This window comes from Podarcis bocagei (assembly GCF_964188305.1).
Source record: "Podarcis bocagei genome assembly, chromosome: 3".
NCBI lineage: Eukaryota > Metazoa > Chordata > Lepidosauria > Squamata > Lacertidae > Podarcis > Podarcis bocagei.
The window spans coordinates 5,951,112-6,023,200 of NC_138127.1; positions in this window are offsets into that span (position 1 = coordinate 5,951,112).

Below are 72,089 nucleotides of genomic sequence, written 5' to 3' on the forward strand. Positions count from 1 at the left end.
ACCTGATTTGTCCCTTTGAGCTCAATGGGTCTTCTGCGCAGACATGATTATTTCTTTCCCTTAATAACACTGCAGTTGGAAAAATTCCCAACTATGGGTGAGTATTAGGGACGTGGGTGGCACTGTGGGTTAGACCACAGAGCCTAGGGCTTGCCAATCAGAAGGTTGGCGGTTCGAATCCCCACGACGGGGTGAGCTCCCGTTGCTCGGTCCCTGCTCCTGCCAACCTAGCAGTTCGAAAGCACGTCAAAGTGCAAGTAGATAAATAGGTACTGCTCCGGTGGGAAGGTAAACGGCGTTTCCGTGTGCTGCTCTGGTTCGCCAGAAGCGGCTTAGTCATGCTGGCCACATGACCCAGAAGCTATACTCCGGCTCCCTCGGCCAATAAAGCAAGATGAGCACCGCAACCCCAGAGTCATCCGCAACTGGACCTAACGGTCATGGGTGAATATTGGCCAATCATTAATTATAAATCATAATTAATGGCCAGTGGTTAATTACTGTGGTGGGCCTGCAGTTATACATGGAACCAGTTTCATAGTGACACAGCACGAGAATATCAATAGTTCTGATTTCCTCCCAGATTTCTAACCATTGGAAGTACAGCAGTGGAGATCATCCAGTTAGTAACTGAAGGGTTAGTTCTGTTATCGCTAAGTCAGCTAACCAAGAGGTACAAGTACTATGGAGACAGTATTGTAGAGGTATGAGCTAGAGGAAAGATCTGTTTCCTTCCTTTTCAACATATGAAGAGTCTGGTAAAAAAAAAAGTTAATAAATTAGCACATTTGAGAGTTAAATTAAAATGGGAGCTCAGTCAGCAAACTGCAACTGCCACGGCAGGTAGTTGCTAGGAGGTGGGGAAACTTTCCTGACACCGTTTTCCAGGCAGGTTGCATGCATATCGTGAAAGCGGTGTTTTAATTGGCGCCATGAATAATGTGGCAGCTCAATAGTGCTTCTCAAAATGGGCCTAGAAATAGGAAATGCAGCTCACTTTCGACAGCTCTCCCTCTGAAGATAAACACGTCTAATTATTCCGCATGCTGGTGTGACTCTGTGGCCCTTAAATAGGTCTAAACAGCTACATGGAATTGATTTCTAGATTTTACGCAAGCCAATGAGCACTACAGTTGCCTTTAATTTGACAGGTAATAAATGACAGCGCCGAAAGGCACGCAAATGGAAGTGAAGGCAGGCAGGCAGGCAAACTCATCTTTGCCTTTTGGGTGGGCTTCATTGCTTCAAGTGCCTATTTTCTACTGTGTTCCTGTCCCATAGGGCTCTGCCTTATTTCAGGTCAGACTATGCGCCTTGAGCTGACATTGATGATGTTTCGATGCCTATTAAAAATGTATTCCTGCTCCCAGGCCTCTGATGGCATTTAATCCCAGTAGGATGATAGGATTTTAACTCTGCCCTGGGTTATTAGCTGGATCTTTTACCTTTATTCCGATAATTATGGCGTTTGATTGGCAGGGTCTCAAGCAGCTAGCTGCCTGATCTATTCCACTGGAGGATGCAAGGATTGAACCTGGAACCGTGTGCACAAAAAGCATGTGTTTCATTTCCTCCCCGCAGGGCAGTTGGTGGCGGTTGCTGTATCAATAGATCATCTAGAATTAGCGTTGGTGGCATAACTCTGTGCTTTTGCAGCCTACTAGTATGGGTCTTTTTAAAAGCAAAGGGGCTGCGGCAGCGCAGAGCATCTCTGACAAGAGGTATCATTCTGCCTGGTAAATAACAGAATTTACGAAGGGATGTAGATATATAGGCTTATGCATCACATTTATTATCTTTCTTTTTTTTCATTCGGAATCCCATTTTGAAATAGTTTTATATTTGCAATGTAGTGAAATGGGATTAAGATATAGGCTTATGAGAGTCACTTACGTGCATTTTTTAAAAGACTGCTTAAAAAAAAAAAAGACAGTCCCTTTTCTGTCTAATATTTAAGCATTTGAAAAATGTTCCCCGTAAGACTGAAGGTGCTTGTAAGAGGTGCGTTTCATCTCAAGGATGGCGAGAACTGTTATCAACAAAAGCAATGCATTTCTTAAGCAGAAAGCAGACTTTTCTAAAGAATGCTGATCCAAAGAAGGAGTTAATTGGTTTCATGGTAATTCCTCTTATCTTTGCCAGCCATTAAAGAAGTCTGGATTGCACACAAATTCATTTTGGATTTCTTTTTCTCCCACCCTTCTTTTGGTAAAGCAACAGAGTAGAACAATTTTATACAGTGCTATTTTGCTATAAAAGTGCCGGAACTCAGCATGAACTGAGAATGGCAATGGTGCCCACCTGAGCTCCGGTGAGTTAGGAATGAAAAAAACCTCTGATTTTATAGAAACCAAAGAGACAAAACAGTGTAGCTGTCAGAAACCATGTGTGTTTCATGGCAAAAGCAGCTGCAAATGTCGCTGTGGTTTTCCAGAAAAAAATACACCCCATCCATGGAAGTTGTTTAGATAGTCTTTCTGTTAACCTCCTGGAAACAAGATAATAACTATGACAATCACCAACTCAAAAAGCAGAGATCGCTCGTCCCCATCTTAATAATCAGGAATCTAATAAAAGCTGTAATTGATGCTGTAGCTCTATACTCACTTACTTAGGAGTAAGTCCTATAAAAGTTAATGACAGTAGGCACGTATGTGATTGCATTGCGAACCATATAGAGATTTAAAAGTCACAGGTACCATCTACCATATCACTGAAAGCAAAGGTTCCTAAAGTGTAGTTTGTGGACCACCAGTGGTGTGTGAACTTCATTTGGCTGGTGCACCGTGGAAAGTTTTACAGTGGTACCTCGGGTTACAGACGCTTCAGGTTACAGACTCCGCTAACCCAGAAATAGTACCTCAGTTTAAGAACTTTGCTTCAGGATGAGAACAGAAATCACACGGCGTGGAGATCACACAGGGTCCCCGGACGTTTCACCGTCTATTGAGCCCTGTGCCACCACTTTATTTCTCGCTGCCACCACCAAGGCCCTACCTGGTACAATACTGAGTCCAGTCAGGGTTAAATTGGAGCATTAACTTCTGTTTATTTATTGCAGTTTAACAAGCGTGTGATTTTATAAACAGTATCAGTCCATTACAATCATGGGTTGCCTATCCAGACCTATAACTTCCTCTACCTGCTCTCACTCATTAAACCACCTCTCAGATAACTTGTCTTCCTAGTTCCTAACTGTTCCTGACTCAGCTTATTTCGCTACACTAACTCAACCTACCCACAGACTCTATCCCAATTCACTCCCACTCTAACCAACCACCCAACAAACTCCTCCCTTTGCCCTTCCCAGAGCTGGTTTTATAGTCCCTCTGACTCCACCCCCTGGGTTCTGATTGGGTAACCTGTTTAACTATTTCACCTCCAGCACTATTAAGTGTATCTTTTTGGGGGGGAACGGAACACTGAGAGCAGCAAGCTGTTTCTTTTTGTAAGATTCTGCAAGGTGCCCCACATTGATGGTCTCATACCATCAATAGGCCTAATAATTATTAAATTCCCAAGGAAGTAATTATGGTGGCCCTATAAAGGGTTTAAATGACATGCATGATGTAAGTTGCATGTTGGTCACAAGAACTGATGCATGTAAACAACATTTCAGATAATATCTCATCACATTTGCTGATAATATGGTTAAAACATATAGAATTTTCTTTTCCTTTGTATTTGATCAACATATCGTGGTAGACCAATGTAAGTTTTATTGTCCTAAGCTTTATTCCTAACATAAAATTTATTCTTAGTTTACCAAGTGAGAAAGCAAAACTATCAATAAAATAAAGGGTGAATAACCTATTGCTTGTTTTCTTGGAGAAGTCTTTAACTAAAGATTAGAAAGTAATTAGAGAAATTCTGAGTCATCTTGCATGTCAAGCTTCTGGTTGTTTTATTACATGTAAAATGCCATTTTGAAAAATTGTTGCCAGATAATGAAACTCTGTAAAATTATCTTTTAAATGGTATAGAATATGTTAACTATATATGAAAATGAAAAATGAGTCCGTAGGTTGACATTTTCATGGAATCACCCTATTTAGCAATTTGGACACACACACAAAACAGAGCCAACAGGCCAACTCATGCTCCAATCCTTTCATGCCCATAATTTTAGAAAAAAATGAAATTTCCTATCACAGATGGTATCTCCTAGCCTTCTGCTGGGAATTTTAGTTGTAAGGTGTTGACATCTGCTATGATGGGAGTGTTGCGTGTTATCTTAGAATCAAGGCAATTAGCTCAGCTAATCCTCTGCCAGTTACAGATTTATTTTCTGTAGTACATTTAGCAAGGCAGTATACAGAAATTATTTTACAGATTTCACTATTTCACCATGAGAAGCTATGCCCAATCCCGATACCCCTTATTGACCTCCTTACTTGAGTGTCAATCTATATCTTCCTTTTTTCTTGAAGCCTTTGTGTCTTCTCTTGCTGAAAGCTTCTTTTGTTATTTCCCACAACAGTTGGTCTCCTTGTGCCACAGTCCTACTCTCGGGTTATCATTCATATAATTCCCATTTCAGTTAAACATGTTCACAGTTATACAAGAAATCATTTCAGAACATACTCAGAATATTACTTCTGAGTAAAGATGAATAGAATTGCATGTAAAGTTGTTGAAATTCTAAGCACATCTAGGAGTAAGTCCTAAATCTCTGAATTGTGAGGGTTGCAGACAACAACAACAACAATTTATTTCTTATACCCCAAACATCTGACTGGGTTGCCCTAGCCACTCTGGGTGCTTCCAACAAAAATACAAGAAAAACAACAACAACATTAACATTGACAGGGCTGCCTTCAGATGCCCATGTATAATCACAGCATATCAGCATACAAAGCTGGTTCTTTCCTAGGCAGGAAGTGCTGTGTAGGCATGTGACAACCAGACAACAGTATCAAGTCAACTTTTGTTGGGTAATCGTGTCCTCCATCGTAGAGGGCACGTGTTGCGGTGAGATCACCTAAACTGCCTCCCTGTTGTAGGGTGGGACTGTTTGGATAGCCACAACACCCCATTGGTTGCCCCTCGGTTGCTGGGGTAGAAATTTGACCTGTTGGGTCGTCTATTGGCAACCAAGGGGCTATTTAAGCTGCTGCACGTCGCTGGGAGCTCCTCTTTCTTGCGACGTGCATCGGATCATCCTCCCTCCCACCCTATATTTAGGGCTGTTCTTATGGCCTTGCTATGCCTGTCTAGGGGTCGCTGTTTTGGAGCAGGGGCCCGGTAGGAATTTTGCCATTTGGCTGATTGGCTGTTGCCATTTGGTTTTTGCCTCCTGTGTAGCAAATCATCACAACTTTTTAAGGTTGGCAGTTAGGCATTGATTCAATGTTTTGTGGAGGGGACGTGGTTAGCTGTGCCTGCCCCTCCATCGCTGCTGCTAGGGAATTCCGTTAAAGGAATCCAGGGGCCCACCTTGCTTTTGTCCGAACCCTGTCAAGGGGCTAGGTCCACGCCAGAGCCCCTGGGCTCATCTGGGGCGAGCTGTGAGATCGAAGCCAGCTTCTCGCTCCTCCAGGATGCTTTCCCTTACTGACATATGGTGGTGCCCACTGTCAGTCCTGTTCCTGCCACTGTGCAGGTTCAGGTAGTCTGCAACCAATGCCTAAGCAACCACTCACATGCTGTAATCAATAAAGTTGTGGCCAAAATTAATGCCAAAAAACCTTAAACTAAATTCTGTGTCTACTGTGTCTTTATTTTGGGGGGGTCTCTACACGCAAAGTATGTTATCTCAACTGAGGTCAGTTCTCTAAGTTGTTTCTGATAATATTCTGTTTGAGCATCCCTCATACAGATTTATAGCCCTCTCTTATTCCTGAGTGCCTTTGTTTCGAAGAGGTGGGTCCTGCCTGGCTCACCATCTCCTGTTCTTGTGGCCCCAGGGAAGATGGGGAAGGGGACATCTGCTTTGGACAGAGTTATTCCAATCCACTGGTGATTTAGGGCAAGTGACAGTGCTCCTCTTCTAAGGGGACCTCAGGATTAAAGTCTGGGCAGGGCTAAACCTTGACGACACAGCACCATGCTAGTCAATGCTATGAGCCAGTAATAAACACTTTTCTCCCTGAACACCAGCTGAGAAAGCTGTTGAACGCCTAGCAAATTCTGAATTGAGCCAAGACGTGGCAGAACATTTGTGAGAACTGACATTTTGCAGTTTGAACGGCTTTGATGCTAAGATAAGTAAAACAAATCCAGTTCCTCCTGAACAATATGGGATGAGATGTGCAGAACTGCTGAAAGGAGGTGACATAAAACTTCCTCCCATGAACTTTGAGAAATTAACTTATCTCAGGAAGCAAACAAGATTTGCAGTGATTCATCTCTCTCTCCCAGCAAACTCCATGCCCCTATCCAGGGCCGTCTTACTCATAGGTGCTAGGCGTGCGGGGCACCTGGACGCCGGGCTCTCAGGGGCACCAGGCCGGGAGTCTGTGGCCCGAGAGTTGAGTCTGGGGAAGAGCCCGTCTGTAGGTCGGAGCGCCACAGCGGGCTCTTCTGCTGCAGGCAGCTCTGCGCCGCGAGTTCGGGGAGCCAGCAAGATGTTGAGGCAGCCGGCTGGCTCCGCCCTCCTGCACGCCTGGGACTGGGCAACTGGGGGGGGGCATCAGACAGATCTTTGCACCCCGTGCCGCATATGCTTAAGACAGCCCTGCCCCTATCTCACATTGTTCAGGAGCTGCTGCCCCCAGTGGACAAGAGATGAAAATCTTCATTTCCCTAATGCTAACTTCCCTCTTGCTGACCGAAGCCAATATTATTTTTGTGCAAATTAGCCTATATTATGGCATGTTGTTTTTAATGGCATTTGGCTTTGAAATTTGACAGCACTTGCATTTTTAGCCTATACATACCCTACAGCTTTTTGACCCCTTCTTTTCTAGACATTGCTCAGCTCTGCGTCGTTTCTTTTCTGTCCCACAAGAGTTCTTTAATAAACAATTTGTTGTTACACCGATGTTGTTAGCACAAGATTTGAAAGTCAAGTTGGCATTTGGTGCAAATAAATTGGTTATTAAACAAGGAATAAAAAAACACAAGCAGGGTCATAGTCTGTGTTAACCTTCGGAGTGACATTATTGCCTATGAATAGGCATTTAAAATGAGGCAATATACTTTCTGTGGAAGGCCGGATTTGTTTTGTGGAAGGGTTTAAAAATCCAGGCTAAGGCTGAACAGCTCTTTCAATGCCTGAAGTGCTCGGCATTAATATTGCCATTACTAAACTTCGAGACACGAGTAAATAAATTGTGGAGCTCCTTCAGTTTTCAGAGAGGATGGCATGGATCACTGAGCTAAGTTTAAATTAGAAACTTCGCCCTCTTCAAGAAAGGAAGGTAAGCCATCCAGGATTTCACAAGGTCTTTGAAAACTCAAGATTTGTCCCCTGTCGGGATACAATAGCACTTTTGATCGCAGTGCACCTGTGCGCCAAGCTCTTTCGGTTAGCGTGATGAAAAAAATGGAAGATGCTGGAAGGAATGATAAGAAGCTCTGGGACAGCTGCTTATACAACGGCCATTTTCCTTCTAAGCGAAAACAATGGCATGTTTTGTGAAGAATTTCTGGTACATGTATAAATCTTGGCCTGCCAGGGTGTGCATATTGGCCAACAAGGCCATTCATTCAGTCATTGAATTCATATACTGCCCTATACATAGAGGTCTCAGGCCGGTTCACAGAAAAGATCACAATATATAAAATCAAAATAAGAACAATAACATGCCCCCCCCCAAAGAGCCACATTTTAAAAGGGTATAGGATGTCCATCAGGTCAGCCAAAGGCCTGGTTTAAAAGAAGTGTTTTTGCCTGGTGCCTAAAGATATATAATGAAGGTGCCAGGCGAACTTCCATGGGAGAGCATTCCACAGACAGGGAGCCAATGCAGAGAAGGCCTGTTCTCGTGTTGCCACCCTGCGGACCTCTCGAGGAGGAGACACATAAAGAAAGGACTCAGAAGATGATCTCAGGGTCTGGGTAGGTTCATATGGAAAGAGGCGTTCCTTGAGGTATTTTGGTCCTGAGCTGTTTAAGGCTTTATAGGTCAAAACCAGACCAAGCACACCCATCCATACACTGACACCATTTGTGACAGCATGAGATGGGCAGGGGGATGTGGTTATAACTGGTTTGGCTGTACACTTGCCTGTTCCCAATTTCTCCACCTGTGATGCTATAGTGATAATCATGCAAGAAGACTGCACTCCTGAATTTGAAGAAAGTGCATCTTAAGAGAAGCCAAAGCTGTAATCCTCAGTACCTTTTTTATTATTAGAAATTAAGTTTCACCCCAAAAATAAATGTGATTCCGAACTGACTTTAGATTGTTTCGATCATATGCTTAGAGGCGTCATTATGTCCACCACGACAGCTCTGCCCAGACATTGGGGAAGTAGCTCAAAAACGATGGCTGCAGTTGCATGCTCCTGATGATGGAGACAAACTCTACCAGGCAATTATTTCCTAAGGAGACAGTTAGCTATCACTAACCCAGCCTGGTGTTACAGCTCTTAGCATTCCAAGAACTCCCTGCTCCACAACCATGATCACATACTTCGGATCTCAAATTTTTAAAAATCTCTTCTATAGAATGCTTTCTCCAAAATTATCATTACATTTTTAAAAGTTCTTTCCACATTCGCTAACTCTGTCTCTATCCTGGAAAGCGGCCCACCTTTGAGAAGCAGAAAATTTGATCACCAAATTTACTGAATGAAGCAGGAAGATAGGACTAAACAAATTAAGTTGGTCAGCTCCTGACCCAGGTCAAGTCATCCAGATCCAGAACCAGGGCTGGATCAATAAATCAAATTGACTGATAATGATCTTGGTTCTGAGTCTGGTGGATTTGGCCTGGAACCAACTTGATTTGCAGATGACATCTTCCTGTGTAAGCCAACCCAGTGGTTTATCCAGAAAGTGGTAGAACTGGCAGGAGCATTTTTATGTTAGAAAATCTCTGTTTTATTTTAGTTTTCTTGAACAGCTGCCTCCAACTCCCATTTAACTGATACTCTTTAACTAAAAAAAATAATCCTTTTAAAAGATCCCTATCATGCATAAAATTCCCAAGCACTCCATAAAATATTGCTTTTTTCTTCTTTGAATATCCACATTTTATCTTTCACTACAGTGAATAACTTTTGCATAACACCCCCCGAAATCTATGAATGATGCAAACTCAAACCAGCTATGTCCTTTTTCCGAACAGTTGCTGTGTCAATTGTTTCCACCCAATTATGCACCCAGAGAAGAAATAATCAGTGTGTTGCAGAAATTTGCCTTTGGTACTTTCCTTTTGTTTTGTGAATAAATTTTCTGCCTCTCGTGAGCATCAGATGACTGAAAAATGATGAAGCTGTTGCATAGAAAATCCCAAGGACACAGCAAGCAGGATCACTGCTGGTATAATATAAGGAGGGCAATATTTATGCTACCATTTTTAACACATTGACCCAATTCCCCATTTTCTTGTTCAGTTTAATTCTCCTGTCACTGTTACACCCACTAAACAATGGGATCATTCCACTGAAATCAATCCGCTTTGCCTTAATTTGCACTACTAGAACCAACATCTGGGATTTAATCATCTGCAGCTGTTGCTCAAGCAGACAAGTGAAGTGTTTAGCATCACTTCCCTAAAGGGCAAAGTGGAGGATGCACCAATCATGCCTGGCTTTTCAGGGAAAGTGGGGTGAGGGGAGAAAATAAGGCAACCATGCCATGCATAGGTATCAGGCAGCTATATAGACTCCATGTCTTTAACAGAAGGGAGACTAAAGACTCCATAATACACCACTCCCCCAATTCGGCAGAGCTCTGATTCAGAGTGGGAGATCGTGTCCTCCCTAAAAGAGGGCACATGTTGTGGTGAGACCTAGAGACTGACCTCCTGTGTTGTGGGTGGGTTGAATTGGTTGGCCACAACACCCGATTGGTAGGTCCCTCAATGTTGCATTCAATCTGGCCAATGGGGCACAGTCTAAATGGATCGAGGGACCTATATATACTCATGCACATGACACAGAGATTACTCTTTCAGCGCGTGCATTCGGAACACCCGCCCACCTCTCCTTATTTTTAGGGCTTTGCGCTATTGACCTTGCTATGCCGTCGTGTGTCATCTGTCGTTGGGACAGGGGCACGGCAGGAATTTCCCCACTTGGCTGATTGGCTGTTGCCATTTGGGTTTTGCCTGCCACGTAGCAAATCATCACAACTTGTAAGGTTGCAGATAGGCTCTGGTTCAGGTGATAGGGATGGGAGAGTGGTCTTGCCATCCCTATGTGAAGGGTATTCCGTTAAATGTATCCAGGGACTCAACTGGTTTGGTCAACCACTGAGAGGGGGTGGTGCCCATGCCTGAGTCCAGGGGGACATTTGGGTAGCGGAGTTAGCCCGTTCCCGGCTTTCCGCTTATTCAGGTGACCTATCCTGGAACCCTGGGTCAGCGCTACCTGCATGGCAGGGAGCAAGTCGAACCAGAGCCTATGCAACCACTCACCTTCTGTAATCAATAAAGTTGTGGCCTGAATTTTGCCAAAAACCCAAAACTAAAATTTCAGTCAAGTGTGAATTTATTTAGGGGGAAGGTCTCTGGGTCTGAACACACAACCCTGAGCTAGCAATTGGAGAAGCAGGCAAGGACTGTACTCAAAGACTGATCTGTGTAGTCAAGGTCATATGTTGCTTGCCTTTCACAAGCATATTATTTTGTCTTTGAGACTGCCATCCTATACCCTAGCAATCAGGGAAACTGTGGCCCTCCAGAGGGTGCTGTACTCTTGTAACCATTAGCCACGCAGGTTTGGGCTGAAGGGAGTTGGAGTCTGGCAAAATGTGGAGGATTGCAGGTTCTTGGGCTTGCCGATCAGAAGGTCGGCGGATCAAATCCCCGTGACAGGGTGAGCTCCTGTCGCTCTGTCCCAGCTCCTGCCAACCCAACAGTTGGAAAGCACACCAGTGCAAGTAGATAAATACCGTATTTTTTGCTCTATAAGACTCACTTTTCCCTCCTAAAAAGTAAGGGGAAATGTGTGTGCGTCTTATGGAGCGAATGCAGGCTGCGCAGCTATCCCAGAAGCCAGAGCAGCAAGAGGGATCGCTGCTTTCACTGCATAGCGATCCCTCTTGCTGTTCTGGCTTCTGAGATTCAGAATTTTTTTTTCCTTGTTTTCCTCCTCCAAAAACTAGGTGCGTCTTGTGGTCTGGTGTGCCTTATAGAGCGAAAAATACCATAGGTATTACTGTGGCAGGAAGGTAAATGGTGTTTCCATGCGCTCTGGTTTCTGTCACGGTGTTCTGTTCTGCCAGAAGTGGTTTAGTCATGCTGGCCACACGACCCGGAAAGCTGTCTGTGGACAAACGCCGGCTCCCTCGGCCTGAAAGTGAGATGAGTGCCGCAACCCCATAGTCACCTTTGACTGGACTTAACCGTCCAGGGATCCTTTACCTTTACCTATGCCCACTAATCTGGAAGTAAGCCAGACTGAACTCAGCAAGACTTATTTCTGTGTAGACACAATGCCTGTAGACTTGCCCCGTCAATGTCGTGCATGTTTTCTTGAGTGCCACACCTTTTCAGTGTGTGTCTCATAGTGAATTACTGTTAAAAAGTCCATTTTGGGCAGATGTGACGATTTAAAATCAAAGTGCTGTCGGAAGAGGGGCTCCCATCCACATTTGGTGCAGTGGGCCTACTGAGTATTCTCTTTGCAAATGATTAAAATGTGCTCCTCAAGGGTGGTCTCTGAGACTCAGGCTCCCTTCGCACGCTGTGTGGGACAGAGAAAGAGATCAGCCACTTCTCCTGAGCCCTGTCCCATGCAGCTGTAATGTGTGTGGAAATGCCACAAGCCACACAGTTAAGGCTGGTCAGCTGTGCCTTTTTTGCAAGCTCCCATATGGGACAATTTGATTTTTGCACTTCCTTGATTGTATATCAGAGAAACGGTATCTGAAATATTGACAGAAACGTATCTGCTCATACATATAGCTTATCTTTGTCCAGTTGTCTAGTTTCCACCACAATGGAATCCTGTGGTTAGCAGTGAGGTTGCCAGTAAGGTGGGAAAGACCTATGCCATTAACCCTATCCAGATGGCTTTATCATATTTAGAACACACTCCCCAATGAAATGGCGGGTGGTTGCTTCTGAATTATCCCCCGACACAACCCAAGGACTTGGTGCTTGGGGAATTGCCTAATGCATGCTCCCTGGATCACAGCTACAGACTTTTTTAACTACTGATTTATTTATAAAGGTATTATTGCATGGTTCCCACTTTCCCAGTTGCGTGCTGAGGTCCCCCAAAACACCCCTACCCCAATAATTCACACATCACTCATAAATTTTTGTTTAAGGTTTTTGGCATAATTTTGACCACAACTTTATTAAACATACAAATTGTGAGTGGTTGCTTAGGCATTGGTTATGACTATCTGTGTCCCCCCCCCCCCGCCTTGGGGACAGCACTGACTCCCGGATTCCAGCGAAAGCCAGTGTGGAGGAACAAGATCAGGGATAACTGGAGCTGCGACACAGACCCTCAGCTTCTCCCCGCATGCTCCCAGGGGCTTACGCGGCCCAAACCCGATTCCAGGGGTTTGGACGAAAGGATGGTAAACCCCTGAATTCCTTTAACGGAATTCCCATGCAGCAGCAGCATTGGAGGGGCAGGCACAGCCGAATCCATACCCTTCCACCAACCAATTTAAACCAATGCCTAACCGCCAACCTTACAAGTTGTGACGATTTGCTACGCAGTAGGCAAAAACCAAATGGCACACACTAATCAGCCAAATGGAAAAATTCCTACCAGACCCCCGCACCAAGGCGGACGACCCCATGACAGGCATAGCAAGGTCAAAGCACAAGCCCAAAAGGGAGGGCGGGCGGGTGATTTCTCTTTCCCACAGCAAAAGAGAAAACAGCTTGCTGTGAACCTTGTTTAAATAACCTCTGTTCCCACCCCCAAATTGGCAACATCAAATTTACCCCAGCAACACCAACCACCAATCCAAGCCAGGCCCCGTCAATCTATCCTGCCTGGCAACTACGGGGTGCTTTGCCTGACCCCATCCGCAACACGTGCTCTCCTTTAGTGAGAACACGCTCCACTGCTGGTTGGGGGGAGATGCATTTGCCTAGAAAAAAGGGGGGGATGTGGATTTCATTCAGTTAATGTTGCCGCCAACTGGCATTTATCAGAGTGTATGGTATGGCAAATCACAAAGGCTATAGTTTGTAAAGTGGCTAATAGCAATGGGCCCCTCGGATTTTTAGAACGGCAGCTCACATCTGAAAGGCTTGGGGTGGAACACACAACTTGTTCTGTTACATCCGGGCTGGTGGAGAGTGTACTGATTGCTCCTTGATGGCTCGTGTTTTAAGTTGAAATGGTCCGCAGGGCTCTCCTTCATGCACCATTCCCAGTAATCAAAGAAAATGAAATAATGAATAAGACTGCAATTAGAGTGATTCCCATTTCATAATTTAGGACCCATCTTACTGGCGTCTTTGATTTATCTGATTTTATATTAGCTTTCTGAGATCAACTATTTTTTTTATTAAAAAAACATTTAATTTAGGATTTTCTTTAAGAAACATTAATTTGATGGGGTGCTCTGTACAGAAGGAGAAAAATAATGACGGGCAAAATGTTATCATTTTTGGCTTTTCGGAACCACTCTCTGGCAAAGCAGATTACAATCCCTCAAATACAGTGGTACCTCGGGTTACATACGCTTCGGGTTACAGGCACTTCAGGTTACAGACTCCACTAACCCAGAAATAGTACCTCGGGTTAAGAACTTTGCTTCAGGATGAGAACAGAAATCGTGCTCTGGCAGCTTGGCGGCAGCAGGAGGCCCCATTAGCTAAAGTGGTGCTTCAGGTTAAGAACAGTTTCAGGTTAAGAACAGACCTCCAGAACGAATTAGGTTCTTAACCCGAGGTACCACTGTACATCAGGAACAATACACACACATACACACACACTTACTAAAGCCAATCACAATAAGACAAAGGAATACAGGGTGTTGTCCAACATTGGTCATAGCCAGAGTAGACCTAGTCAAATCAATGGTCTACCTGTGACTTAACTGGATATTGCCCATAGACCAAAATTGGCTAAAACCAGACCTTGACACAGCATTGGACACCTTCTAAGTGGTTCACACTTCAGGATTTATGAGCAAAAGCATCATTGCCAGCCTCTGTTGTTCCTTTGGGGCAAAGAATGGCGTTACCACAGTGGCTCCCTTTGCATTTTGTAGAACATCTTACTCAGTTGGCTGTATTGGTAGAAAACACTTTTGGCAGCCAAAAATCCAGCTTTGCCATAATATAATTAGATAGAATTCTACACCATCAATCTGAGTTAGCAAAGTGTTTGGGAAAAGCTGGTGGGGTGGGAACACTTTGATTTCTATGAAACTTTGTTTCCGAGCAGTCTTGGGAGTCCTCTTTTCTTTCCTCATTTTCTAATTCCTTTCTTTCTCTTCTCCCCTTGCACTTTTACCCTCACAATAAGAAATCCTCTAACGATAGAACAAGATTTATCGCTGATGCCAAAACTAAGAAAAGGGGTCATAATTTCCGATGCTTCCCTTCCAATCTCTCCTCATTGTCTCGCATAAAATTTCTGGACAAGCTTGATAATAACTTTTTTTTGTCTATACTGAAGAAGCAGCTCAGCATATTTCAGAGTCAGGATCTAACCCCACAGTATACCTTTCAGGCTGTTTGTGTGTTGTTTATGTGACCTTGTAAGCATAAGGAGCAAGTGTGCTACTTCTGCTTAGGAGGAGAGAAATGGCATTGAATTTTAAATCATTCATGAAAAAAAATTACATTTGTGATTTCAGCCTAAAAGCTAGGTTTTATGTACCTTTTTTCCTTTGAGGATGCTACACAGAACCATAAAGATCTGAACATGTTTTAAGAAATCTAATGCCTGCCCTCTAACATTTCTCCAATGAAAACAGGGATGTCTTATTTAATAATAATAATACCCCACCCATCTGGCTGAGTTGCCCCAGCCACTCTGGGCAGCTTCCAACATATATAAAAACATAATAAAACATTAAACATTAGAAAACTTCCATATGCAGAGCTGTCTTCAGATGTCTTTTAAAGGTTGTATATTAGGGATGCCATATATCAAAAAGCTTTTTTGGGGGGTGGAATCGGAGCTATTTTAAAGGACATTTTCCAGAAAATCAACACTTCCAACATGGTTGCCATACGCCAAGGTTTCCCCTGATATTTCTAGCGATTTCCACAAATTCTGCCCAGAATAGGGAGGTCCTAAGGAAAAGCGGGACATTCCAGGATCAAATCAGAAACTAGGAGGGCTTCCATAAATCTGGGACCGTCCCTGAAAAATGGGGACACTTAGAGGGTGTAGTAATGCCTCTGTTGACCCACTTTGTTTAAGCTGAGTAGATCCAAACACACACACACTTTAAGGGTCAGTAAAAGAGAACCTAGCAATTCTCAGAGTTCAATAGTATGCAGTCTCCCAAGTTATAGAGAACTCTTTATCAAGCTGGATGAATGAGTGCCTGGTCTTAAGGCCACTTAAGACTGAACAGCGAATGTGGAAATGGAGCTCCTGTACATAACAATTACATTTAAACTGCTGCTGGTGCCAGAGGCACGTGCGGGGATGATATTGTGCAAAGCCGCGCTGGAACAAAGAAAGAAACCAAGTAGCTCCTGCTGAAAATAAATAATTTACAGTTGCATTTAACTTAATGGAAAGAGAGCTGTTGTGCTCAGGTCCTGCTTTGCGGCTTCCCATAGGCATCTAGTTGGCCACCGTGGGAACAGGATGTTGGAGTAGGTGATGCAATGATGATTTAGATAGCTTAGGGAGCAATTAGCCAAGCTCTTGGCCTAACTCAGTTCAGAACTCATTGGTCTTTGGTACGCTTGTGAACAGAAATACAGTGGTACCTCAGGTTACATACTTAATTCGTTCCGGAGGTCCGTTCTTAACCTGAAACTGTTCTTAACCTGAAGCACCACTTTAGCTAATGGGGCCTCCCGCTGCTGCCGCGCCGCCGGAGCATGATTTCTGTTCTCATCCTGAAGCAAAGTTCTTAACCCGAGGCACTATTTCTGGGTTAGCGGAGTCTGTAACCTGAAGCGTATGTAACCTGAAGCGTATGTAACCCGAGGTACCACTGTAAATAAATATGTCAGTTATCCCAATAGCAGCAAAGGTGGAGAATATTTCAAAGGGCATACCAGGTGACAAACATCATTAGTATCCAAATTTGGCATTATATTCTGTTGGTTGGAAGTGGGGACTTTGTTCCTTCCCCTTTTACAAAGTCCCTGCCCTTCAGTTGGTGGAAGGCCTGGACATTCTACATCTACCACTCGCCTTCCTCGCATTTCTTCTTTGATGGCTAAATTTGATATTTTCCAAATATCAAACAGGTTTGACGTATCGGTCCATTAGAAAATTGCTGAGGAAAACTTTTAAATACGTCTAAATTGTAGGGTTGGCAAAGGTCCTGTTGCCTTAGCTTAAAGCTTTGTGACATTCAGAAATTTAATGCCTGTTGTCTTCCCCATCACTGCAACTCCATGACAAGAAAAGCAACACATGCCGGGTTTTTTCTGCCTCTCTCACTATCATGCAACTGTTAAAGACGCAGCAGACTTTGTCAGGGATGGAGATGGAAACACTGTTGAACTGTCTGCACTAAGGAACATTTTTCAAATAAGCCGTAGCTAGCGGTGCATGATAGCCAAGGTTCCATACTTTGTCAAACATACATTGCTATAACAACAAAGAATAAAAAGCTGCCAGTATTCCATCTTGTATCCACCCAGAAGAGGTGGATGGCACCTACTGTTTGGAATAAGAAGGGAGATTAGAGGTGCACAGAGACACAGCTGTTCACACCAGCATTTCCTGATCAGTAATGTCTGCACACACAATCAGGTCAGATTGTATATGTAGTAACTGCTTTATGGTTTAGTAACGGGAGCGGGTGGTGCTGTGGTCTAAACCACTGAGCCTCTTGGGCTTTCTGATCAGAAGGTCGGCAGTTCGAATCTGCATGACAGAGTGAGCTCCTGTTGCTCTGTCCCAGCTTCTGCCAACCTCGCAATTCAAAAGCACATCAGTGCAAGTAGATAAATAGGTACCGCTGTGGTGGGAAGCTAAACAGCGTTTCCGTGTGCTCTGGTTTCCGTCACAGTGTTCCATTGCGCCAGAAGCAGTTTAGTCATGCTGGCCCCATGACCCAGAAAGCTGTCTGTGGACAAACGCCAGCTTCCTCGGCCTGAAAGTGAGTTGAGCACCGCAACCCCACAGTCGCCTTTGACTGGACTTAACTGTCCAGGGGTCCTTTACCTTTACCTTAATGCTTCCAAAGTGACTTCCAACATAAAGGGGAAAAGGAGAGATTGGGTTTTGCCAGCCTGACTGGCGTCCAGTGCCTTAGCCCTGCTATCTTTGCACATAGACTTTGGACATAGGCTCCACCGTGCACCACAGCAAACTAGTAGGCTTCTTACTGCCCGCAGCATGATTATTGATAGTTCAGCCATGGAAGAACCAGACTGAAATAGCCCTGAACATATGGGAAAATAATATCTGGAATATAGCAATGTCTGAGCGTCTCACCAGATGCAGGAGGGCAATTAAAGGCATAGCAAATAAAGACACATTCCAAGAAACGTGGACCCCTTTCTTTAATTATGTTAATGATGAAAATCAAGACCTTCTTATACCAACCACTCAATATTCTCAATGGTGGGGTTACATTAAGTAATAAGTTTGGATGTTGAATGTGTATGTCTAGAGACAATGGATAAAACAAACACCATCAGATGTACTGCTGGATAAGTGTTTAATGGTTATTGTATTTGATTAAAAACCAATAAAGATTTGTTTAAAAGGAAAGATTTTTTTTCTTCAATGAAATGAAATAAATGGCACATTTATTATGGTATAAACTGCTGTGGAGTAGTCCATGGATGTGGAAGGGACCAAATTTAGCCATCTACAGAGGATATGCCAGCTGCCAACTGAGGATAGCACTTCTCATGAAGTAGACTCCAGTTCCATGAAAGCTTTTCTGATAATAAATGTGTTAGTCTGCAGGGTGTCACAAGACTCGTTTCTGCCGCTGAAGACTCAAAGCAGCTCATCCATCTGGAAAGTATTGCAAAGGAAGCCTGGGTGTCTTAGTGCAGGGAAGATGCACACAGTGACCAGATGTAAATCCAGTTGAAGTTCCCCCATCCCACTAGAGACTGTCTCTAAAATTCATCAGAGTATATCCAGTGGAGGAAATTCACTATTAGTTAAGCCCTTTTCCTAAGGGGAAAAAATTCCATTTCCTCAAGATCCGTAAATTAAGTCTTTAGGGTTCAGCATGGCTCACTTTACTCGTGTACACGGTCCCCTTCCCCTCTCTGTCTATTCTCATTCAATACCCAAGGCAATAAATTAAGGAAAGAGAGGAGATCTTTGAGACCAGAGTGCACATTACAAAACCGCACATATAGCTACTCAACTAAAATATAACTTTTTTTTTAAAAAAAACAACCAAAACAAAGTAGTAGCATCTGATACCTATGCCAGGCATGTGCAACCAACAGGTAGATCCTGGTTGATCTCTGACCCCTCAAAAACAAAAACCAACTTCGGGTTACTAAAAAAGCTCAACAACTTTACTAAAACTTTACTTTAAAAAGCTCAAGCTCTCAAGCTCCACAACTTTGGCTTCCTAAAAAAAGAAAAAGCTCCACAACTTTGGATAGATCACTGCCAGTCTTTTTATGACAATGGGTTTTTGGTTTTTTTTAATACTGTGAGTAGATTGCAGTCTATTAGGAGTTGGATAGCCCCAACACATTAGCAATGTTAGGGTCAGAGAAGCAGAGTTTGAAAGCAAACCAGAGCTTTCCAGGGATGCTTTATATATTTATGTAGGTTTCCATCTTTTTTTGAGAGGCCTCCACGACCTCATAATGGCATGTTTGGCATTCCTGCCTTCAAGCACATTACCTGGTAACATCCCCTCCTGATGTCAGCAGGATATACTTTATTTACAAGGGTAGCCTCTGTAAACAAGGCCGGACGGGAACAACGTTTACTCCGATATCAGAATAGTTGTACACCAAAGGATTCTGGGGCAGGATGGGGGAAATCACATCGCGCCGAAAATCAGAGGCCACCGTTCAAAAGCAGCATAAAGGGCTAGTGGCCTGGAAAAGAGCGAGTGATCAAGCAGGCAGACAAGCAAAGCACAGGGAGAAGGATGGTTCACAACCGGCTCAGTTCGTGCCTGAGCAACCAGTTCTCCAGACTGAGGAGCCATGCCTGAATCTAAGTTCTGTGGAAACAGATGGAATCCTAATGGTCTCTGGAGGATTAACAGCTGCAGTACTGCTCTCTGGCCATCTACAGTAAGGGTCAACAGCACAGCACAGAGCATGCCAGCAGCTGTCTCTCCGGGCAAGCTACCATCACAGTGCACTGATTAAGGCTAGGGGGGGGCCTCTGGTCTGGAAATCCTTTGCACTTTGCTGTAAGTTGCAGGTGCTTAGGGCAAACAGCAGGTGATCTCTGCTTTCATACCCAGCTTGTGGACTTCTCAGAAGTATCTAGCTGGCCACTGGAGGAAAAATGGAACATTGGACTAGCATGAGGTGGGGAATTTCTTGCTTCCACCAGGGCTGGTATCCCTTGTGGGTAATGTGTTGGGGACCAGATGCTGGTGATGGGTGGGGTCAGAGACAAAGTGGGTGGGGCCGTCACATGCACACACCACACACACTGTTCATCCCAATTACTCATTAGATATAGCCTGATCCGGCAAGGCAGTTTCTTATCCTATTTATTCTAATAGCAAACTCATATTCCAAATGCAGATCCTGATGCAACTGAAATGGGAGCATCTGCAGGAGGGTTTGGGAAAGTCTAATGTTTTCCAAAGTATGAAAAAGAACCCTTTAAAAGCCGAAGAGGTTTTCAGAACCCATAAATGGCCCAGTGGCTCCTGAGAAGCTGTTTTGTGCAAGGGAGGGGTGTTGATGCTGGTGGTAAGGTATTCCCCTCCCTGCCTCCCCCCAAAAGATCATGACTGTCCAGCTGGAACCCTAAATAGAAGCAAATGTATTGCAGCAACATTATTATTATTATTATTATTATTATTATTATTATTATTATTATTATTATTATTATTATTATTTTAAGGTTCTGCTTGTTTTCTTCTATTTGAGACATGGTAGGAATTTCCAAGAGCTTTTTGGGGGGGGGAGTGGAGTGGGGAGACTAAATTCTACACTCTGAAGCCTTTATGTTGCCTCATTTAGTCCAGTGCTGATCAATGGGCTCTGTGAAGCTGCCCTAATTCCCTGCAGTCATTATTTTACAGGTGAGTAATTTATGGCTTTGTAAAGGGCTCCGGGATGTTTGATTATGTCAAAGGTGTTATTGAAGTTCAGCCTGTAGTTGTATCCTAAATAGGATGAGATTACCATGGGGGATTTGCATCATTGGTTTTCCTAATTACTTTGCTGTAGGCACATTTGCAGGGAATGTGGGAGGGGGCAGGGAAAGAAAAAAAGAAGATTCTGTCTGGTTTGAACGCAAGCCACAGTTTAGCTACATTCATCTATGAAAGTGACCTTCTTATAAAATATGTCTCTGAAAGCAGGCAAAACGAAGTTTCACAAGACTGCTGGCTACCTTCCACTCCAATTCATGTTGGTGACTCTGTTGTCCATGTCCCATACAGTGCTTGAAAGCTACTCAAGTGCAGTCTCCCATTCAGACCTATTCCCCTTTTCCAACCTGTTCCTACAGGGTCTCTCTGGTTGAAACAGGCCCACTTGTTTCATCTTTTTGTATATCTTTGAAGAGTTTAAAGAAGTCACCACCACTACCCTAAAAAAGCCCACTTCTTAAGCCAGCTTTGTTTTGTGCATGTCCATGGGTGCATTCTAAGGAAATTTGTCCAACCTGCTGCAAACTAGGCTTCTTGAATGAAAGAAGGTCTTGTTCCCACCACATGGCATGGGAAACTGCAACGAACCAGCCAAGCGTGCCACATCCTTCTCTGGTCACATGAAAGATGATGCTTGGTCAAAGCAAGACATTTAGCTGCCTGATGTGAAGGACAAGGACCTCGCAATTACATCTGGACTGACAGATAAATCTTGCTTCAACACTAGCAGCAGGATAGCATCTTCCACCACACCTGAGAAAGGAGAACAGATTAGAGGGCTCAGGAGAGGCTACATGGCAGCAGAGGGAAATGTCTGGAAGCTCAGAAGGCACAGTCACTGCCGCCCCTGAGGATCTGCCTCCTGGAGCAGTTGCATCACTCTGCCTAATGGTAGGGCCAACCCTGGGTGAATGGACCTCTAGTTGGAGCATAATTTTACATGCAACTGCAATAACAGATGTCCAAGTGCTCTGAATGTAATTCTGTGCGTGGCTCCTTTCTTCACCAAGCCATGTCAGCATCCAGCACCTGTACAAGAAAGCACATAGGATCCAACATCAGAAACAGGCATAAGAAGGAGCCATTTTATTTCATTCAGAAAGTCTTCTTTTCTCTGCAGGCTGACAAATTTTCCCCAGAAATTGTTTCCTTGCCAATTATAGAAGCAGACAACTGATGCCCAAATTATCAAAGGAAGGTTGCATTGTCAGCATGTTAATCACAGTGTTTCTTAGCAACTATATTTTATCTACAAGTAACAATACAATAGGCTGCCACACTTAACGATAAAGAGTCAAGCTGTTGATGTTAGTGATGATAATAATGAGGCGGAGGGAGACATATAGAGATGCCTAACACCTTTGATACGTAGCTGTTTATGAGGAAGAAATATGCTGCAGATACATAAGGTGACTCTGCCCAGGAGATTTTGTTCATGGACCAAGACCTTTCTAGCTTGGTTGCCCTAGCTCAGGCATGGGGAACCTGTGGTGCTGAACTACAACTCCCATATCATCCCTGACCACTGGCCTTGCTGATTGGGCCTGATGAGAACTGGAGCCCAACAAAACCTGGATGGCACAGCTTAGGCTGCAGGCTGTAACCCTTTTACCATGATGGGGAAATTGAGGCCAAACTGTAAATCTTGAGGATGTTTATGGAAACGTATTTCCTTTTATCTGTGTCCTTACTGACCGCCTCTTATGAGATTTGCTGGAGCTGATCAGAAAAAGTAGCAGAGCAGAATAAGCAACATTCTGAATGGTGATTTCCTGACCCAGGCCCTTCTCTAGAACAAAGAGACTGTGCTGGTACATTTAAAGTTGGACTTGAAGTCTGAGAGATAGGGAGTCCTGTTTTTTCTTGTTCCTGACCCACAAACTAGGACCTTCAAAGTGTGTGACTCTAACATACAGTTCGACAGTGGAATGGTCTCCCTCGGGAGGTTGTAGACTCTCCTTCCTTGGAGGTTTTTAAGCGGGTTTTAAGACTGGACCTAACCATCCAGGGATCATTTACCTTTTTTTAATCCTTTTTGGATGGCCATCTGTCATGGATGATTTAGCTGAGATTCCTGCATTGCAGGCGGTTGGACTAGACAACCCTTGCGGTCCCTTCCAACTCTGCAATTCTATGATTCTATGACAACATGTGGTTCAGACTACTTCTTCAAGAGTAGAACCACCATCCTCATTCAAGGACCTCTCAGCCAGAAGGCACAACCCTGCCACCATCTTCTGACTCAGAAAATGAGTCTGCTGTGTCCTTTCATCTCCCTGTCCATAAAAAAAAGACTAAATTGGGGGCCCTTTAACCAGCCAGACACTTAGTGCAGACTTGGAGCATGCCACATTCCAAATCTGATTGAGCTCCATAAAGCTTCAGTTGCTTCTATCTTCCTACAGAGAAAAAGTCTCTGATGACTAGTTTAGCCAAGCCCCTTGGAGCTCTCCAAGGTCCTGTACTCTCTGCTTAATATACACTCCTGATTGGACCCTGCCTGTTTTCCCTCGTACTTGCCCCAGAACTCAATATTGATATGACATGCTCTCTTAAGACTTACCCACTCCGTGTGTGTGTGTGTGTGTGTGTGTGTGTGTGTGTGTGTCTTTAGGGGCATGGCAGGCGAGCCTCAGTGTTGGGACATGGTGCAATTTCAGAAATGAAGAAAATATTCCAGGATTAAAAAGGAAACTTTTCATTCAAGACTAATGAGATTGTATTTATGCAACAGGTTTGGTGTAAGTGTGGGGAAGGAGAGCCCTACATTACAAGTTTGTATGGACAGGGAAAGGGCAAAATATGATTCTTGTAGGTCCTATCCACAGCTAGCACCAGCTTCCAAAAACAAATCATCTGCTCTGTTGAACATGTCATCCTACCTAACACAAGAAATACACCCAAAAGGGGACAAATAAAGTGATAACTTTGAGCAGGCACTCACAAGCCATTATCCTTCATAACAGCCACCCAAAACTTTGGGGGAAAAAATGAAGGAACACCAACAGATCATGAGAAGTAGCACTAAATGTTTTCTAGCTCATTTCAAGTGCCCAACTTGCTGGTTTTCTTACAACTCTCATCGTTTATATTATGGCAATATAATTGATTTTTTATATAAATTGACCTTCCAGTATGCTTGTGAGAGAGACAGAGGGTATCTGCCTGCCATCAAGAACAGAATAATATACTGGAGGAAAGGGATCTTATATCCCTGAAGATAGGACTTCACTGAGGGTACATTCCCTCCAACTACTAGATAAAGGTACAAAATTTAGCTTCTGTTCACTTGTGTTTAACTAGTACACCTCCTAAATGTAATCTCCAGCATTGTTAATCTAGAAACTGCCTCTTTTTGTTTTGCATCTGCTGAGGAGCTGCTTTGTTCTGCATAAGAAACGAAACATATTGAAGGAATAGCTGCATTTAAAAAGGAAATGTGGGATAAATCTCAAGAGTCCTAGGGACAGCCTTAAGTACAACCTGAAACCTGCTACATCCTCCCACATTCCATCTTCAAATTGTGATTAAATGCAGATTCCACAGCTTCAATATTAGCCAGCATTGGTTGCCTCTCCCCTTTCCTATCACCACTCTGCTTTGTTTAACAGCTAACTTGAGGAGACTTTCTGGACAACTCAACTCAAAAAGTCTGCTCACTATTTTGTGACATTTGGGCAGGGGTTAATTTCAGAGCAGGCCCTGAAGGGTTGCCTACTCATTCATCACTTTTTTCAGGATAGGCCCAGGCCTACCCGTTACTTTCGTCTCCCAGTGGGAAACAAAAAGATACAACTTGTATCACTGTAAGAAATGAACACTAAAAATGTGCTTTACAGTGAAAGCAGTATTACTTGCCTGGCTCATATGCTCCACCTCATGCTATGAGGAGCTTCTTCAATTTCAGTGCTTGAGAAGGAGAGACAGCACTCTACCAACTGTGTGACCTTTTTCTCTCAGTAGATTGTCTCCTGGTGTCCACTGCACACTGTAACTGAGACTCAATGCCCCAATCCCAGACAGATTATCTATTTCCTTGAAGAACCTGACATGCTTCCTGTGGATTGAAGTAAATGGACCACTGATTTATTAACTCTATCCTGAGCTCAACATCAATTCCTGCCTCCTTGCAGGGTACCATTTGGCAAACAAAACTGCATAAGGAGGTTGAATGTGACCCTGATCTTAAGGCATTCTGGAGTTTGCTCTACTGCAAGTGGGTTTTGTACATTAAAATGGTGATCTAGCACCCCAGTATATTTCAGCTGTTTGTTTTGTTCTGTTCTCTTCTGCAATATTTACCGCATTTGTGAAGAATTCAGAATCACCACTTGTTTACACATGTTTTCTGAGGAACTGTTTTACAGCTTCCCCTGTACACTGTTATCCTGTCCATTTAATTGTTGTTTCTATTGTTTATTAAAGGTTGTATTAAAATCATTTTACACACACACAGAGAGAGAGAGAGAGAGAAACCAAAAAAGCCCAATATGACAGGCAACATGCATATTGTTTGTTATGACAAGCATCTGGTAGGTGCACCCCTGCCAACACATACTTTTAACAAGAATAAAAATAGAGCTTTTATATTTGGTTTTGTGAATGGGTGAGCTTCCTATGTTTGTGAGTTCCCACAATCTGGAGACTGCCAGCCCTTCTGACACCTAACACCATCATGTGCAAATCCACAGGCTGAAGGCCTACCAACAAAATTCAAAGTGATTTTAACTCCTGCCTTAATGACTGATCACTTTCTTAATTTCTAGCGGACAAAACAAAGTGAAATGCTATCCTGTTTTGCTGCACTTTTTTATGAAAAACAATTAAGTCATTTGTATAAATCTCTACAAGACCATCCACAGTGATGGCTTGCAACAATAAATGCATTTGCCAACCGTAAGAGTTCAGCAGTTAAAATGTTTATAAATCCAACTAAAACACTCTCAATACAGCATCCTATAAGACAACAGGAGTTGCATTCTAATTACATGAGTCTAGGCATACCATTTTCCTCAAGGTGGAACAGAAAGGTTTTTAGCAACCTCTTAAAATCTCAGTGGACTGAGTCTTAAGATTCTTTTGAAAGAGATTTCCAAAGAGTCGTGGGGTCACCACAGACAAGGCACAACTTCCATTGTGCCAGCTATACCATAAATTTCCAGAATCCCTTCTACAACTCAGATCAGTGCAACGTATAGGATTATAATAATTCTACCTTTTCCTTTTCTTCCTTGGCCAAAAAGGGAAGAGAATAAAATCTGTGACTTGAACCCTATTAGATTCCATTTCAGGTGACTTGCAGTTGAGACAGTCAAAAGGTCTCAATCTTAAAAACGAATCCAGCTGCACTTCACGACATCCCTATTGTGAAGTAACCGATTGAAAAAGAAATGAATCACCATTTCAAAGAGCTGACAGTGTCATTGACAATGGCATTAAACAAAGCACATGAAACAGGCTTCAGTGTCGCATCTTTGATAAACTTAAAAGCTGTAGAAAGCTTTGAAGTCCCTTAGGCATACTGAGTAGTTGCGCTTGCTTGTTGTTGCAGGGATCCAAGGAAGAACCATCAATATGAATATGAATTCTTACATAAATACACAGATATCCTTGAAACAAATATATGACTTTTCATGATGTAACAGGTGTTGTAATTACCGGTGCCGATGTGGCTGCTTTGGTTGTAAGAGCTCCCTGGTCAATTCAGTCAAAGGCAAGGAGACTGTGCAAATGTTCGTGTTGCTATCAACTGGCTTTGACCAGGAAGTTCAAACAAATGTTGAACTGAAACCGGCACATTTTTGTGTGCGGTGATTATTTACATTGGTTAGAAACATAAGAAAACTGGTGCTTATTTGAGACTTGAAGGTCTCTTCAGGTGCTTTGCTCTCCACGTGAGTGACAACAGCGCATGGTCTCATAGCAAAACTATGCATACGGCAGCAGCTGGTGAGGAGAGGCACTGCTGCTGTGGAGTTGTGTAGGCACCTCTTGCTAGAAAGTAGCAGGAGATCTGCTATTCCTGCTGGTGTGCCCTTGCAGCTCTGCCCCCACTGGTCAAAATTTGCCAAGTGGTATTTTGAACCTAGCTATCGGCCACTTGCGACCAGGATGGAGCCTGATGTCTCCACTGAGTGAAAATCCAGACACAAAAGTTGTTGAGGGTTTTGTTTTGTTTTGATTTTAACACCAAAGCTGTTGAGCTTTGGGGCATTAAAAATAAATAAATGGACGTTTAACTTTTTTTTTAGTAAAATCACCCAAAACGACACTGCCGACATGGATTGCCATGCGCCCAGGTGTTTTGCCGATTTTTGCCTGGACACTGCTTCCAACAGTAGTCTTCCGGACATATGGCAGGTGATTCTGGACGTATGGCAACCCTAATCTCCCCCATCTGGAAGTGTATGCTTGCGAATCCTTGGATCTGGACTGTTTTCACACACTAGCAACACATTCTGTAGAATTCTATTGGTTATAGGGAACTAGGCAGAGGGCCTTCTCGGTAGTGGCGCCCGCCCTGTGGAACGCCCTCCCATCCGATGTCAAGGAAATAAACAGTACCTGGCTTTTAGAAAACATCTGAAGGCAGCCCTGTTTAGGGAAGTTTTTTATGTTTGATGTTTTATTGTGTTTTTAATATTATGTTGGAAGCCACCCAGAGTGGCTGGGGAGGCCCGGCCAGTTGGGTGGGGTATAAGTAATATATTATTATTATTATTATTATTATTATTATTATTATTATTATTATTATTATTATTATTTTATCTGCACAATCAGAATGAATTTGGGAGCCAAACGGTTGTATTGAAAATTATGACTTTCAAGTCATCTGGCCCTAAAATGGCAAATAGGCTTTCCGTTTTGGAAACTGTAATCCTGGTTTAAGGAGCTATTTGGCACGTAGCTTATATATCTGAGTTTCTAACACTGCCTGACCCAGACCTACACTGCTCTTGGGAGGGTGGTGGCATAACACTACCTTGCCACACCAGCTGCTCCTGCCTGTCTGCTAGCCCAACCGCCATGTTGTCTGTGCACTGAAGGAAGGTCTGCAAGAAGCCAAATGAATGCATGCAGGAAAAGGAGAGGGCCGAGTGTGAAGGGAGAAATAATGTGACCCATACTAAGGAATGTAGCTGAAGAAAAGAAAAGAAAACTAGCCAAGAATAGGAGACTGTATTCTTACACTCACTAGACTGTAATGGAGTAAGTCCCATTGAAATGAATGGGGCTTAGTACCAAGTAGACATGTTTAGGACTACAGGGCTGATTTCTCAGGCTTCAGAGCTTTGCTGCCCTTGCTAAATTCCAGAGTCAAAATGGGGATGCCAGGAAAGGCATTTGCAGACATCATGCTTGACCTCCTTCATAACCCCACAACATAGGATCCCAGATACTTGCCAAAGGCTTGGTTCTCTTTGCTCTGAATTTAGTAGTTGCTCCAGATGCTAAACAACATATCTAGCAACACATTTACCATTGCCATAAGAAATAATTAACAATAACATATTCTTTCATCTAAATTATTTTAAAACAAAAAACCCCTCTGTATTTTGGAATATTTATGATTTTCTGGCAGTAACAGTAAGCGAGCACTGCAGATTCTCTAATTAATCACTGCATGTTTGTCATAGTGACAGCTAAAGAACAGAAAAGATTCAGTGTACCCAAGTGAAACCAGCACCAATCAATCATCCAATGATGGTAAATAAATTAATCAAAAACCACCGGGTAGCAACAAGGTTGGGAGAGGGAGAAATTAAATGCCATCTAAGAGATCATCTCCCCTTTTCTTTGTCTATACAAGCACTGCACAAGATTAGCAACCCACATCTGCTTCTTTTCTTTGTCTCTGCCAATTAAAACAGCCATGTGCCACATTTCATTATTTCAGAGTTGAAGATTACAACTCTGTTTAAAGATGAATCAAACAAGTTCAGTGGTGGTCATTATGGAATTTTTGCATCCCACTCTGCTCAATAAAGCAGCCTTTACAGCTTAAAGTGGTTCCGTCCCTCAAAATTAGGCAGCATACAATTTTGCAAACGTATGAGCAGAACTAGACTGTTATGACTTGTAGAAGTCAGTTGGCCCACAACCTGTTAGACTTGGGGCCATTGTCTGTTGTTTACACTAAACCACTTTTCGACTAGTGCAATTAGCAGATTATGTACAGCTCCAGCAGAGTCTTCCAGCAGAACATCATTATTTTCATGTTTTCCAATAGTCAGCCTTTTTCACAGTTCCCAGGAAGAAGGGAAAGGGAAGAAGAACCCAGAGCTACCTTCTAGGCTCATTCTTGTAAGCCCCAAACCATAGTTATACAGTGGTGCCCCGCAAGACGAATGCCTCGCAAGATGGAAAACCCGCTAGACGAAAGGGTTTTCTGTTTTGGAGGTTCTTTGCAAAATGAATCTCCTATGGGCCTGCTTCGCAAGACGACAATGTCTTGCGAGTTCCTGCTGGTTTTTTTTCCTTCCCCCCCCCTTTTTCTAAGCCGCTAAGCCGCTTATCAGCTGATCCGATCAGCAGATAAGCCGCTAAAAGCTGCTAAAAGCTGCTAAAAGGCGCTAATAGCGCTAATCCGCTAATCCGTCAATAGGCTTGCTTCGCAAGACGAAAAAACCGCTAGACGAAGAGAATCACAGAATGGATTCTTTTCGTCTTGCGAGGCACCACTGTACCTGAACCAAAGTACTAAGTGGCAGCAGCTGGAAGATTAAACTATGCAAGGTGATTGTGTGAGGTGACTGAGAAGACTGAAACCTATCTGTGAGCAGCAGCTCACATAAAGGCTTCCTTGTGATTGGGACAGGCAGGTACGTTTCTTCACTCCAAAGGCACATCCTAATATATGAGCATCTAGAGGAAAGACCAGGAAGCATGTTGGACATTAGAGGCAGGAGGAGGACTGCATGAAGGGAGATTACAATTCTTTTCCTTCTTAGAGCCTTCTGGATTTTGACAGAAACCTAGTACTTTCAGGCCCAACGTATATGATACACCAGGGCTGCAATTCTATATCTGCTTATCTGGGAGTAAGCCAAAATCATCATCACTGCACTTTGTACCATATGTTATCTACTTGTAATCCTTACAACAACCCTATAAGGTAATAGCTATTGAGAGCCAGTGTGGTGTAGTGGTTAAGAGCGGTAGTATCATAATCTGGGGAACCGGGTTCGCGTCTCCGCTCCTCCACATGCAGCTGCTGGGTGACCTTGGGCTAGTCACACTTCTTTGAAGTCTCTCAACCCCACTCACCTCACAGAGTGTTTGTTGTGGGGGAGGAAGAGAAAGGAGATTGTTAGTCGCTTTGAGACTCCTTAAAGGGAGTGAAAGGCGGGATATCAAATCCAAACTCCTCCTCTTCCTCCTCCTCTTCCTCCTCCTCCTCTTCTTCTTCTTCTTCTTCTTCTTCTTCTTCTTCTTCTATTCTCCCCACAGTGCAAATGGGGTGGAATGGGGCTGAGAGAGAGTAGTTTGCCTTAGACCACCTACAGTAGAGGCGAGATTTAAGCCAGGGACTTCCAGTTCTTCGGCTCAGTCTCTTCACCAATATGCTACCCCAACTCTACTTCTGAGCAGATACTGTGATAAGATGGGGCAGGATCTGAATAATATCTCAATGGTTCCCTCTCCCCAGTCATGTGACTCTAGTCAAATCAAACTTAGCTTGGCAGATTCTCTATTGTTGGGAATATTTGCAGAATTAAAGAGATAGCCACATACAGGTGATTTGTTACCATAGCAGCTAATGCCTAGAGATCCTTCTGGAAGGGAGCATGTAATTCTTTCCCCTTCACCCACAGTCTGTGTGAAAGAGAACCACAGACTGGCAGAGTCTGAAAGAGACACAGAGCCTGTGACACGCTCTGTGTGAATATGGTTCTGTAGCATTGGGAGTGTTCCCCTAGACATCTGGTGGGAAGAAATATCTCTTAAAGGTAGTGCTGTAAACTAGGGTTGTGTGCAGTGTTTGGCCAAGGTGCAAGCCAAATTGGGCCAATCAGAGGGATTTGGGCACTGGTTGAGTTGGGTTGAGACAGCCATAGATCACCACAGGTCAGGTTCAATGGCCTAGAGTGATCTGTTAGGGGACACAGGATCAGTCAGGAAGGAGAGGTAGGCACTGAGCAGGAGAACCCAGGGAAAAGCCCAGACAAAGGTAGGAGAATGGTATCACTTGACTCTCCTCCCTGCCTGGTGCCCTCTCCATGGAATTAACACCCCACAGTATTGATGGCTCCATGAAACTATTTGGGGAAGGAATCAATCCTGCAGGGTGCCTCTGTGCTCCTCTTCAAAACTCCTTTCCCTGCAGGAAAGCCACTTGTGAAGCAGCACCCACAGGATCAATTCCTCCATTCAACTTCAGTTGTGTGGAGGCATCAATCCTGTCTGGTGCTAGGTCCTCCTTCCCTGGACATAAGCTGCTTGTGAAGGAGCACCCTGCAAAAATTGACACCCACGCAAACACCTCCTGCTCTCCGTTGGGAGGGAAACACAATGTCTCTTTACCCAGCCCTCTTCCCAGCCCAATGTTTAATTAGGATTTTAAAACAAACTACTTAAGCATCAAGGGACGTGGGTGTCTCTGTGGGTTAAACCACAGAGCCTAGGACTTGCCGATCAGAAGGTTGGTGGTTCGAATCCCCGTGACAAGATGAGCTCCTGTTGCTCGGTCCCTGCTCCTGCCAACCTAGCAGTTCGAAAGCACATCAAAGCGCATGTAAATAAATAGGTACCGCTCTGGCGGGAAGGCAAACGGCGTTTCAGTGCGCTGCTCTGGTTTGCCAGAAGCAGCTTAGTCAAGCTCTGCAACCCCAGAGTCGGACACGACTGGACCTAATGGTCAGGGGTCCCTTTACCTTTACTTAAGCATCAGTCCTGCCCCCAAACTAATTCAGGGACACATCCGGGACCAGTTGGCTGGTTCCTTGGTTGGCCCAAGTTGACCTGGTTGAGGGTCCCCAGACTGGGGACCTGGGGAGGATGGCGGTGCACACAACAGTGCTGTAAACCCAATTTTATCTTCTTCTTGCACATGTTTGTAAATAAAACTTTATAAAATCATCAGTTGCACTCGAAGGAAACTGATCCAGGGTATGCAATGGAACTTTTGAGGTCTCCCACCGCTTGGGGAATGTGCCCACAATATGTATAGGTATGTGACTGCCACCACAAACCCAAGCCATGTTGCTGTCTCACTGCATGGTTGTTCTCTGCCTGTATGAACAGACAACCATGTGGTTCAGGCCAAGAAACAAGGGCCGGCATAATTATCATAATCTCAACCTGCACAGTCACTGATTTATATAAGCTAAGCAAGCAAAGGGTTTCCAAGAAGTTTCTGGATCATGGATACTAGCAATATTGTTAGCGTAGCATGTTAATTGACTCTTTGGATGAATGGCTGTAGATTACCTGCAAGAGTTGTCTCAGTAGCCGGGGTCACGTTTAACTGGATCAACAGCAGAAGAGGTGGAATAGAGGATAAAAACAACACACAAGTCATCTTTTATGACAACAATTGCAATTTAACGCCATTCTTGCTGTTTGATTCAAAAGAAAATGGCTTCAATCAAAGTTCAAGGCTGGTAACCTGAAATTTTCATAGAAAAAAATATGTAACAGTCTTGCTGAGATAAACTGCTTCAACCCACCCCGCTTTTTTAACACAACTCTGCTTTATATGGTTGAATTTTGAAGAAGTTAAGGAAAGCAATGTTCTTTGGCAGATTGTGCCCAACACTAGCAGCGTATCAGAAGAGAATCGATTCAAGATCTATTTCCAAATTTAAATCAGAACTGTAGAGCTGGAAGGGATCCTGAGGGTCATTAGTCAAACCCCTTTAAGGGGAAGGAGATCAAAGCCAATTCTCTACACACACACATGCCCCGCCCTGCCCCCACTACCTACCTGCATAAAGGCCATGTCATACACTCCAACATTTCTCCAATGAAAATAGGGACTTCCCCTTCCATAATGATAATTTTACTACAGTGGTACCTCGGGTTAAGAACTTAATTCGTTCTGGAGGCCTGTTCTTAACCTGAGGTACCACTTTAGCTAATGGGCCCTCCTGCTGCCGCCTCGCCACCAGAGCACGATTTCTGTTCTCATCCTGAAGCAAAGTTCTTAACCCGAGGTACTATTTCTGGGTTAGCGGAGTCTGTAACCTGAAGCGTATGTAACCCGAGGTACCACTGTATTTTACTTTTAAAAGACAACTGTTTAGGGGAGTTTTTAATGTCTGACGCTGTATTGTTTTTAATATTCGGTTGGAAGCCACCTAGAGTGGCTGGGAAAACCCAGCCAGATGGGCGGGGTATAAATAATAAATTATTATTATTATTATTATTATTATTATTATTATTATTATTATTATTTGGTTGGCTTTGCCTTTTGTTTACTAAGCTAGGGAGTGGGCATAGGCAAGAATGCAAGGCTGGAGAAGCAGGTGAAAGCATTGGCTGAATTCTGTGCCATGGCCCACAAACCTGCCCAGTTATGACACAAACCTCTGGTTCCGATGCCATTTGTAGTACCTGCACTGGATTGGTCACCCATGCACTAGTGAGGATAGCAACTAACCCCACCCCAACTAGGATGTGGTATCTACGTGTCATTTCAGTATTTTGATTCTGATGTTGGATGAGACTTGATGACTTTTTCTAGCACCGTAACCAGTTGCTCTCTCTGACTGTGGCATCCGTCTTCAAACCCTGATCCAGAAAGGAGATCATTCTCAAATGATTTCGTTGGAAATGTACAACATGAAATCAAAGGATTTCATTGAAAACGCACCAACTTGGGGGGAGGGGCAAAGGTGTCGTCAGCCCCTTCAATATTTGGGAATATTGAGGGGGCAGAGGAGGCCAAACTACAGAGTGAGGCCAATGGGTCATGTGTGCAGGTTGCGCGTTGCACGCATGGTGTCACAGGCGCATGATGCGATGCTGCCGACCCCCAATCTTCGGCCCAAGGCAGTGCCTCTGCCTTTCACCCAGGGTTTGCCATTTGAAAGCATCACTCCCTTCTCTAAAGAATAACCACCATCGATTCTCAGTCATCTGTCATCCGAGTTTGTTCACTCTCGTGTATCCACAAATATTTCATCAGATCTAAATTATTCAAGAAACTAGGCCAGTTTGCTTTTCAGCAACACAAAATCCGTAACATTCCAAAGAAGCGGAACCTTCAGCAATGGGTTGGAGGGTGGAACACTCCTTTTGACCATCTCATTTAGCCAGCCATGTCTTCCTCTTTCTCCATGAACCTCCATTTACCCCATGTGTGTTTTTTATTCATCTCCCCAACAGTCAGCCAGCATTCTATGGCCACTAAACACATTCTATTTTTGCTGCTCTTTGTGGATGTGTGTTATTTTTGTGTTCCACAAGACATGCTTAGCTAAGAACAAATTTTGCATGGAGGACATAAGTGGGGGACCTGTGTCCCTCTCAATGGAGTAGAATAAGTGGGGGGGGGTTTACATCTGGCAACCAATGTACCCCTTTGGTTTCAGATAAGTACATCGATAGACAAATCTAAAAAGCCTCAAATTTTCATGGCCTTCTAACGATAAGGTGGCTCATTTACCAGAAGCCATATATTTAACATTAGCTCTGGAAATGTATACTTGTTTCTAACCAAACTAAGCCTCCTAGGTTGAATATTATTGTGTTTGAAATTTGTCTGTTTCTCATTCTTGTACTGATGTATTAAAATTACAGGCAGGAATTAAGGAAGCCTCACATCATTAATTAAAGGGGGAAATGAAGGTTTTAGGGTCATATTGGGGGGGTGCCATACAGATGTATATTTTGCTCTAGGAGGCTTAGTTTGGTCAGAAACAAGTACAGTGGACCCTCCAGATATGAATAAAATTTCTTCCAGGGTCTGTACTTAACCTGAAAAGTCTGTAACTGGAGGCGCCGCTTCTGCGCTCACGCAGGGTGCGATAGAGCACTTCTAAGCATGCATGCGTGGTGAAACCCGGAAGTATATACTTCCAGGTTTGCCGTGTTCGTAACCCGAAAGTTACGTATCCAGAGCAGTGTGTAACTTGAGGGTCCACTGTATACACTTCCAGAGTTAATGCTAAATACATTTGTTCTGGTAAATGAGCTTCTAGATGGACGTGAAAATTTGTGTCCCGGGCTTTTTAGACCCATCTACCCATGTACTGGGACATGGGTGGAGCTGTGGGTTAAATCACAGAGCTTAGGACTTGCCGATCAGAAGGTCGGCGGTTCGAATCCCCGCGACGGGGTGAGCTCCCGTTGCTCGATCCCTGCTCCTGCCAACCTAGCAGTTCGAAAGCACATCAAAGTGCAAGTAGATAAATAGGTACCGCTCCAGCAGGAAGGTAAACGGCGTTTCTGTGCGCTGCTCTGGTTCGCCAGAAGCAGCTTAGTCATGCTGGTGACACGACCAGGAAGCTGTACACCGGCTCCCTCAGCCAAGAAAGTGAGATGAGCACCGCAACCCCAGAGTTGGTCACGATTGGACCTAATGGTCAGGGGTCCCTTTACCTTTACCCATATACTATCTGAAACCAAAGGGGCACACTGGTTGCCAGATGTGAAATATGTTGACATTATTTTCAACTCTCCGCCCCTACTAGCTAGATGTTGTTAGACTCCAGACCCACAACAGCTCCAGGCAGCATCAGAATTAGAATTCAACATAATCTGAAGTTCTGCATGTTTCTGCAGCAATTGATGCCATTGTTGCTGTTGTTGTTTTAAAAAATCATTAATACATCAAACCATAGAGCAGTTTAATAAAACCATTCAAAAGCAAAAGAAGAGTAAAAGCAGGCTTCCAGTTAAATCCCAAACGGAGCAGGACTGCAAGAGGCCTTTGCACTGCAAGTTTTTATGCTGGCAGTTCTTTTGACCCGATTTCCAAAGGGGTTTGGCAGCTAGTCAGAATGAAAGTTACCTTATTCATATTCTCATGCCGTGTTAAAACGTGTAATGCTCCAGCAGGTTAGCTTTTCTACACGGGCTCCCAACTGCCCTCAGCAGTGGGCAGAGAGAGAGAGGGGGGAGGAGACAGCAGGATAAAAATATATATAAAAATACTGAGTTTCTTCCAGCACCCCATTTCTGAGTAAAGAGGGTAAAGTAAAGACTGGTGCCAAGTTATGACAAATTATGTGTGGGGAATATTCTGATAAAGTCATCTATCTCCCTGAGAATACTTAGACAGGAAGGAAGCAGTGCATGATGGAACTGAAGCCTAGTGAAAGATTCAGAAACATACTGAGAAAGATGACAGGACCCAAAACCCTTCTCTCTTGCTTGTCTTCGGATAAAATGAGCCCCACTTTAATAGAATGATGAATGCATTTACTGTTTAAAATTCTCACCTTATTTGTAAAAAGGGTATTTTCAAATTACATCGACATTTACCGTATTTTTTGCCCTATAGGACGCACTTTTTCCCCTCCAAAAATGAAGGGGAAATGTGTGTGCGTCCTATGGGGCGAATGCAGGCTTTCGCTGAAGCCTGGAGAGCGAGAGGGGCCGGTGCGCACCGACCCCTCTCGCTCTCCAGGCTTCAGGAAGCTATCCGCAAGACTTGCGAGCCCGGCAGGAGTCCCCCCGGGCTCGCAAGGCCTGCGGGCAGCAGCCTGCAGCCCGAAGCACAGGGTGTCCTCCGGAGGACGCCTCATGCTTCGCGCAGATGTCCACAAGCCTTGCGCGCCCGGGGGGAGTTCCCGTGGGCTCGCAAGGCTTGCGGCCAGCAGCCTGCAGCCCGAAGCACGGGGCGCCCTCCGGAGGACACCCCGTGCTTCGCGCAGGTGTCCACAAGCCTTGCACGCCCGGGGGGAGTTCCCCCCGGGTGCGCAAGGCTTGCGGGCAACAGCCTGTTCTGGGGCTGGGGTCGGGGGAAGCTCGGGCTTCCCCCCCCAGCCCTGCAAGCTCCGGGAGTGATGGCGAGATTGCACAACCTCGTCTTCACTCCCGGACCCCCAGCCCCGAGCTAAAAACGAAGCCAGGACAGCGAGTGGGATCCATCCCGCTCACTATCATGCCTTCTTTGCTCTTTGGGGCTGGGGGCGGATAAATTTTTTTTGTTTATTCCCCCCCCCCAAAAAATAAGTGTGTCCTATGGGCCGGTGCATCCTATAGGGCGAAAAATACGGTGCACCTTCCCTGCTCCCCCCCCCCTTTTTAAAACAGATTGGAATAAAGAATAAAAGTTACATGTTGCTTCTGGGTTACTGCCATAGGTTACCTCCATAATTTACATTTAAAGCACTCAGCCTGTAGTTTGTTAAGGGTGCTGAGACTTAGTAGACTCATCCCCCCTCCCCGACAGAGCTACATTCCCAGCGCCCTTAACATCCTACCATTCCCAGGACTTTTGGGGGGACTTTAAATGAATGGTGTGGAGCTTGCAAGGGTACAGGAGCCTGCCTAAGCAAATAAATTAACAATCCCATCGAGCAACAGCCAGGAGCATTCTGCCACTGTCCCTCATGGCCAGAGAAGGATGTGGGATGGATCTTATACCTGTCAAAGAACATCCTCAGAGCCTTCAGGTGTCCCTATTTTCAAGGGACAGTCCGAGATTTACAGAAGCCCTCCTCGTTTCTGATATGATCCTGGAATGTCCTGCTTTTCCTCAGGACGTTGCTATTTTCATCAGAGAAATGTTGGAGGGTACAGACCTATGCGACACCCAAGCCAAGGAGATAAGTAACTGTACAACCTTTAGAAGACATCTGAAGGCAGCCCTGGATAAAAAACTTTTTTACCGTTTAATGCAGGGGTCCCCAAACTAAGGCCCGTGGGCCAGATAAGGCCCGAGGGACTCGTTTATCCGGCCCGCGGCAACCCCTGCCGCCCGCTGCCGCCACCTGCTCTTACTGCCACTGCGCTGCATGGTTGCCCACTTCCGGGTCAGAGGAGCACCGGAAATATCTTGTGCACATGTGCAAGCGTTGTGCGCATCCGCAAGCGTTATTTCCGGTGCACATCCGGGTAAGAGGAGGCCTATGCACATGTGCACAAGCTATTTCCGGTGCTCCTCCGACCTGGAAATGCGCCGGTAATAGCGTGTGTGCACATGTATGGGCACATGCTCCCCCACCCCTCCGCGCAATTGGAGCTGGAGAAACCGGCCCGAGGCGCGTTAAGTTTGCTGACCCCTGGTTTAATGTTTTATTATGTTTTTTTATATGTTGGAAGCTGCCCAGTGTGGCTGGGGCAACCCAGTCAAATGGGTGGGGTGGTAATATAACAACAACAACAACAACAACAACAACAACAACAACAACAACAACAACAACAACAACAACAACAACAACAACATATCTATTTTAATCGGAAAAATGTTGGAGGGTATGAATCCTTGAAGAATGGGCTTACATGGCTAACAGAACTGTCAAAACTAGCTGATCACTGGAGACAGCTGTAACAGAAAACACTCTTCAATTTCTCTTCTTCTTTCCCAAGAGCTGCTGCAGCCCCGCTGGCAATCATACCAAATATGCCTGCCTCTTGAGTTCTGCTAGAGTTGAACACTGGATCGAATTGAGAGCTGTGGCAACCCTCTGGATGCAGCAATCCTTGTGGTACCGCTCTTGCTGCTTTGATAATGGGGTAATTTCATTGAAAATGTCAGCCTTCAGCCTCATTTATGCCCCGCCCCCTTCATTTTCATAGATAGATAACATCTTCTGCTTCATTTTAAAGTTAATCTTCCATCGTTTCATTATTTGGAAAAGTAAAAAGGTAAAGGGACCCCTGACCATTAGGTCCAGTCATGACCAACTCTGGGGTTGTGGCGCTCATCTCACTTTATTGGCCGAGGGAGCCGACGTACAGCTTCTGGGTCATGTGGCCAGCATGACTAAGCCGCTTCTGGTGAACCAGAGCAGCACACGGAAACGCCGTTTACCTTCCCACCTGAGCGGTACCTATTTACCTACTTGCACTTTGACGTCCTTTCAAACTGCTAGGTTGGCAGGAGCAGGGACCGAGCAATGGGAGCTCACCCTGTCGTGGGGATTCGAACCACCAACCTTCTGATCGGCAAGTCCTAGGCTCTGTGGTTTAACCCACAGCGCCACCCATGTCCCTATTTAGCAAAGTACGGGTGAGTAAAACAACCAGAAGAAGCATGGCACGTTAAGCTGGAAGGGGGTTCCCCAAAATGGCCTCGTGGACCAAGTTTGGAGGCCTAGCAGACAAAGTTCGGACTACAGGAAGGGGCTTCCTCACCCCTGGTGTAAAACGATTTTTGTCTTATATAATTTAAGGCAAACACCACAAACAGAAGGAACAATGCCTCCGGCCTTTAGAAATGTGATTATCCTAAACGAAAGCACAGAAGCGGAAACATCAAATCAAGTACTGGTGTCAGTTGGCAACTTTGTTATTGTCGAGTTTGTGACAGCAGTGATAGATCGTGTTTTTCTAATTATATACCTTTACAGTGACACATGAGAGATCTGTTTGCTTGTTTATCCTTGGGTGGGTGGGTGTGCTTGTTGTACTGCTTTTAATGCAAACAGCACCACCTCGAACAAATTATTAACACTATAAGAGCTAGAGGAAGTCAGAATGTTACACAACTAATATGAACTATTCTTTAAAACAAAACAAAACTTTGGCACTTTCCGCTTTCTAGAGTGTAGGATGTTCCTGTGGCCTTTTACTACATCAGCTTAAACAGCCCTGAAAATTTATGGGTGCTTTGTTATATTTATTTAATAAAAGTACATCGGTTTAATTACTAATGCGCAATTTAAGCAGGGGAAACAGTGCTAGTCTTTAGCAGTAGTACTAATACTAGTAGTACTTGTTAATTTATATACTGCTAAGTGCCCAAAGAGCCTTCTGAGCAGTTTACAAAGTATAAAAACCTGTTACACAGATATTAAATTATAAACATCCATAATTAAAACACACAATAAAACATTTCCATTAAAACATAACCATCCATAATAAATAGAAACACACAAAAAAACAGTCACATTAAAACAACACAGCAGTTAAAGCATGGGTAGGCAAACTAAGGCCCGGGGGCCAGATCTGTCCCAATCGCCTTCTCAATCTGGCCCACAGACGGTTTGGGAATCAGCATGTTTTTACATGATTAGAATGTGTCCTTTTATTCAAAATGCACCTCTGGGTTATTTGTGGGGCATAGGAATTCGTTCATTTATATTTTTTTTCAAAATATTGTCCGGCCCCCCCACAAGGTCTGAGGGACAGTGGACCGGCCCCCTGCTGAAAAGGTTTGCTGGCCCCTGAGTTAAAGCAACTCTCCCACACAAAGGCTACTTTTTCCAGTCAGTTGCAATATTCAGATTTGTGTCTTCTTCACTGGCTACATTCCTATTACCAAAACTATTTCTTTTAAACTCCACATGTGACCAAATGGGGAAAAAACACTAGTTGGCTGGCAGGTGCCCAACAGCTGGTAACAAACACCTGTTAAGGAGCATTAGGAAATCACCTTTCAGTTTAATTCTAGAAGCATCACAGCACACCAGTGAGCATATATATTCCACAAAATAAGGGGAACTTTTTAGAGCATAAGCTTGGGGAAGAATCTATTTTCTTCTCCTTCAGGAGAATGGCCGAGGTCATTTGGGGCTTTAAAGGTCAGCACCAACACTTTGAACTATGCTCAGAAACGTACTGGGAGCCAGTGCAGATCCTTTACAGAAAGTATTTCATCAATAAGCAAAAGGTATCCTCTTGTAGGTTAATAAATAAATAAATAAATAAATAGATGCACATGCTTCTCCTACATATAACGGTAAAGGTAAAGGGACCCCTGACCATTAGGTCCAGTCGTGGCCGACTCTGGGGTTGCGGCGCTCATCTCGCTTTATTGTTGGCCGAGGGAGCCGGCGTACAACTTCCGGGTCATGTGGCCAGCATGACTAAGCCGCTTCTGGTGAACCAGAGCAGCACACGGAAACGCCGTTTACCTTCCCGCTGGAGTGGTACCTATTTATCTACTTGCACTTTGACGTGCTTTCGAACTGCTAGGTTGGCAGGAACAGGGACCGAGCAACAGGAGCTCACCCCGTCGCGGGGATTCGAACCGCCAACCTTCTGATCAGCAAGTCCTAGGCTCTGTGGTTTAACCCACAGCGCCACCTGCTAATTTATTCAAGTCTTTCCATTCTCTAATTTGTGGAATAATTGAGGTTTTCTAGTACCTACCTAGAACTTTCTTATCTGTGACTAATAAATCCAAGATCAATAATCTAGCAATCTAGCAGAAAGGTATCCAGCTTAAGTAAGGGCTTATCCACACTTGCCTATCCTCTATGCTTTCCAGGCTGTTCGTGCTTTAAAGCTCTGTGCCCAAGCACTTTTTTCTCTGGTGCTTTCAATGAGAGCAAGCCGCAGAAAACCCAAATTGCCTTTTGCTCTGAGTCAGCTTTAAAGAGCAGGTTTTCATGATAAAGCTCCAGAGCAAAAAAAAGGGGGGGAGGTGTTCAGACACAGAGCTTTAAAGCATGGAAAGAACAGGGCAAAAGCTATGTGTGGATAAGCCCAGCCTTGACCATCCCATAATGCAAAGTAAAATCAGGGCTTCTTATCAGCCAGAACGCACTGGAACTCAGTTCCAGCATCTCTCAGGTGGCAGCCATTACCATCACAGTGGTACCTCAGGTTAAGTACTTAATTCGTTCCGGAGGTCCGTTCTTAACCTGAAACTGTTCTTAACCTGAAGCACTACTTTAGCTAATGGGGCCTCCTGCTGCTGCCGCGCGATTTCTGTTCTCATTCTGAAGCAAAGTTCTTAACCTGAGGTACTATTTCTGGGTTAGCGGAGTCTGTAACCTGAAGCGTCTGTAACCTGAAGCGTATGTAACCCGAGGTACCACTGTATAAAAGAACAAGGGAGGCATTCATGGTGAGTTCTGGCACCTCTTTTTCTAGAAAAATAGCACTGGGTGAAATTAAAATAAAACACAAAAATAAATACTTCCAAATAGCTTTGGATCTTATTTACATATTCACCAAAGATACAGACACACACACACACACAGACAGACAGACAGACACACACACACACACACACACACACACATGCTATGTGTTCAACAAGTTGTTCATATGTCTCCACTCAGCACAAACATATTCTCATTGCATCATGCTGCTGAACAGAAATGGCTGCTTTCAACCATTTCCCTTTTAGCAAAACAAGGGCTAAAAAAATTCCTCGAATGTTTACGGGAGGAGGTTCTGTTTTATTCCAAAGAGCCTTATATCTGAACTGAATTATAAAAGCATTTGTTGTCAGAAAGCTTTTGCTAGATGCTTTACACACAAAAAGGGCTGCAGGAACCTTTGTTGGTTTAAAGCATTAGTCAACTTAAGCATTGTTCTGGCTCCCAGCTCCTCCTAGAATGGCAATAATAATACATTTCGATTATAAAACAATTAAGTCAAATGTTCACACCTCAGTGTTTAAAGCTAATTTCCACAATTCACGTATAAGTGAGAGTGCGGCGGGTTCCCTTCCCAAAGGGACTGAGTGTGTGTAACACCCCCCTGAAACCTACTGAGAGAGTGAGAGAATAAAAATGGAAAGGGAATGGGGGATAGGATAATGGAATGGTAATAAGGAAAAGTTAGATTTACGCCACATAATTGTCACCGAACAGCGTCAAAGTCCCTGCCGTGTGATATTGTATATGCACAATCTATTTGACCTTTCTTAAAATGTGCTAAATATAGAGTAAATGCAGCAACAAAGGGGAGAATGAATTGATAGGAAAATAAGCACAGCGGTGCCTTGAAGAGAGTGTAAAAAAATAAAAATAAAACTCTCTAAGAGCGCTTGAAAACACATTCCCTGATTCTTCATTCTGAAGCCCAGCTGGCAGCCACTAGCTGGGCCCACCAAGAGGAATAGTGAAGAGGCATACACAGTATGAGTTTTCGTTGCACAACAGCACAGAGGAGGGGAAGGAGAAAAAGCCAGAACAGTGGAGGAATTGCTTTGGGGATGCAGATAAGAGAGGTCTGGGTGCTACTCTGAAAGAAGGGAAGGTCAAAATTTAACCCCACCTTAAAGGTAATGGGACCCCTGACCATTAGGTCCAGTCGTGACCAACTCTGGGGTTGCGGCGCTCATCTCGCTTTATTGGCCGAGGGAGCCGGCGTACAGCTTCCGGGTCATGTGGCCAGCATGACTAAGCTGCTTCTGGCGAACCAGAGCAGCGCACGGAAATGTTGTTTACCTTCCCGCTGGAGTGGTACCTATTTATCTACTTGCACTTGGACGTGCTTTCGAACTGCTAGGTTGGCAGGAGCAGGAACCGAGCAACGGGAGCTCACCCCGTCGCGGGGATTCGAACCACTGACCTTCTAATTGGCAAGTCCTAGTATCTGTGGTTTAACCAACAGTGCCACCCGCGTCCCTGCATAAAGAGTGGGTGAGACCAAAATCATATTCACAGCCAATCACATGAAGCTGGTATCGAGGGGTGCATGGCGCCACGTCCCCACACCACCCACCCTGAGCGGCCTTGCAAGGCTCGGATCTGGGGAGGGTGGCGCGAGGAGGGTGCAACAGCTATGCCGTTCGGGGCTGGTGTTGCTCCAGCAGCAGCTGGGGCCGGGCTGGCACGGTGGACTCCATTTGTCCTCCACCCCTCGCCCCATCCATAGTGTTAGCACGTGGGCACAACTCCACGCACAGCAAGGGCAGCATGGAGACACGCTCCACCGCTGATGCCAAATATATTTTGATGACCGTGGTGGTCAGGAATAACCCATAATGCTGTTACTTAATGTGATGTGTAAAGAGTCACAATGTATAGAGAGGCTTATTAGCACCGCCAATTACAGCCCATAGCTCTGTTCCTGCCAGCGACAGTGCTGATGACAGACAAATTAAAACGCTCAAATTACTTTGCTTGGCTTAAGCAACTTGACGTACGTATGTATTTATGACAGCTGATGGTGTTTGGCTCTGTATGTGCTCTCGGCTGCAAAAGTCACAGGAAAGAGAAGTATTGGATGTGTTTTCTTTGTGACCCTGCAGGACCTAGCCTGACAAATTGCTATTCTAATCCAACTGAACTTGAAGGAGAAGGAGAAGAAGAGAGAGAAGTTGGAGGAGGAGGAGGAGGAGGAGGAGGAGGAGGAGGAGGAGGAGGAGGAGGAGGAGGAGAAGAAGAAGAAGAAGAAGAAGAAGAAGAAGAAGAAGAAGAGGAGGAGGAGGAGGAGGAGGAGGAGGAGGAGGAGGAGGAGAATGGGCAAGCTAGTAATCAAAAAGGTCAAGTAAGGTGACCAGATGCAACTCACAGCTCTAACAATTTCTTGGTCTCAGATGTAAGTAACCACAGTGGCACAGGAGCAGTGCTGGACGTGCAACTTCCAAGCTGAGGGGGAAAGCAAGATAAATACTTTCTTGAAATTTTCTTGCTCCACCAAAACACAAACCAGAACTTGAGTAAGGAACTCTTCTCAATCAGGGGTGCCAACTTGAATAAAATATTGTGGGGGGCCCAGGCAATCCTCGCCCCTGAATTCCAGGCATATTTGAGACCCAGAGGGAATGATTCTTGGGATCCCTTCCAATTCCACAATTCTATGATTCTAAGTGTTTTACAAATGACACACTGCATATAAGTAGGATAAATAATTCAAAAGCAAAGGGTGAGGATGCTAAATAATCAGGGAGCTTCCTTCAACAGTGAAAGCTACTAGAGTGTGGCATATTTTCCCAACAGGAATCAGAAATGCTCCATTATCTTTAACATTAGAACGCTACCCTGGACAAGGCAATATGCTTTAGGAGACAGTTTAGGGGACGGAGGGGGAACAGGGTCTAAAAAGGAAGATCTGGAACACCCTGGGAACTGTGAGGAACTATAAAGAGTGAGAGAGAACCAAATATAAGGCTATATATTTGCAAGTTTAAGCACATGATGGAGCAGGCAATATGGTTAGGAGAGTAGACAAGAATTAGGTATGTGGTGTTTTGACATATGCTTATGAACTCCAGTGGGAGGTTAAAATTGGAAGTCACAGAAATTATGTACTCTTATCAGCAGGCAGAGGAAGGCTACATCTGCACTATGGATTTAAAGTAATATCATACCATTCTAAATAGTCATGGCTTCTCCCAGGAATCCCTGGGTATGTACCGTATTTTTTGCACCATAACACTCACTTTTTTCCTCCTAGAAAGTAAGGGAAAATGTCTGTGCGTGTTATGGAGCGAATGCCTGCAGGTGGCGGGGGGGGGGGTGTCTGCTGCAGTCGTGAGCAGAGGATCCATGGTTCCCGTTCCTTCCCTCCTCCGTACTTACAAAGCATGGATCCACATGGATCCTCAGGATTTTTGCATTGGGCTACTCCAAACTCACTGTCAGATCAGATGTCTGTGGCCACAGCATGAACCACAAAAATCATATAGCCACTATTTCGTGTAGAATATTTTTTTTCTTGTTTTCCTCCTCTAAAAACTACATGCGTGTTATGGTCCGGTGCGTGTTATAGAGCGAAAAATACGGTAGTTTGTTAAGAATATTGAATGTTGTTAGGAGACCACTACAGTCATACCTTGTGTTGCGTTCCACTCTTGTTACGGACTTTCAGCTCATGAACGCAGCAAACCCAGAAGTGTTTACTTCCGGGTTCACCGCCCACACATGCGCAGAAGCGATCTGCATGCTTTGCGCACGCACAGAAGCATTCGATCGCGCTGCGCACATGCGCAGAAGAGGTGCTCTAGTTGCAGACCATTTGGGGTGCGAACGGCACCCTGAAACGGATTAAGTCCGCAACTAGAGGTACCACTGTATTCCCCTACATTTCCCAGAGTTTCCTGGGGGTAATTGTTGCTCTGTGAGGGGACTAGTGTTCTCCCAGCAACTCTCTCCATCCTTGTCACTGAGAGCCAGTGTGGTGTAGTGGTTAAGAGCGGTACATTCGTAATCTGGGGAACCGGGTTCGCGTCTCCGCTCCTCCACATGCAGCTGCTGGGTGACCTTGGTCTAGTCACACTTCTCTGAAGTCTCTCAGCCCCACTCACCTCACAGAATGTATGTTGTGGGGGAGGAAGGGAAAGGAGAATGTTAGCCGCTTTGAGACACCTTCGGGTAGTGATAAAGTGGGATATCAAATCCAAACTTTTCTCTTCTTCCTCTTAACAAACCACAGTCCTTGGGAAAAGCCATGATTATTTAAAGTGGTCTGATCCTGCTTTAAATCTATAGGGCGGGTGGGGCCAAAGTGAAGGCAACAGCACTGGGAGGCGAGGCAACTGCATATTTCTTTTGCTAAGTGTTAGATCTTCTTCTTTTTTGAGCAAAATGTACAGTACATGTGAGGTCTGCAAGAAAACATCTGTCTTACCTCCTGTCCTTCCAAGCCAGCCAGCCAACCAACCAGCCATGGCTTGCCTCCTAAAATGCCCACAGATTGTTGCACGCCAACCCAATCTCTGAGCGGTGCGAGATGCCAGGGGTTCTAGGTGCTTGCCCTTGGATTCAGTTTCCTCAGAATGAGGGACAGTGGAGACTGTGGTGTCTTTATAATATATGGTTTATTTACACAGATATACAACCTGAGCCTACGATGGAGGGGCTCACAGCATAAACACCCCAAGAGGGTCTTGCTTCTCTTATAGCCACAGCCTTGGATTCAAACAGGAATCAGGCATGGCTCTGTCTCCCAGCTACCTAGCCTGCAGCTTCTCGCTCCCAGCTTGCTCACACAACTCAACTCTTTTTCTTTCTAACAGGCAGATGAGTGAGGGGGCGCCCATTTGTTCTCTGGCACCAAGCCACTTCCTTTGTTACCTTAACAACCCATATTTGGGCCATTACCTCACTAGGAATCTAGTCTGGATGTTCCAAGAATTGCATACCCTCCAACATTTCTTTGATAAAAATAGAGACGTCCTATTCCATAACAATAAAAGTACTTTTATTATTTATATACCACCCATTTGGCTTGGGTTGCCCCAGCCACTCTGGGATGCTTCCAATATATATAAAAACATAATAAAGCATTAAACATTTTTTAAAAAGAACTTCCCCATACAGGGCTGCCTTCAGAAGTCTTCTAAGGGTTGTATAGTTACTTATCTCTTTGGTTCAGGGAGTCACATAACTCCATAGACTCCAACGTTTCTCCAATGAAAATAGGGATGTCCTAAGGAAAAGTGGGACATTCTGGGATCAAATCAGAAACCAGGAGGGCTTCTGTAGATCCAGGACTGTCCCTGGTTTTTTTTTTTTTGGGGGGGGGTTGTCTCTGGAATTGAATCCATGCTGGATCCAGGAATCCTCCCAAGGACATTGGAATGTGAAGCTGCAGGGTTCCTTGCACTTCTGTGGATGGTTTTAGGGCCTTTTCTTCTTCTTGGGGTTAAAATAAGGAATTAAAAATCCTCCGTCACATCAGTAAGATGGGTGTCAAGGTTTGTTACAACAACAACAACAACAACACACACACACACACACACACAACCCTCCCCAAAATGTCTCTGAAATCATTCTATCCCGACCCAATTTTCAGCTGCAATATCTGTTTGCTTCCATCTACAGATGGTGGAAGAAACTACTTCTCAGATGAAAATATCAGTTCAGCACTACAACCAGCCTTAGAACTGGAAGTACAAGACTCTCATCCAACATATGTTCTCTCATGTTATGGTTTTGTGAACTACAGCTCTACAAACGAGAGCCCTATTTGACTGAGCCATGTCTGCTTGCGCCTGTCTTAATATCTCCACAAACTCTCATTCTCTAGGAGGTTTACTTGAGGGCATTAGTTCCAGATGCTGGACTTGCATACGCAGATCTGACATTTCAATTAGCAGCCAACTGCAAATATCATTTATTTTCAGGGCATTTCTCTATTCTCTTAGAATAATTCCCTTTAGGAAATATTTAGAATGTACGTTGAAGGTCTTCTCACCATCACCCTAAATAATAAAAATAAATAAAAATAAAGGTAAATTTATCTTCAGTGGCACAGGCGTTTCACTAGCTATCTGCTTCTAATTCATATGCTCTGCTTGATAACATTCATTTCAAGTGCTTGGCAAACTGCATGTCTGCCTTTTAAGAGGAAACGTTGAAGTCAAAAGACAGAGGGGTTCCACTTCATTATGATATTGTAAATCAGCCACAACCAAGTAGTTAAACTAATAAATACATTTGAAAACCCAAGCAGCTGGGGGTTATTCTTTCTGAATGTAGCTGAAATGTCGCACTCTAAACAGCTCCCCCCCCCCCGGAATTTCTTTTGTTTTCTAACAATGGACACTTGAAAAAAGAAAGGGTTTCTTGACCTGTCATGGCTCTTTGCCCCCTAGTGCCCAAATCTGAAGGGGCTGGCAGATAATTATTCACTGTAACTAACAAGGAGTGGTATTCAAGAAAGTTTTAAAGTAGACCGCTGAATTAATTTCAGTGGGTCTACTCTGATTAAAACCTAGTTGAATACCACCTAAAACTTGACCAAAACCCTTCTTTCTTTTCTACAGAAAAGAAGAAGAGGAGGAGGAATATGGATTTGATATCCCACTTTATCACTACCCGAAGGAGTCTCAAAGCGGCTAACATTCTCCTTTCCCTTCCTCCCCCACAACAAACACTCTGTGAGGTGAGTGGGGCTGAGAGACTTCAGAGAAGTGTGACTGGCCCAAGGTCACCCAGCAGCTGCATGTGGAGGAGCAGGGACGTGAACCCGGTTCACCAGATTACGAGTCTACCGCTCTTAACCACTACACCACACTGGCTTCTAAATATAGGTAATTAGAAACAGTAATGCAGAGGTAGTCAACATGAAGCTCTCTCATGTTGTGAACTACAATGCTGGCTAGGGTTGATGGGAATTGTAATCCAAACATCTGAAGGGCACCATATTGACTACCCCTGTAGTAATGGATGACAGGAGTTGAGCAAGGGCCCTAAATCTTCTGGGCCCAGCTCAGTCACTAAGATAACATACAACAACCTTCACCAGCACCTCCAGATCTTGTGCAGCTGCAACTCTCTTCATCCCTGACCATTGGCCATGCTGGTCAGGGCTGAGGATAGTTGGGAGTCCAACAACATTTTGAAGGCCGCTTGCAGCTTTTGCATATTTTCCTAAACGGAAGAGCTTTGTACGTAGGCAATGTTTAATGTCTGATGAGACCCTCATTCGTAATTTAACTCTGGGCAGCTACATATTTGTTCTTGCTAAAGAACAGCAAATGTAGGAACTACTAAATTAAACTGAAGTAAGCCATCCTGTCAGCTTTCACCTCAGTCTTTTCACCTCCTCAGTCTGGAAACTGAACAAGCATAATTGAGCAAGTCCTTTGCCTCAGTCCTACTTTCTAGTTTTAATATTATCTTCCACCTCTTCTCTCCCCCTGCCCTCATTCAATTGACCATCAGAGAAGCTGACAGAGGGTGCCTTAATGAGCCACAATTTTTGCTCAGATCATTAGCTGCCCCAGAAAGAAAGTTAATGAACCCTGTGTATATATAAAGACAAAATCAGATTTTTCTTTAATAGCCTCCATACCGAGAGCATCATTTTAGATTAGTTTAATCCCTGGATGATTCACTCTTGAGTCCCATCATTTTTTATTTTTTATTTTTGTAGTCAGTGGTGGAGAACATCTGTTCATTAAGTGTACATGGTCAATGTTCGGAGACGGTGTGGAGGGATTGATGGTGAAAGCCTGGAGAAAGAACATAAGCCATCTATTTCAAAAAAGACTTTTGGAGAAAGGGAGTTGTCTTTTGATTTCTTTTTTTACAGGAATGAGAAAGGGATTCCTCCTGCTGAACACTTTGTGCCCCTGAAACAAGTTGAAGAACGAGAACTGAATTATAGCAGTAGCTTGCTGCAAGAACGGTACCTTTGCCTATGTTTCTTCATTCATCAGGAGCTGTGTTTAAATAGAACGGTGGAGGATGACACAAGCTCTTTCCATCCACCACACAACTCACCAGCAGTATGAGCCACAGCCTCCACATAAGGCGTCACCAACACGACACATGTAGCTGCATGTCGTTGAATTAAGGGTAGCAAAACCACAGGTAAGAAGCTCAAACCATATATATGACTGACACCCTTCTTTGGAAATTAAACCAATGCCCAGATTTAAACTTTCAAAAACTTTACTTGCAGAAATTTATAGTTACAGTGGTGCCTTGGTTCTTGAATTTAATCCGTTCGACTCCCGAAACAGTTCAAAAACCAAGGTGCGGCTTCTGATGGGCTGCAGGAGCTTCCGAAAAATGTTAGCAAACCGGAACACTCACTTCTGGGTTTGTGGTGTTCGGGAGTCAATTTGTTCGGGAGCCAAGCTGTTCAACTAGCAAGGTATCACTGTACAATCAAATATTCATCCAAGCATGGGCTGGAGGCACGTCTTCCCTCTGTAGAAGCTCAGTCCTGGCAAAGAACTCTTAATTATTGTCTCCGTCTAAATTTAAATCCACCCGGTCTACTGCCTTTAGTGACACAAGACCCCCATAAAAGTGTGTGGTTTAAAATTGTGCATCAAAAACTGCTATCCTGTGGACTCCACCCACATCAGCTTCTCACGACGGGCTTTATTAAAGCAAAAAGGCTAATTGGACAGCGTCTGAAGGACTCTTCTTATAACTTCCAAACAACTGTATTTTCCTCTCTTTCCAGAGCTCAGCACTCAGCCTTCTGTATCTCAGTTAGGCCATGCCTTGCAGCTTTTAGGTGAGGTTTCCACTTTTACCTTCTTCTGCAGCTTTGCTCTCTTTCTTTCAAGCAGAGAAGAAGCACTCCAACACTCTATTCAACTTAGCACTATTCACAGTGGATTCTAAAGCACAGTCCTCTTGCTTCACATAAAATGGAATCTATCCTTCACTAGATACCTCCCATCTGACCAACGTCAGCCAACCACTGGAGAACTACTAGAGATCTCTCTAGAATTCAGTTGCCAACCAACCAAATTTAAACACATAGTAATGCATACAAGCATTTACCATTTCAGTGAATTAAATTACTATACTTAACACATGTGCACCCACAAAGGCCTTCTCTGGTGTCTATGGGGTCTCCTCCCCCTGTGAAAATTATGATGAAAAGAAGCATTCTGTTTAGGCAACATATAAGAAGGCAGACCTGATTAATCTAACCTCTGTGGAAGCAAATCAGGAGGAATGCTCAAAAATAAGTTAAAAACAGAAATGTAGGCAAGAAGGAATCTGTTGTGTAAACTATAGATACTCAACTTAAGAGAAGTCTTTGACCTTAACATTGAATCCAGAGCCATGGAAATATCTATTATATTAGCCGAATTTGCCTTACCTAAACTGTATTAAATCTGATCGGCAGAAGCAATGATGACAGACACCATGTTTGTTACTTTCCTGCTTCACAAGCAGCACGATAAAGACAGGGGAAGTAATTGAATATTTTTCACCTTGTTAGACTACTTAACAAGCTAGTTGATTGCATATTGTACCTTTAAAAGACAGAAAGCAGGGAGCAAGTTCCAAGACAGAAATTTCTCCAAGATGTGAAGATGGCATGATGCAGGCTGTAGAAAGATGAGCTAGGCTGGCAGCTCTTTAAGCTTTCAGCAGCAATTAACTTTTCAGTACACTTCATAAAACTACATGGAATTTGGATACCATTTGATTCAGAAATAGAAACTGATCCGTGCTGTTTTATGCAACAATTTCAGCCTACAGGTGTATATTATGCAAGATGCTTTCGGTTTCCAGTCACTGGACTGGGAGACAGGGGGGGGGGACGGGACGAACAGTGAGGTACACTAGGAATGATCTCCCTCACTTTGCACATAGTCATGGATTTTTAGTGCTAGGCAACCTTACTCACCACTAGGACTGGGTGATATATTGATAGATCATCCAAAACCAGTTTGAAGTCCATATTGTGATATTGGTTTCTTGATTTTTGACCTGGCAATATATCACGAATCGTGATGTGTGTGTGCTGTGCAAAAAATCACAATGTGGGGGAAACCATGAAGCCAGCCAAGGCCTCTGCATAGCTCCATCCTTATTTCAGACACTGTGATATATCAGTATATAGTGATGTTCAGCTGGTGATATATCACAAAGTTGGAAACCAGATATTGCCCAGGCCTACTGTCCATTTTGGAATGTAACAAAAGGTAAATTTAATCTCTTTTATATTATATGCCAAATGGTTGTGCTCCCACCTTTTACTTCTGTTTCATTAGAATAACACTTTCCTTGCAAATAAATTCCTGTCCCCCACTCAGTTGAAATAAACATCATTTGAATTGACTTCTTGTTGTGGGTATGAATTTCTGGGTTTTGAAACCCTTAGGTGCCTTCTCAAAGCACTGAAGGGCCATATGTGAAGCACTAACTCGTACACACATTCCTAGAGACTTGTGCAACAATGGTCAGATGCTACTGAAACATCATTTTTAGGTGGTGGCCAAAAATAGCCTTAAAATTGCCTTGTTTTCTTTAAGCATTTTTCTACAGGTTTAGAAAGTGTCATACTTGTTGGACCAGCCTTTGTTGGGTTATCCAAGGGTACTCTTAATCTCTTTCATGAAGAATTGGCTACTTCCCCCTGAAATGGAGGCAGTGAGATCACCTTGCCGACAAATGTCCATATAGTTAAAGCTACGGTTTTCCCAGTAGTGATGTATGGAAGTGAGAGCTGGACCATAAAGAAGGCTGATCGCCGAAGAATTGATGCTTTTGAATTATGGTGCTGGAGGAGACTCTTGAGAGACCCATGGACTGCAAGAAGATCAAACCTATCCATTCTGAAGGAAATCAGCCCTGAGTGCTCACTGGAAGGACAGATCGTGAAGCTGAGGCTCCAATACTTTGGCCACCTCATGAGAAGAGAAGACTCCCTGGAAAAGACCCTGATGTTGGGAATGATTGAGGGCACAATGAGAAAGGGATGACAGAGGACGAGATGGTTGGACAGTGTTCTCAAAGAGTCAGACACGACTAAACGACTAAACAACAACAACCCTCTTTTAAATATAGGAGGCATTGGTAAATGCAATGAAGCACTGGAATTGCAGAGGTTCCAGCTCTGCATTTAATAGTCCAGGAAAGGAAGAGTGGGAAATATATTGACCTGAGACCTTGAAGACCCAGAACCAGTGCTATTTTTAGAGAAAAAGAAGTGCTGGAACTCATCATGAATGCCTCCCTTGTTCTCTTATAATGGCAATTGCACTCACCTGAGAGATGCCGGAACTGAGATCTGACTGAAAAAAAGCTCTGATCTTATTCAGGTTTAAACCCATCATACCTGCCTGATCAGTATACCTGTATATTTTCTAACATGAGTTTGGAAACCGAAGTTTGTTGCATCCACAGCGTGTAATTTATTTAAGAAATAAAATATTTTTAATTACATTTTAACATTGATTCATATTTTTTATTATTTAAAAAAACACCCAGAGGGTATTACTATAATGGACTTATTTATTACACTGAAATAAATAAATGGAAATAATCACAGTCAGCAAAATAGTACACTGGTGTTGTTCCAGACTTAATTTTACTGATATATTAAATGCAACTCCTTTCTTACTTTCAGTTTAGCTTTCCTAGTATTTTTGCATTGAGTTTTGCTATCCGAATGTTGAATAAATTGAATAAATTTATAACAACAGTGAGTATTCTTTTTATTATTTACTGCTCCAGCCCAGAGCTTCTTATAATGTGATATGTAATTAGCTACAAATTACATTTTCAAATGTATGCTACAATCGATCAGGACTGTTCAACTCCTCCTGCAACATGAAACATCTTCTTGACAAAATGACTCTACAGAATTTGTTTGGACCCAAACTCCCACCCGGAAACCAATGTTCTCCAGTTGGAGAACAGCCTTTACCAAAGGTGTCATGGGCTTTGAAGATACTCAAACTCAGGACGCAAGGGAGAAAAGTGCTAGGAGGAAGGTATGCTTGGCAAATCCACACCGTGATCAACTCTTGCCCAGAAACCAATGTCCCCACTGTGGAAGGGCATGTGGAACCAGAATTGGGCTCCACAGTCACTTACGGACTCATTGTTAAAACCGTGTTTATGGGAGACAATCTTACTCGGCTACGAGTGATCGTCAAAGAAGAAGGAGAAGGTCGCAAGCATAGCATGGCAGACCACAGCATGTGTTCCCAATAACACCACTGACCACATCCTGGAAACTGGGAGTTTTCGAAGGCAGTAGCCAAACCAGCCATGAATATGGGAGGCATGGTATGATTTACAGGGGTCCAATGAACACGTGCTATTTCTCCATTCTCTCTAAATTAATTACAAATCAGATGGGAGGCAGTTCATTCTTCCCTAAGTAAAAGTCACCAGAAGCAGCAGAAAAACAGGGTCCGTAAAGATGAGAGAGGAATTGGGAGCTATTCTCCTTCTTTTCAGATGCTGTTATTTATTCTGGAGCGCTAAGCAAGACTCTGGGCTACAAATACAACATGAGAAATACCCGATAATGCAGTCTAGAGTGAGCATTTGTATTACATCAATGTCTTTGTCATTCTAATAGCAGAATATCTTACGTGCAGGAGCACAATGCATTGCATTTTGCTAACGTATTACGCTGGTCACTAATCTGTTGAGAAGGTCATGTACACATTTTCTATGAGCTTTCATTATTGCCTTCTGTATAGTATTGATAACCCAGTTTCTGACCCAGTCTCTTACTTCTCCATTCTTTCAGAACAGTAATTGAGGATTGGGTGTTTTTTATTATTATTACAAAATCTCTCATATTAATGCCAATGAATAGGGCTTTATTTTTCCTTATACCTAACCAGGGCAATTTATTATAAAGGATTTCTACCTCACTATCTCCTGTTGTTGGTTTAGGTATCGGAGCGCTGTTGTATCCTTTCTGAGGGTGTTTAACAGTTGTTTGCAAAGTTGTGTGTGGGTTTTTTTTTAAAGGATTAATCACAGCCAATTATAATTATGCAGCTGGCAGCATGAGGTGCTTGATGCTTAAGCCACATGATGAACGTTAATTCAAAAGGGTGTCTGAAATAAAAAGTAATGTTCTCATCCACATTTCAGCAGCTCAGAAGGATGCATCCTTTTCCTTATCTAATCTAATATCTAAGTTTTGCTGGTTATTTCTCAGAAACAATTTTTAAACACTAAAAAATCCAGTGCTTCTTTCATCATGACTTTCTTCCAAATAACTCAAGGTGGCACACTTCAGTTTATCTGTGATGCGGTAATAATTAATTAATTAATTAATTAATAAATTAATTAATACTTATTATTATTATTTCTTTTTTTAAAAAAACCAGCTTCTTTGTTTTCTCCTGCTCTGGAGGGTAGGACAAGAAGATTCCGACTAAACATCAGAAAAAACTTTCTGATGGTAAGATCTGTTCGACAGTGGAACAGCCTCCCTCGGGAGGTTGTGGACTTTCCTTCCTCGGAGGTTTTTAAGCAGAGGTTGGATGGCCATCTGTCATGGATGCTTTAGCTGAGATTTCCTCATTGCAGGAGGCTGGACTAGATGTTCTTTGGGGGTCTCTTCCAACTCTACAATTCTACGATTCTTTGATTCTGCGATTCCTGCGTTCCTATGAATTGACTGAAAAGGATGGTGCTGACTTTAAAATCACAAACCATTTTATTTTAATGTTCGTCGACCACCCATTTTTTTTCTTACTGTCCTGAAAAAAGGCTTCTTTGTGAATCAGCCCATATTGAATTAGCCTGTTTAAAGATTAGGAAAATCAAGGGAAAGGCATTCGTGGAATAGGAATTATGTCCTGTTCTTAAAAAGATGGGAATGAGCTGTCACACATGCAACAATTCAATGAAAGGGGAGGAGAGGCTTGCTCCATGTGAGACCCAGCTTTCTCTTAATTATATTTTTAACACATGCAAGTCACTCTGGATATTCTGACCTCTCGTCCTCAAAGGACAGCTTCCCTATTCTGCCTGCATTCATTAAAGGCCTTTGCACACATTCAAATAAAATCAAGTCTTCATTTCCACAAGACATCTTCATGCTTAATCATTCTGTACAACAGGAATTGCAATTGGCATGCTAATAATTCATCGAAATAACCTGGGAGTTCAGGATAATCTTTCTACTATATCTTTATCAAGGAGTAGCTTATTATTTGTCCTTATAGCACTGGGCAAGCATTACCCCCAGAATCCTTGGGCATCTGCCAAGCTCAGAGTGCCCTGGCAGATGCCACTCCTAATGCCTGCTTGGGGCATCCATAGATATAGATATATTATGCTGGTGTTCTGAGCATCACTGGGTGACTGGGTCTAGTTCACAGTGTCCCTAGTGTAGCATTACTCAAGGGCAAAAGGGTAGCTAATATGGCCCTCCAGGTTTTTCTGCCCTACAATTCCCATCATCTCTACTGGTCATGCTGGTTGGAGGTGGCCAGAGCTGGTGTTCAACAGTATATGGAAGGCCACAGCTTAGCCCCCCTTGCTCTAAGGAATTGTGGGAAATCCAAAGGGCAAGTAGATCCAGCCCCCTAGTGCTGCCTGCTGTTTTGCTCAGTTACTAGTTGAACCATCAACAAATGAGACGATGTCTTCTTCTTCTTTGGCGATCACTCGTGGCCGAGTAAGATTGTCTCCCATAAACACGGTTTTAACAATGAGTCCGTAAGTGACTGTGGAGGCCAATTCTGGATCCACATGTCCTTCCACAGTGGGGGAATTGGTTTCCGGGCGGGAGTTGATCACGGTGTGGATTTGCCAAGTGTGCCTTCCTCCTAGCACGTTTCTCCCTTGCGTCCTGAGTTCAAGTGCCTTCAAAGCCAATGACACCTTTGGTAAAGGCTGTTCTCCAACTGGAGTGATCGCAGGCCAGTGTTTCCCAGCTGTCAGTGTTTATACAGTGGTACCTCAGGTTACTTACGCTTCAGGTTACATACGCTTCAGGTTACATACGCTTCAGGTTACAGACTCCGCTAACCCAGAAATAGTACCTCGGGTTAAGAACTTTGCTTCAGGATGAGAACAGAAATTGTGCTCCGGTGGCGTGGCAGCAGCAGGAGGCCCCATTAGCTAAAGTGGTGCTTCAGGTTAAGAACAGTTTCAGGTTACGAACGGACCTCCAGAACGAATTAAGTACTTAACCCGAGGTACCACTGTACTACATTTTTTATTAGATTTGCCTTGAGACAGTCTTTAAACCTCTTTTGTTGACCACCAGCATTACACTTTCCATTTTTAAGTTTGGAATAGAGCAGTTGCTTTAGAAGACGATCATCAGACATCCACACAACATGACCAGTCCAACAAAGTTGATGTTGAAGAATCATTGCTTCAACACTGGTGATCTTTGCTTCTTCCAGTACATTGATATTAGTTCGCCTGTCTTCCCAAGTGATGTATAAAATTTTTCAGAGACACCGTTGATGGAATCTTTTGAAGAGTTGGAGATGGCGTTTATAAGTAGTCCATGTTTCACAAGCATATAGAGAGGGCCCCCTCAGCCCTAGAGCCAACCATGCTTTAGCATATCATGCTAGACACGTTTATTTCAGCAAATGGAATGCAAGCTATAGATAAGGTATGCCCCAGAAATGCAACAGAAAGCCTGGATAATGCATTCTGGGGGAGAAAGCAGATTGCGGGAAGCATTTCATATACATGTTGTGCTCAAAATTCTTGGCGCATTCATTGTTCCACTTGGAGTATGCCTGCCTTGTGGGTTTATCACAGGTGAGTGCTAAGCATAATAAAAATAACACTTAACATTTGTATGGATGCTTTCAAATGTTCAAAAAGCTTCGTGTGCATTGTTTAGTTGTAAGCCTTGCCACAAAAGTAAATCAGTGTTATTGCCCATTACGTGGCAGATAGGTGGATTGGGGCTGAGAGAGAGAGAGTAGCTTGCCCAAGGGCTACCTATTGCCTTCATGGCAGAGGTGAGCTTTGATCCAGGGACTTCCTGATTCATAGCCCCCTGTGCTACAGCAGCTGCCATGTAGGAATCAGCACAGACAGTTGATGTAGCCATGTTGTTTATACCCTCAATAAGCTCCAGTTCTTATTTCTGCCAGAACACCAGTGACTGACCTCAGAATACATTACAGTAGCTAGTGTCAGGTTTTAGGACCTGAATTTCCTATATAAGGCAGTTTCTCCCATCCTGTCCTCCCACCCAAGACAAGAAGACAGCTGTGGCCAAACGCAGAGTGGTTTTGCTCAACCATGCAGATGGTGACAGCAGTCACAAAATTAAAAGACGCCTGCTTCTTGGGAGAAAAGCAATGACAAACCTAGACAGCATCTTAAAAAGCAGAGACATCACCTTGCCAACAAAGGTCCATATAGTTAAAGCTATGGTTTTCCCAGTAGTGATGTATGGAAGTGAGAGCTGGTCCATAAAGAAGGCTGATCGCCAAAGAATTGATGCTTTTGAATTATGGTGTTGGAAGAGACTCTTGAGAGTCCCATGGACTGCAAGAAGGTCAAACCTATCCATTCTTAAGGAAATCAGCCCTGGGTGCTCACTGGAAGGACAGATCCTGAAGCTGAGGCTCCAATACTTTGGCCACCTCATGAGAAGACTCGACTCCCTGGAAAAGACCCTGATGCTGGGAAAGATGGAGGGCACAAGGAGAAGGGGACGACAGAGGACGAGATGGTTGGACAGTGTTCTCAAAGCTACCAACATGAATCTGACCAAACTGCGGGAGGAAGTGGAAGACAGGAGTGCCTGGCATGTTCTGGGCCATGGGGTCATGAAGAGTCAGACATGACTAAATGACTAAACAACAACAACAGGATAGTTTTGGCAATGTGTGTGTTTCTGGTAGAGTTCCTATACTTTCAAGAGTTCTACGAAATACTATGAAGGAGGGTGGATACAGAAGAAGAAGAAGAAGAAGAAGAAGAAGAAGAAGAAGAAGAAGAAGAAGAAGAAGAAGAAGAAGAAGAAGAAGAAGAATTTATATCCTGCCCTCCCCAGCCGAAGCCGGGCTCAGAGCGGCTAACAATAGTAAAAATAACACCCTTCCTTCCTGCCACACAGCCATTAAATAGTGTCAACTCCATCTTAGGGAGATTGTGATTCCCCTCTTATAAAGTTAAGTGCTGATTTAAACAGTGGCATTTAGGGGAGTTTTAGCGGCTGTTTAGGGAAGTTTTTAATATTTAATGCTGTATTGTTTTTAACACTCAATTGGGAGCCTCCCAGAGTGGCTGGGGAAACTCAACCAGATGGGCGGGGTATAAATAACAAATCATCATAAATCATCATCATTTGTACCCAGTAATCCCCAACTCTCCTCGGTGTAATGGGACATATAAATCTATTCCTGTATGAAGGAGAGAGATTTATTCCTTTTGTTATTAGACCTGCCCAAATAAAAGATAACCGTCTCATCCCAGCTCATTGTAAGGAAAAACAATATTCCTGCTAACGTTTTTCCCGGGTCAAAGCAGACTCCTGCCCAGCTACAATGACTTGCTGTTGCTTCCGCCACAAATCATCCAGAAACAATTCAGAGGGACGGGAGCCTCTAGGAACTAGCTTATCGCTGTTGGCAGCAGAAAGATTATCATAATCCCCCATGAAACCATCAGGGGAGAGAGGTTAAGTGGCTAGACAGCTTTCACAACACACTCTCGGCAAACCTTAACACACACACTCCAGGGGGGAAACCCCTAAAAGAGAGGTGTGGGATCCTCCCCCACCATTCACTTTGAAATGAGTGACTTGGAAACACAGGGGTCTTTGTAGAAAAAGCACCTTGAGCTAGCACAGAGCGACGAAAGTTCAGCTAGTGATTCTAAATGGCTGGGATTTTCCCAGGATAATTTTTTGGGTGGGTTTATACTGTTTTAGAGTTTGGGATGGAAGGCGTTCTAAAAGCACAACAATAAATAGCAACATAAAAATGAAAATAGGGTTACAGCTCTGCTACAGAAGCTAAGCAGGACTGGTTTTAGCACTGCCAGGGAACCGAAGCTGAGCTGCTGTTTTGAGGTCTTTAAGTTCGGGGCAGGGTATGGATGTAGCATGTTAAATAGGCTTCCCTTTGCACACTTTTAGTCTGTGTAGAGAGGCTGTAGCCCACTGGTAGAGCTCTGCCTTGCATGTAGGACCAGCACCTGTGAGATCTCCAATAGCAGGTGATCAGAAAAAACACTGTCTGATGCTTTGGACAGCCATTGCCAGTCAAATAAGATAATGTTGTTGTTTAGTCATGTCCGACTCTTTGTGACCCCATGGACCAGAGCACACCAGGCACTCCTGTCTTCCACTGCCTCCCGCAGTTTGGTCAAACTCATGCTGGTCACTTCGAGAACACTGTCCAACCATCTCATCCTCTGTCGTCCCCTCCTCCTTGTGCCCTCAATCTTTCCCAACATCAGGGTCTTTTCCAGGGAGTCTTCTCTTTTCATGAGGTGGCCAAAGTATTGGAGCCTCAGCTTCAGGATCTGTCCTTCCAGTGAGCACTCACGGCTGATTTCCTTAAGAATGGAGAGGTTTGATCTTCCTGCAGTCCATGGGACTCTCAAGAGTCTCCTCCAGCACCATAATTCAAAAGCACCAATTCTTCGGTGATCAGCCTTCTTTATGGTCCAGCTCTCACTTCCATACATCACTAAAAATAAGACAATACCAATGGTCTAAATCAGTAGGTGAGTTGCCACAAATCCCTCCATGCTCCGAAACCATACAGGAAGGGTTCACAGAGTTGCAACCAAGTGTTTGGAAAGGTTCATGGAAATATGTCCCCTTGATGTTAGCAGAACTCACGGCCACCATATCTGTTCATGACCAGGGTGCCTGTTGCTAAAGGAGCAATTCATACAGGTGCTGTGCTGGTTGCATCCTCCCATTATATTCAGTTGTAGGAGCATTGACAAGAGAGGGATGCTAGTAACATGATTTGTGGGTTGCCTTTTCATAAATAGCAGCTGAATACAGGGGCAAGGCCAAAGGTCAGAACGCCAGCTTAGTAACGTGATTTATATGGAAAGCAAACTATGTAGCCCTTGGGTCACAAAGCTCCCCTGACTTTGTGGCAGCGACAAAGGAGGTACACAAGCCTGGCTTTCCATGAAACTACCCTCCCACTGGAGGAGAATCATTAGATGAAGTGTGGAGGTGGGAAGGTGACCGGGCATGCCCTATCCATAAGCCCCAAATCCAGGATTACCTGGAACTATTGGAAATCGACAGGCATTTATTGACATCCTGGAGAGTGCAGTACTAAAAGTAAAAAAGAAAGTTTTTGGATAGTGTGTGTGGTTTTGACGCAGTGCGTTGCTTCCTGCAGCAAACTGAATGTTTGAAACGCCTGTATTTTCCTCGTGGGCTTGGGCAGAATGGCTTCTTACTGCAAGGATGTAAAGATGATTCTTACACAAAGAACGTTTGCTTCCACATACCCTCCAATGTTTCCCCAATGAAAATACGGACGTCTCATTCCATAACGATAATTTTACTATTTATACCCTACACATCTTACTGGGTTGCCCCAGCCACTCTGGGCAGCGTCCAACATATATAAAAACATAATAAAACATTAAACTTTTTTTTAAAAAAGCTTCCCTAGACAGGATTGTCTTCAGATGGCTCAGGAGTTGAATAATTCCATGTGACATTAACATATGAGAGTGCTGGAGGTGAAATAGTTAAATAGGTTACCCAATCAGGACCAAGGGGGTGGAGTCAGAGGGACTATAAAACCAGCTCTGGGAGGGGCAAAGGGGGGAGTTCGTTGGGAGTTGGGTGGTTGGTTGGAGTGGGAGTGAATTGGGATAGAGCCTGTGGGCAGGTTGAGTTAGTGTAGCGAAATAAGCTGAGTCAGGAATAGTTAGGGGCTAGGAAGACAAGTAAATATCTGAGAGGTGGTTTAGTGAGTGAGAGCAAGTAGCAGAAGTTATAGGTCTTGATAGGTACCCCATGATTGTAATGGACCGATACCATTTATGAAACCACACGCTTGTTAAACTGCAATAAATAAATGAAAGTTTATGTTCCAATTTAACACTGACTAGACTCAGTATTGTACCAGGTAGGGCCTGGGTGGTGGCAGCAAGAAATAAAGTAGTGGCACAAGGATCAATAGACGGTGAAATGTCCAGGAATCCTGTGTGATCGCCACATTCCATACCCTCCAACATTTCTTCAGTGAAAACAGGGACATCCTGCCATACCCTAAGCCAGGTGAAGGTAGCCCCAAACCCTCAGTGAGTTTAGGGACCTCCCCTGCAGGCAACGACAGGCTCTGGATGATTGAGTGGATGGGACTAATAGTGGCTCCAACAGTCAAGAAGGCAGTTTCTGCACAACCTTTAGGGGGAAGTTAAGGGCAGATGGGATTCATGAACCTGGAAAGGTAGTTCAGCTAGGAGAAGGAAAACTCTGATCCTAAACTTCTGCTGCCTTGTGGGATATCTTCCGGAGAAGTAAAGGAGTAAACCCTACCCAGGTCTGGAGTGGAATCCCTAAAGCGGTTGGATGGTGCCTTGTACGCCTCCCTCTGGCAACTGCTGCAGCCAAGCTGGTGCCAAACGTATTGCTCTGCTTTCCTTTGGACCACATCAAAGAGGCCGGGGGGGGGGGGGTTGTCATCTGAGGACATCCATACACACTACCCAGGCTTGTGTCCCAGGGAGCTCACTTGAGTTCTGCTAATGCAGCTACATCCCTGGAGGCACACTCCATTGTCTTTTGACTCTACCCAATGGTGGGGTCAGCCCTGGATGGAACTCAAAATTGGACAGAGAAGTTAAGTGGAAAATATTGGAGATCTATAAAGGGCAGGTTTCCAAACACATGGAAAGTAGGACACCAGCTTCCTCTCTTTTCCTCATCTTTACCTCTTTTAAAGGACGATAAGTGCTATTCTTTTTCTGTGACTTGCTGGAGTGTTCAGCACCTAAAAACAAAGTATGCATTTCTGTCTGGTACTCAAATAATATATTTCTGCAGCCTATACATAAGCAGCTGATTAGACACAAGTCAGAACAAGAACGAGTACAAGAAAAAGCCTTGTCAGAGCCATGTTACGTCCTTCCCCCCCCCTCTCCCCCCTCTCAATTGACAAGCTTTAAAAAGCAAGGGAGGTTGTTATGAGCTGCCTTGCCAAGTTGGCTTTAGCAAGCTATAGGGCAGCACTGAGCCGTACGTTCCTAAAAGGCAGTGATAAGCCCTTCTGTATTGAATGTGAACACTCTGCAGACAGGAGGATAGATGCTCCAGAAGTCAAATCCCCGCAGTGGGGGATTTGAGGGATTTGGCAGAAAATCTGCATTGCAATTCCAGGCTCTCTCTCTTTTTCCCCCCTCGGGGAGCCCACAGAACCCCACCAAAGGAAGAGACTCTCCCCTGCCACTGTCACTTTGCCAGCAACACGAGAGACAAAAACCTGGTGCATGTCACAAATAAGTATCTCCTTTCTGCATGTCTGCCTCATCACTGACAATGACTTACCTGCCAAGATCCTGCAGCTTGCAGTCTTAACGCTGTATATAAATTCCAAAAGACACTAGGCCTTTACAATTTCTATGCAGTCCTTAAGGGGACAAGTTCCTGCAGGAAACCCACAGGGCAAAGCCTGGTAGTTTTTGAATTGCCTCCATTGTTTGCAGAGCTCTGTGGCTCACTTACTAGGAGAAGGCAGACCTTGCATAACTAAGACGTCAGGACTCATTAGTGAAGTACCAGGCTAATAAGCAAGTCAACAGAACCGTACTGTTCCTTACAATGTGAACAGTGCACAGACCTTCCAAGTGTCCCTGTTTTCCAGGGACAGTCCCAGATTTACAGAAGCCGTCCTGGTTTCTGATTCGATCCCGGAATGTCCTTCTTTTCCTTCGGACGTTCCTATTTTCAATGGAGAAACATTGGAGGGTTACATACCCTTCAACATTTCTCCAATGAAAATAGGGTCGTCTCATTCCATAATGATAATTTTACTGGGGTAAAATTGTGTAGCTGTACTACTTCTCCCACTGCAAAGCAAATAGTGTATCCACACTGAAATAACTGCATCGGATACATTTGATTGGCCTATGAAATACCCTCCAACATTTCTCCGATGAAAATAGGGACATCCCATTCCATAATGATAATTTTACTATTTATACCCCACCTATCTGACTGGGTTGTCCCAGCCACTCTGGGCAGCTTCCAACATATATAAAAGCATAATAAAACACTAAACATTAAAAACAAAACTTCCCTAGATAGAATAGCCTTCAGATAGCTCAAGGGTCGGATAACACCATACCCTCCAACATTTCTCCAATGAAAAGAATAATATTCTAAGGAAAAGTGAGACATTCAGGGATCAAATCAGAAACCAGGAGAACTTCTCTAAATCAGCAACGTCCCTGGAAAATAGGGACACTACCGACGAAAGAAGAATGGAGGATGAAAATGATGGACTATGCAAAATTAGATAAACTAACAGGAAGAATTCAAAACCTGTGGGACCAGAGATTCTCAGAAGACTGGAGTAAATTTACGGACTATTTGAAAAGTAATTGTGATGAACAGATTACGCTAGTAGGTTTGCAAGAAGTTTTGTAAGGTGAAATATTTGAAATATTGCAAAAAAGACAATGAGGAGAATTGTTAGTTAAAGATAATTAAAGGTAATATGAAATTAATAAATGCATAATAAGTGATAAGAACGGAAAATCATCAGAGGTGTTGACGGAAGTCCAAAATTATTGTATAAGATGAGAAGTTTTGTTGTATGAATGATAATTAATATGTTAAAATCTAATAAAAATGTATTTTTTAAAAAACGAAAATAGGGACACTTGGAGGGTCTGGAGTTATGCGACTCCAGAGCCAAGGAGATAAGTAACTATACAACCTTTAAAAGACATCCAAAGGCAGCCCTGTATAGGGAAGTTTCTTGATGTTTAATGTTTTATTATGTTTTATATATGTTGGAAGCAGCTCAGAGTGGCTGGGCAACCCAGTCAGATGGGCAGGGTATAAATAATAAAATTATTATTATTATTATTGTTGAATGAGATGTCCCTGTTTTCATCAGAGAAATGTTGGAGGGTGTGAGTGCATACAGCCATTGAGTTTGGTGGGGCTTACTCTCTTTTTTGGGATGGGGATAGAAACTCCATTCAGGTTGTATTCACATGTATGTTTGCACTTTCTGAGCTGATACATAAACCAAAACACAACCATCCTTTGAAAGTTCCACTTCTCCAAAATTTGCAAAGCAGTTTTCCAGCTAAGTATTGTTTACCAAAAATGCATATGCTGGGCTAGAGGTTCTGAAACTGTGGCCCAAGGACCACCAGTGGTCTACAAGCTTCATAACATAATATGTTCCTGCCAAAGCCTTTGTTTGCACTATATTAATAGCTAAACCGGAAGATGGGACTGGGCTGCAAAATTATTTTTGGAAAAGAAATCATTGTCTATGTTAATTGGTGAGAGTTCATACTGTGTTTTATTTTCATTAATTGGTCTTAGTCATCTTTGTAGTACTGTTTATTTAGTTAATAAGTCTGAAATCCTGCACTTTCTTCTTCTTCCGTTCCCTAATAAGTTACAAAGTTTTAACAGAATTGTCTTGTGCGCCTATATTGCTGATCTGAGTCTTTTTTGTTGTTATGCCATGCTGACCACTGTAATAAATTTTAATTTTAAAAAAATCCTGTACTTTCTTAGCCGGGAATAAATCCCACTGAACTCCATTGCAGCTGACTTCTGAGTAGAAACGTCTAGGATTGTACAGTGTGAATAGTTCAATCACTCAAAGGCTGGAGACTCAATGCGCTGACACTTGATTCGGTTTTTAAAAACCGGCACGTCCCAAATTCCAGCTAAATTTAGAGACCTATTGGAATGACTGTACTCTGGTCTTGACTCCAGTCACATTTTTATTGCATCTGCCCAATATTAAAAAAAAAAGTCTTAATGCTTCAGGAATGAATTGCATCAACTTTTCTGACACCGAGCCTATTGATGTTTCAGCTGAGCTCTTTAAAAGAAAATAGCTTCTGAAGTGCCGGCACTCTATATTGTTTGTGCAAAGTTTGATCTGATATTGGTAGTGCGGGGAGAATGATCTTTCAAACGTCCCCTTTGATGTATATTGTGACTGTGATCCCGTCCGAATGGTATTTCCAATGGACGGATGCCCGATCGTAGTTAATGGAGCTTATTTCCTAAGGGGAAAGCGCTTAGCCCTGGGGTAGCCCTGCTCAGCCATCCTTGGCCTCATATCATGCAGGGGAGAACGGGGATATGTTAGCTGGCTCTGCCCCCGCTGTCGAATCGCCAACAATTAATCCGGCACATTGGAGGGTGAAGGTTTGCAATAGGGGTGGGAGCCTGCTGTGCTCCTGGGGACTCCCTGTGCAATTTAAAAAGGAAAAGGGACCCCTGACCATTAGGTCCAGTCGCGGACGACTCTGGGGTTGCAGTGCGCATCTCGCTTTATTGGCCGAGGGAGCAATTTAGAACCCTGCAAAATCTCAGGGTTCAAAGTCACCTGGGGGAATCTCCAGAGGTGCAAATGATGCTCTCCATCCCAGCCCTTCACTTTCCCTAGGGCTATTGAGATCCTTTTTTGCATCCCCATAGTTGATGTGATCATACCTTCCAACATTTATCCAATGAAAACAGGGTATGATGATGGTGATGATGATGACGACTTTATTATTTATACTCCACCCATCTGACTGGGTTGCCCCAGCCACTCTGGGTGGCTTCCAACATATATAAAAACATAATAAAACATTAAACATTAAAAAAATCGCATATACAGGACTGCCTTCAGATATCTTCTAAAAGTTGTATGGTTACTTATCTCCTTGGATCTCATAGTTCTCTGACGGATCTCATAGTTCTCTGATGAAAACAAGGACGTCCTAAGGAAAAGCGAGACATTCCAGGATCAAATCGGAAACCTGGACAGCTTCTGTAAATCAGGGACTGTCCCTGGAAAATAGGGACACTTTTAGGGTCTCTATGTTGCGTCTTTTCTGCTCTTCTTTCTATCACAATACTCCTACAGCTGTTTGGGTGTTTTTCATTTAAATTGGCATCACATTTGTGTGTGTGTGTTTAAAAAGTCTTACTCTCATTGTTATGCAGAGTCCAGACCCCCCATTTGATTCAGACTCCAACCACTTGGAGTGAGGCCCACTTGGAGTGAGGCCCAGCCAACCACTAGTTGCCTTTCAAAGTCAGGGTGAAGTTAGATGTGAGGTTAAATGACATATGTCTTTGCATTTAATGTGCAAGCTTTAAAAATAGCATTAGTGGGAAGACAAATAATAACTATTGGGATCACAGCTGGCACAATACGCTCCAAAATTTCTCTAATAAAAATAAGGACATCCTATTTAATAATAATAATAATAATAATAATAATAATAATAATAATAATAATAATAATAATAATTTTATTATTTGTACACCACCCATCTAACTGGGTTGCCCCCAGCCATTCTGGGCGGCTTCCAACATATATAAAAATGTAATAAAACATTAAACATTTTTTTGAAATCCCTATACAGAACTGCCTTCAGATGTCTTTGAAAAGTTTTATCTTCTTGGCTCGGGGATTGCATAACTGCATGCCCTCCAACATATCCCTGATGAATATAGGGACATCCTAAGGAAAGTGGAACATTTCAGGATCAAATCAGAAACTGGGACAGCTTCTGTAAATCTGGGACTGTCCCTGGAAAATAGGGGGGAGGTCTGTTATTGGGCCTTTGACACCAGAAAGTTGTATTTTCAAGACTCGCCCTGTTCCTGTAATTTGTTTTAACTGGTTTACTAGTGAATTTTAATGCACTAGCTACCAATTAGTTTCCGGGCCCAATTCAAAGTGCTGCTTTTGACCTTATAAAGCCTTAAATGGCTCGGGACAGCAATACCTCAAGGATCACCTCCTTCCATATGAACCTACCTGAATCCTGAGATCATCTTCTGAGGTCCTTCTTCGTGTGCCTCCTCCTTGAGAGGTCCAGAGGGTGGCAACATGTGAACAGGCCTTTCTTTGCCATGGCTGCCCTTCTGTGGAATGCCTGGCGCCTTTATTATGTACCTTTAGGAGACAGGCAAAAACGCTCCTCTTTAACCAGGCCTTTGGTTGACTGACATCCAATGCCCTTTTAAAATTTGGGGGTTTTTGGGGGGTGGCATTATTGGGTTGTTTTTATTAAGTATTTTGTGTTTCTGTACGTGATCTTATCCTGTGAACTGCCCTGAAACCTGTGGGTATAGGGCAGTATACAAATTTAATTAATAACAACAACAGTAATAATTTTATATGGTTGTAACCTGCCCTGGGACCTGCTGGTGAAGGAGGGTAACTAAATGAATAAACACACAAGGGGTGACTTCTGGTTTTCCAGTGTTCAGCAATATAGGACAACACTGAAAAGAAGGATAGGGCTGCTTGAATATAAAGGAATAAATTGCATTTTACATACTTGTAAAAAGCTGAACATGGATTAAAAGCCATATAAGCAAACCTAGTAATGTCAGTTGAGAGTAGTGTCAGCTGAGTGCTGGTGGTTGCTAGGTTGCGGAGGTCCTTGTGACACGCCCTTCATTGTGACACCTCCCTCTGCTGGCTCCTTAGTCGCTAGAGCTGTAGAGGCATAGCCATCTCCTTTGGTTTGATCATTCAGCGAGCAAGAGAGAAAGTGGATTGAGATGTAAGTAGACTTTTTCATCAGCATCTGCATTCTGTGCTGATAATGCTCTCTGACAGTCTTAGGGAATGTTTAAAATAGGGAGGTCCTAAGGAAAAGCAGGACATTCCAGGATCACATTAGAAACTGGGACAGCTTCTGTAAATCTGGGAGTGTCCCTGGGAAATGGGGGCACTTGGGGGGTCTGTTACCTGGCCTTTGACACCAGAGAGTTGTATTTTCAAGACTTGCCCTGTTGACACCCAGTGCCCTTTTGTGTTGGGGGGAGGTTATTGGGTTGTTTTTGTTTTTATTATGTATTTTGTATTTTTAAATTGTGATCTTATCCTGTGAACTGCCCTGAAACCTGTGGGTATAGGGTGGTATACAAATTTAATTAATGACAACAACAACAACAATAATTTTAGATGGTTGCAACTTGCCCTGGGACCTGCTGGTGAAGGAGGGTAATAAACTGAATAAATACGCAAGGGGTGACTTTAGGTTCAGCAATATAGGACCAAAGAGGCAGATAGTAGATTAGATAGCTAATGCTCAGTAGGTGTAGGAACAACGGAAGCTTGAATATAAAGGAATAAATTTCATTTTACATATTCGTAAAAAGCTGAATGTGGATTAAAACTTAGCAGCTTAGTAGTGCCAGTTGAGAGTAGTGTCAGTTGAGTGCTGGTGGTTGCTAGGTTGCGGAGGTCCTTGTGACACACCCTTCATTGTGACACCTCCCTCTGCTGGCTCCTTGGTCGCTAGGGCTCTAGAGGCATAGCGATCTCCTTTGGTTTGATCATTCAGCAAGTGAGAGAGAAAGTGGTTGGAGATGTAAGTAGACTTTCTCATCAGCATCTGCATTCTGTGCTGGTAATGCTCCCTGACAGTCTTAGGGAACAATTAAGAGATTAAGATCAGGAATAATTTAAATGCTTCAGCCAGCCCTTCTGGGCATCTTTATGACTCCACCCACTGTTTTGTAACATCAAATGAAGGGAAGTGACTGTGGGTTCTGCTTACACTTTAGGAAAAGGAAAACTAATAACATGTCACACCTTGCAAAAGGGCGTTCTTTCTGGGCTAGTGACAAAAGAGTCACTTGCTAACTCGCCATGGGAGCATTAAGCATGCCCTCTGGAGAGGGTAGCATCTTGCATTGTCTTCCTCCCCTTCCTGCCTCCCAGGGCTCATCTTTCAAAGGACAGCCAAGGTACAAAACCCTTCAGCAGGCTGATGTTTCTTCTATAGTATTATTAGTATGTGGTATTTGATGTTTCCCTTTTAAACATCCCTTCTCCACATAAGCAAATCCACCTCTTTCAATGAGATGATGAGAATTGTCTTATAATATCCAGAGGGTGCTATTCTGGCTAGAGTATTCAAGCACTCTCTTCACAGGATACCCATTATAATATGCCTAGGAAAGTGAATTCATTTTGAGCTTTGAGTCCTGAAGGCCCAAACCAGTTTAGGGATTTAGCTCAGAAGAGTACTGTGAGTCCTCTTTCTCACATTTTAACCCTTTCTTCTTGTTTTGGCCCTGAGGAAAATCTACTCTTCAAATCTGGTATCTGCATTGAGAGGGAAACCCCCCCATGGGTGCCAATCCTGCACACTAAGTGTGAATGAATATTGAGGCTCTTGTCTGTTTTTGGCCTACCAAATATTTGAGAGATAGCTTTATGGCTCCCTCTTGGTCATATTCAGTTTTCTGAACCATTGCTTGGTTTTCTAAGGCTACGTTACAAACTTGCCCCATAAAAACACTTGACAGCTATGAATTCCTTCCGTGCGCCCTCACATTTCCATCTGACTCATTTATGATATTATTATCTTCCTGAAATAATTTGTAAACTGTGCGTGATTCATGCCTGGGAATTATTTCATCCTACTGATGTGGGTGGAGTAACCTCCCCCACCCCCTGTTAAGAAATTCACCAAACATTCCACTTCGATGAATATGAAGTACAGAGCCTAAACTTTGCAATTGACCTTTTCTTGATGGATATTCCGTTCTGGATTTTCTGTACCCAGCAGGAGGTTGAATTGGATTCAGTTGGGCTCCCTCCGACAAAGGTGTGGGTGGCCTAACACTTTTTGTACGACAAGCTGAGATTGGTTTGCAAATGAATTACTGCCCTTTGATTTTGAAAGTTATTTAGGGTGAATGGGCATCGATGGCCAACCTCAGTCTCCCCTTGGCCTGCCTACTTGCAACCAGCCTAGCAGATGACACTGCCCATCAGCTTCATATTGGTGCTTGCCCCTTGTAGAACTCATCAGGGAGACGAACGGGGACAATACTAGAATTAGATGGCTGTACCTGCCATTGGGCTCTCTACCTTCTGCCTGTCAGGAACTGGCTGGATGAGGAAGTGTGGTGGGAGCCACCCACCCAAGAGCCTCCCCCCCAGGGAGACACAGAAGACGACAACTTAGATTCCCAGGTGGTGGTGGGAAACTGAAGAACAGTCTGTAGAAGGGATGAGCTGGGAGGTGCTAGAACCAGGGGGTTTGAGCAATCAAGAGGGGAGCCGAACTAGAGGACTGTGCTGTGTGGTTAATTTCTGTAAATAAATTGTATTTTGTTCCTTCCATGTGTGTGTCCTGGTCTGTGGTTGACCTGGCTCGTTGACAGCACATTGACACTGCCCTGCCAGTCCAAGTGAGCGCCAGACACTATTGTATTGGTGGTGAGATTTCTTCCTCCCAACACGCACAACTTACAGAGGACAACCACTGGCAATGAGAGACTGGTGTGCAGCAAAAGAAACGGGGAGATCTGATTATCTGAACGTACTGGTCTGGAGGTCTACCATGTTCTTCAAGTGAATGGTAAGTTGAGCACATGAGCTGCACTCTGTTACTTTTGGATGCTGCCTCCACTGTATAGAGTGGGCATAGTTCTGATACCTAACATGTTGTATACCATCCACCTTTTAATTGATTCATACTCGGTACTTTCCAGTAGCCTGGAGCGTTCGATGGGAAGATGGGAGACCTTTTGTGTTATACTGTGATAATCAAATGGGAGCAGCCGTTATGGAAACAGCAAAGGGTGGTTCTAAATGTCATTCATATGATGCAAAGGCTGCAATTCAGGATCCAATAAAACATTGCTTTTAAAATTGTCTAGATGATTGTTGCTGCTTTGGTTGTGTTCTATGTGAGCAGGAGCCTTCAAGGTTTACAGCTGACCCTGGAACAGCACATTCCCTTTTCGCTGCAAACCTTGGGGGCTAGTAGCATGGGCAACTCCTGTGTTTGTCAGGAAGATAGTGGGGTAGAAGACAATGCAGAATGCAGAAGTCGCCAGACAGAGAACAGCAGAGTGCCGTAATTTGGATGTTGGTAGACAAGTACTTCCCGAAAAGAGGTATTGCCATGGATGAACCTTCCTTCTCTTGTAAATTTCTGTGCTGCAATCTGTGGAGACTGCTCTAATGCCCCCCCTCCAATGGCATTAAAGTGGACAACTTTGTGTTGCAATTGGAAATGTCTACCGATGTTTCAGAAACAATTCATGAATAAGATAGTAGATTTCTCTTGGGATGCAGATCAGGAGAGTGCTCTGGGTCCCATTTCTCTTTCTTTTCTAGGCTTTCAAGACTGCAAAAAGTCTTATCCCGCTTTGGGAAAAGAAGTAAGGTCTCACCCCTCCCAGAGACGTACCCCTCCCTTTCTCCCTCCCCTTCCTGCCTCCCAGGGCCCATCTTTCAAAGGACAGCCAAGGTACAAAACCTTTCAACATGCTGATATTCCTTACATAGTAATATTAGTCACTAAGGTTGCTTAGAAAAGGTCTTTCTGCAACTCTCTGAGGCATATTTTGAAGTTCAGATAAATCAAAATAGCTTTTGGGACAATGGATGTTTGGGAAAACTAAGAAGACTACTAGGGGAGTAGATTCCTCTTGGCTTCTCCTCGCAAATCTTATG